The 72089-nt window shown below is 39.1% G+C and overlaps 3 protein-coding genes across 4 annotated transcripts; all 3 read left to right on the top strand.

Moving 5' to 3' along the window:
• The first annotated feature begins 24601 nt into the window (after positions 1-24601).
• On the top strand, positions 24602-38531 carry stxbp3 (syntaxin binding protein 3). The gene is made up of 19 exons (XM_056733185.1): positions 24602-24685; positions 25756-25805; positions 26148-26229; positions 26536-26612; positions 26877-26949; positions 27278-27378; positions 27458-27603; positions 27690-27783; positions 30179-30303; positions 30444-30542; positions 31499-31550; positions 31685-31750; positions 31889-31969; positions 32084-32219; positions 32308-32414; positions 34531-34635; positions 35822-35907; positions 37489-37637; positions 37726-38531. The coding sequence occupies exons 1-19, from the start codon at positions 24640-24642 to the stop codon at positions 37824-37826; spliced, it is 1776 nt and encodes a 591-aa protein (XP_056589163.1). The 5' UTR covers positions 24602-24639; the 3' UTR covers positions 37827-38531.
• A 937-nt stretch (positions 38532-39468) lies between these two features.
• rabggta (Rab geranylgeranyltransferase subunit alpha) lies at positions 39469-47958 on the top strand. 2 transcript variants are annotated; one of them, XM_056733933.1, is made up of 17 exons: positions 39469-39549; positions 39931-39954; positions 40158-40268; positions 40346-40470; positions 41078-41265; positions 41337-41585; positions 41691-41774; positions 41857-41939; positions 42020-42115; positions 43085-43190; positions 43296-43347; positions 44914-45002; positions 45077-45165; positions 45440-45556; positions 46231-46344; positions 46628-46715; positions 46979-47958. In XM_056733933.1, the coding sequence occupies exons 2-17, from the start codon at positions 39952-39954 to the stop codon at positions 47125-47127; spliced, it is 1743 nt and encodes a 580-aa protein (XP_056589911.1). In that variant the 5' UTR covers positions 39469-39549; positions 39931-39951; the 3' UTR covers positions 47128-47958. The 2 variants fall into 2 exon arrangements, with proteins under 2 accessions (XP_056589911.1, XP_056589912.1); XM_056733934.1 differs by having other exon boundaries at positions 39512-39625.
• Positions 47959-52357: 4399 nt separating this feature from the next.
• Positions 52358-71807, top strand: tgm1 (transglutaminase 1, K polypeptide). Its single transcript, XM_056733904.1, has 14 exons — positions 52358-52495; positions 54400-54641; positions 54729-54917; positions 55042-55293; positions 55374-55492; positions 62665-62772; positions 63238-63415; positions 63636-63774; positions 63908-64100; positions 65157-65310; positions 65790-66074; positions 66610-66770; positions 68297-68433; positions 68970-71807. Exons 2-14 carry the CDS (start codon positions 54401-54403, stop codon positions 69112-69114), a joined length of 2301 nt encoding a protein of 766 aa, XP_056589882.1. The 5' UTR covers positions 52358-52495; position 54400; the 3' UTR covers positions 69115-71807.
• Positions 71808-72089: the final 282 nt, after the last annotated feature.

Below are 72089 nucleotides of genomic sequence, written 5' to 3'. Positions count from 1 at the left end.
GATGTGCTGCCCTGCGCCCAGCTTACATTCAGGCTGTTGGATGCACAATCCAAGAAGCTGGACACACTCTGAGGTGCACAAGGCACTGAAATGAGACAAACACACTTCACATTTAAAAAAATGAAAACAGGAATGCAGTAAGGACCGTAAGGGTGCAATTTTTCTTAATCTAAGTCTTAAAATGTTTGTAAAGTAAGCACCTACAATAAAGACCCAAAGAAAAGACATTCCGGAGATAGTTAATGTTGTTATTCTAAAAGTGCTTACAATGCTTTCCTGTACATTTCTATGTACACACAAATGTTTTATTTAAACTGTAAAATCGACAAATTAGTGTTAAAGTTAATGGGATCAAAAGCTTAACTTACTCCATTCTTTTTCCTAAAACCATTTCGAGGAGTAGGCCTAGTTCACTTTAAAATGTCATGATAATTCACTCACCCACAACTCACACATGTCATCCGTGTGTTTATTTTCTCTGTCAAAAACAAATTGAGGCTTTTGGGGAAAGCTTTTCAAGGTTCTTATCCATACAGTTTAATGCACTTGAATGGGGGGCTGTTGGTAACGGTTCGTAGGCATTTCAGGGATGTTTATATCATTCAAAATCAACGTCACGCATAACCAGTGTTGCCAACTTGGCGACTTTGATGCTATATTTAGCGATTTTCCAGACCACTTTAGCAACTTCATTTTCAAGAAGCTTCACTTTTCTGCCCCAGGAGAAAAACATGATTTTATGTGTTCATCAAAAATGATTGCTGATGTGTAGTTGACTAAATGTAATGTAAATGTAAATGTAGTTGTAAGGGGTCTAGTTCACTCACTATTACATTGTTTTTGTTGTCTGCCAACAGAAACACAAAAATAAGTAATTAAGAACCTATATATTGTGCATTTGGGTGAATTGTTTTAAAACAATACTTTATACGACAGCTCAGAGAGTAGAGATATAAAGCAGACCTGAAGCTCTTTGCTTGTCAGATTCTACGTGATGACGTCGTGGATATGCAAATTAGCACCTGGCGTTATCTGGTGACATTAAGCAACTTTCCGGGCAGGCTTTAACTAATTTCCATTTAACAGAGTTGGCAACACTGCGCATAACCTTTCAAAACGTAGTTGCGTAATACGGAAGTCATGGAAACAAATGCTGGAGGCCCTCTGAGGTATATAATTTTTTTGTTTTCTTGGAAAATGACTAATCGTTTCAGTAGACAACTCCCTTATTCATCAGTTGGTGTCGTGTAGTGCCTTTTGAAGCGATGAAACTGAATTTGGTTCTTAACCAACAGTCCCTCTTAAGTGCATTATATATAGATAAGAATAGATAAGCTTCAAAGTCCCCATGAAACGGAAGTTGGGATCGTTTTAACTTCCGTATTTTGACTCATTTCCGAGTGAAATGTTATTTTGAATGAGAAAAATAGTGGGCATAGCTATCGTATTTCTCTTCAATTTGATTGGATACATAAAAACAGCCGTTGCATTTTAAATGGAACTGGCTGCAGACTGACAGTAGAAGGGGAGGAGTTAATGTCTAACATATGTCATTTAAGATGGATAGTCATTACAGAATGGAATGCATTTTCAGATTTTAACTAAACATTATGAGGGCACCAGATTTTGAGAATGACCCACATTGATAAACTATTTACAATAAATGCTGCAATATTTCATGAAAAAATAGGCATTGTCATTTTTTATTTCACTGGGACTTTAACTGAAAGAGGAGAGAACAAAGTAAATTGTATAACCTGTCTCATGTCTGTGTTCCTGGCTGTTTGGGCTGTCACAGGTACCGTCAGACCCCGTTATGGTAAACACATATTCCTGTCCGCAGTGCAAGTTATTAAACTGGCACCCCGGTGCACTGACATCACATGTCACGTTGTGCCCATCTCTGCCTGCTGCTGTAACTCTGTAGGACAAGACATTGAGACTGGCATCCCAGGACACGCTGGCTGAGTTTGTGCTACAGTTCAGAGAGCTCTGGACATTTGTTGGTGGGCAAGGAACTGTTGAACAGAAGAGTGAGAGAGAATGTAAAATAAGCCAGGGTCACTTTGTATTAAAAATGTATTTGAAAAATATAAACATTATTTAACTTTAATTCAAATACACATAGGATGTTTAATGTGTTATCCATAAGTATTTTATTAGTTCTAAAATGATTCTAATAATTACTGTCAGCGACATACTAAATGAGAAACCACTGAAAAAATGGTGCTTTTTTAATGGATTTAATGCAGAACCGTGTGATATTTTTTTATACAAAATGTATGTTATGGGACCTGAAATATACATAATTTTGACTCAAACTTAGGTTGATAAAAAAAGTTCATGAACATGTAAAATGTCCCCTTCATACCAAAACGGGACATATGTTTATATTTAGGAAATATTTAAACTACAACAATGAACCAAAAACATTAATTTGGAATTGTCGTGTACAGAACAGATGAAAAAATTATCCGTGTTCACACAACTCCTCGAAAATGACCAAAACTATATTATGCATGCCAGGCCAGTAGGTAGAGATGTCACTTTGTAAAGAAACACTGAACATTCTCATTCTTCTATAGAGCAGTATATACAAACCAGGGGTGTCGCTAGTGCTCTTTACACGTGCCCCAGTATAAATCTGCTGTACCCCAGCATAAATTTCCAATTTAAGTTTGAACAATTTTGTTTATTTGTCAGGATAGAAATGGATCTTTATGCAACATAGTAATTGATTTGTGCAAAGCAGGGAAATGGAAGCAGAAAGGAGGTCATGAGTTTCAGGGAGTTTGAGGGAGTTAAGACTCAATAAACAAACAACTGTAAATATCAGTACTGCACGGAAATGTAATGCCTCTACCATATTCGGAACATCAGGCTGCGCTGATGACAGTACAATGAGATTTACAAGACTGCCCACCTTACTTGCGCATATATTTGGGCGGTCTTAGTCAAATCATACCACAAAGTGACGTACACGCGTGGAGGTGTGGTTACATGTGGCGTTTCAGGCAGGTCTGTGTTTGCATTCGCTTTTAGGTAGAATGCATCTTTTGATCAGACACTTACATTTTTGCAATACATGCATGGGCAACTTATAACACACCAAAGACACAGAAAGAACACGTATTTCCACCATATGACCCCTTTAAGTGATTCAAGGATGGACATTAACAGGCTCTTTCAATTCATTCAAATAAATATTATAAAACATCATGAAGTAGTACCAACTTTGTTTAGATTTGGCTGTAAAACCAGAAAATATTGGGGTTATTCTAGATAAAATGTGTTCTTCGTATTATTTGGAGCCATAAAACAACTGGTTTCTTGAAATATTGTCATTGTAAATTCTTGAGATGTAATTTTTCATTGTTATCATTTTGTAATGAATGCAGATGTGCAAGAAAAAAAATCCGTAGCCTGAATGTTTTCCTTTCCCAGTATTGTTGCACTGTAGGAATAGTGGTTTAAGCAAGGGAATTTGTAAAGTGCATTGTGTTGCATACCTCTTGCACACGGCAGGTTTTTGAGAAAAATGTGATAGAAAAAGTAATGGGGGCCTGTGCCCCAGTAAAGCTTTAGGTCTAGCAACGGCCCTGATACAAACAATCACGAGGGTGAATGAATATTGTCACATTCGCACATTCTTCAAATCTCTTGTGTTCAACAATAGATTTATATGTTTAGAACAACTTGGGGAGGGGAATAAATGATTCACAAATCTCACCAGTACGCAGGGTGATGCTCTGACTCTCCAGGCTGGAGCAGTTGTCATCCACCGCCCATACACTAATGGAATACACACTGCTACAAAGCAGGGTCGAGAGGCTACATGTGGTAGTGTCAGTAGAGCATTGGTTACGGTGCCCGCTGTCATCCACGGCAATGGCAACATAGGACTGAGCTCCGCGGCTGGCGTGCCACGAGACCTCCACTGAGCTATTACCACACATCCGTCTAGCTACCACGTCAGTGGGTGCACATGGCACTAGTGGGAATGGCAGAATGAGTTAGAAAACCACTCAAATGAAGGCTTGTAATCAAATTGTATGAAACACACTTTTAGTTGAATAAATCAAGAGCTCACCCTCTCTGATCACCAGAGACTCGGTCGGCATGCTCAGACAGGTGCCGTTGTACGACATGACCTGAATGGAGTAAGACTCGCCACACTGCAGGTCGCTCAAGCTGCAAGAGGTTGAGGTAGAGTTACAGTAAACCTTCTCTCTGGTGCTCACTGATACCACGCTAGTGGTGTAACCTGCAGCATCCTCTGTCCTGTCCCATCCCATGGAAAGCACACCTGAGGGACACTGTACCTCAGCACGGACGTTTGCTGGACCACACGGAACTGTAAAAAGACAGTTAGATTGTTGTCTAGCAACCAGAAAAGAATAAAGGTTCATATCGATACATTGCTTTGTTCCAGATACCTCAGTATTTGACTTCCTTACCAGATTTTAGCAGTATTGGACCTGAAGGCATACTGGGACAGACTCCATTATGCTGCGTAACGGTGACTGCGTAAACCTGCCCGCACTTCAGGTTGGGGATTTGGCAACTGCTGGCAGTGGTGTTACAGCTGAGAAGTTTGCCAACCTGGTCCTCCATGTTGGCAGTGAAGGATATCATGCTCTGAGAACCCAGCCAGCTTACCAACGCCTGGTTCTCCTGACAGTCCAGCAGAGCTTGTACATCTCCCGGGGGACAGGGAGCTGTGAGAAGGGTCACAATGTTGGTCACAAAGTGTCTGGAGTCAACTTGATTGCACTTGTGTATGTCTGTATGTGTTCAACCTGTTTCAGCAGTGATTGTCTTGCTGACAGAGCTGTTGCATTTGTTGTTGGATGCCATCACAAACGCACTGTATGAAGCTCCGCAGCGCAGTCCAGTGATCTTGCAGTGTGGGTCTATTGAGTGACAAGTGTTAGTGTTACCGAGTTCATCCGTTGCAGTTGCAATGTAGAATAGAGCACCAAACGTGACATCCCATGTCAGACTGATGGAATCTGAGCCGCAGTCCATCAATGCCGAGACATTCTGAGGTATACAGGGCACTACAAATACATAGTAATAAAAAAAGATTACTCTTTAAACATTGCACAGGCATTGTGTGCTAGCTTTATGTTTTTGACCAAATGGTAAAATAAAGCTATTTAAGACCGTTCAGTCGATCAAAGCTCTAGCAGTGTTAGCTTCCATGCTTTCAAAGTACATGCACCAATAAAATGACTTCAACAGTTTCAGCAGCAGATTCTAAATCTTGGTCATTAAACTGCAACTGCATGCAAATTAACTCATGTAGTGGCCGTAATCACTCACCAGTCTGAGCCACCTCTCCAAGAGCCAGAGAGCTGGAGCACTCATCGTCAAAGGCAGTAAGAAGCATAGTCAGACTCTCCCCACAGTGTATGCCAGTTATGTCACAGCTCTGTATTGTGGAGTGACACGTGTAGTGGCTATCATTTCCACGGTTACCGAAGACATCCACCCTGTACCGCAGGGCTCCTTCGGCACCATCCCAATTGCTGGTAAGAACATTAGTCTGGCAGTTTGTTACTGTTTCCATGTACATTGGCTGGCAGGGTGCTGAATGGTGAGATTCACATTAACAAAAATTAACATTGTTTTCTGTGTGCCATTACTGTAATCAAATATAGTAATCAATCGTATTGATTTTTTGTGTCATGATTAAAATATTAAGGATACATTTGTTTTATTACATTTTAATGGTAGCCGTTTAATTATACCACTATTTAGATAGCTAACCACAAAGGCCTAATCCAAAAATAATACTCCTCATATCCAATAGAGGGAGCCCTACAAATTTACATGGCCTTCAACAGGGTGTCCAAAGTTGGTCCTGGAAGTTTCTAGTCTGCTACGCAGATGTTCCCCAACCTGGAACTCTGCCCCCCTCTCCCAAAATGTTTTAGAAATCTCCCTACATAGAAAACCTGATTCAAATCAGCTGGCTAGTGTGTTAATTAAGGAGATAAATTAACACACTAACCAACATTCGGAGAGGGTCTGACGAGTAGAATCAGGTCTTCTATATAGGGAGACATCTTAAACATTCTGGGAGGGGGGACCGGAGGACTAAAACATTCTGGGAGGGGGCCCAAGGACAAGGGAACCACCTTGTAAGACCTTGATTAACTTGTTCAGGTGTGTTTGATTAGGGATGAAGCTAAACTCTACAGGGTATCGGCCATCCAGGACCCCCCTTGGCCTACAACATGCTAAACCTATTAGACATAAACACTCATATGGACAGGGTTGTCAAGTTTAGGTTTTTCTAGCAGAAATGGGCTACTTTTAAACACTTAGCATTTTTAGCATCACATTTTTTCCCGCAATTAATAACTGTTACTGTAAAATGTGTATTTTTGGAATAGGAGTGGCTAATGCTATTTGGGCTGGAGTCATTGGGATAGTTTTGATTGGCCATTTGGCTGGATTTGTTACACAGATCTGGCAACTCTGCAAACAACCTCAAACACATAAAATGACAAATACATTAAGACAGCGTGCAGAGGTTTACCAGTTTGTATTTGCATCACTGGACCAATGGTGCTGTCACACTGCTCGCTGTCCGTCATTGGAGACCCGTTAACTGTAAAGTTGTATAGGCGTCCACACACCGTGTCGGTGAAGAAGCAGGAACTGTCTGTGGTCATACATTTCATTATCTTGCCAGTGGAGTCCACAGCCTGAGCCAGGTAATAGGCAGAGTTGTTGTTGGGAGCCCAGGAGAAGATTATGACGTTACTGCTGCATTCCCTGTACAGCATCAAATCGGTTGGAGGGCAGGGAACTGTATGCGTCATTGTGTGTTTGGAAACAGAAGTTTAACGTTCGGTTAGGTTAGAATGAAAGGAATCCTAAGAAAATAAGCATTTTATAAGGCACATCTAGGTCTCTGGTATCTTTAAGTTGCTGATATGTTTTTTCCCTTTCTGTAACAGGTTTCAGTGTATTGTTAGCGAAATTCTCTCTGTTCTGAAAAGAATGAATATAACAAAGACTACACAACTTTTAAAAAGAGACGCTCTCTGGAGATTGCATGAAAGAGATTTTGTGGAGCAGCAGAACATGCAAAGTCATAAAAAAAAGGAACAAAGCACAGACCCAGTGGAATTTTTCTAAGAAGAAGAATGTGTTTGATATCAGTTTTGGATTTTATTCTTAATATGAATTTGGATATTAATTTTGAAACCTTGCTCTTAGTCTTAAACAACTTTGCACCTGTTATTTCCAAAGATACTGTAGTGTTAGTCCTTGTTCCGTCCTGTGTTTACTACGAAATTCCTACTTTGTATAGAGTTTTACAGCTGAACAATATAACTTTTGAAGAATCCATCTTCATGCTTAGCGCTTACATACATAAGTACTATGTAAATTAAAATGAGTGTGTTTTACATTATGCTTAATGGCGCAGAGGACGAATACATGTTACCAAAGTAATGCACAAATCCACATTGATAATCTTAAAGTGGATGCATGCTTTAAATGTGTTAACCAAACATTGCCTTACTTCAACATAATACACTTTATTATCCAATGCTTCTAAAATATCATTCATTTCATACACAAAAGACAACCTATACATGAAAGGTTTCGGTATTGCCTTTTATAGACATTGTGCCTTCTTGTGTGATTTCACAATTGATGAAGTATCATTTCTTTCATGTAAGAAATAGACAGCTTCTGAATAATAGAAGATTTCTCGCTCCCCACCCAAACTATGACCTGGCTCTTTGTCTAACAACACTAATCTCTTTAAAATGGGTCAACATAACAGAAAAGAGCATTTCTGTTATGGTGCTATTCAAAATAACCTAAAAGAGACAATAGCATCTCTGGGGACAGCGTAATAACTCCAGGGATTGTGTTATGGATCAGGTATCTTTAAACTGCATGGATGAAAAGAGAGAATAACACAAGTTTGGGGTATGGATATCTAGTGTAAGTCAAACTACAATAGGAGTGAAATGCTTCCGGAAATTCTGACATTGATTTGCCAGAAACTTATTCGCAGTTGCAAGTGGGTAAAGTCAAATCATTGAATTCAAATCACTACCTTAATAAGGATAAGAATAAAACTGGTCTGATATCTGACCTGTCTTGAAGTCTGTAGAAGTGCTTTCTGTGCTCTCGCAGTTGTTGGACATGGCCGTGACATGCACTTTGTACCTTTCCCCACAGGCCAAATGACTAAGTTGACATTCTGCAATGCTGGAGACACAGGACAGTACTGTTCCATTGTGGTTTACGGCAATCGCTTTGTAAGCAGTTGCCCCAAATACAGGTGCCCACGAGACCATGGCAGATGATGTAACGCAGCTGTAGTCCACGGAGATGGACGTCACTCCACTCAAAGCTTACAGAGAAAGAATGGTGTGAGAACTTAATTCATTCATTAATCTAATCCTGCTTAACCAGTTTATATTTAAACTATTTATGGGAGTTGCAGCCCTGCGATGGGTTAGCACTCCATCCAGGGTGTATCCTGCCTTGATCCCCGATGACTCCTGAGATAGGCGCAGGCTCCCCGTGACCCGAGGTAGTTCGGATAAGCGGTAGAAAATGGAATGGAATGGAATGGAATGGGAGTTGCAGCCTTAACTTCCTTTGTACTAGATTTTGGTGGCCACCCTATTGCAAAACAAGTTTTAACTAACTAAAGGTGGAACTAGGCTTTGGTTACCCCCTTTGAAAAAAAAGTCTTACCAGGCTGGTTAGCCTTTGATTTGGAGCAGGGAAAACCAGCTCAAACAAGTCACATCAGTTTATCCAGACCACCTTTCAACTCTAACTAGTTTGACCAAAAGGATGTGCTACTGTAGGTCAACCCAAATGCTGATATTCAGGCTGTCAACAACTTAGACCAGCCAAGATGTTTGAAGTTGGATTTTCAATAGTATGAATCTACAATTCCCATAATCCAGTTTACCTCATATTGAATTATTTTTTAAATGTCTGCAATAAATCAAGAGGGGCTTGCTTACTATTTGTTGAAAAGTTCACTTCTCTGGGTTCTCCAGGTTCCAGTAAAGCATTGAAGGAAGACACTGAGATTTGGTATGTGGAACAGGGGTGCAATGTTCTGCAGGTCCAGTCTGGTAGTAAACACACGGTTTGAAAATATTGTGTTGTTAAAATTTCTGACCGTGACCAAGTAACTAGAACCTTGTCCACAGCTTGCCACTGATTTGTGCGGACTGCGGCCCAGTCTGTTGAAATGTGACCACCGCTGGAGGCTGTGTCACTGCCGGAAAAGACACAGAGGCAACAATAATTTTTGATTTTAGATATTTGCAGATAACTAATAATGAAAGCGTTCGGTGAAGTTCACTCACATGTGGTGACAGTCCATACTTTGCTTCTTGCCCCAAGGCCTCCAGCATTAGACGTGACCACATAACATTCATAAGCAGTTGCCGGCTGAAGATTTGTGACAACTGCATGATTATTGTTAACGACAAGTTGTACTGCTCCCCGCCCAACGTTGAGTTCACAAGCAAGTTGTATTTTGTTGCTGTTTGCACCCAATTCCATTCAAGCTTGATGGATGTACTTGATATTGCCTTTGAATAGGTTATCTGAGATGTAGCCGGTGCTAAAGCAGGAACAAAAGAAAAAGACTATTGCTATCGTATCATCTGCAGACAAATTTCTGATCCTTTTTGAGGATTTTGCTCTCATATCACATTTTTGTTTTATTATGCTAGTAAAAAAACTAGGGTATATGTTTTCAACTCATTGATTTTATTTCCCAGTAACAATGAATTCACAATTATGATAAAATAAAGAAATGACAAATTACCTGTTCTTGCTAACTTCGCATCAACACAGAGTGATGTGTAATAGAGAAAACCTTTAAGTGTGACATTATACAGCGTCCCCGGCCGCAAACCAAAAATCTCTTTAATTGACAAATTCTCAGCGATCAACGCCACTGTTGGGATTCCATTGGTTTCGTTCACAAACTCGCACGTCCAAAAAATAATTTGTTTAAACCCAGGAGTCTTTTCCACTGTATCAGCAGGGAGGATGCCGAAGGAGATGTTATGGATATTAATGTTGCATTCTGCAAACAAATGGTCACTCATAAAATACGCACATAGATACAATTGGGACCAATCTGATCTGTTTAATTTTAGATTTTTTTTTTAAACCAAGTTTTTTAAATTCAGTTTCAATGTCTTTGTTCTGTTCAACACAAAAGAAGATATTTTAAAGAATCTGGGAAACTACATAGTTATGTTGCACCACTAGTAGTTTTTTTCCTACTATAGTAGTCAATATTGCCCCAGAACGTCTGGTTACAACTTCCCCCCAAATATCTTTTATTTGTGTGTTCAGCAGAACACTGAGATGTATTCAGGTTTGAAACAACAAGAGGTAAAATGACAAAACATTTTTAATTTTGGGGTAAACTCTCATTTTTAAAATCGTTATTATGATAAATCCATAAGAAATACAACTAATACTTAACTGGTATTAAATAAGGAAAACACATAATCGAAGCATTTGTAATAGTGGCATTGATATTGGACTTGAAATAAGATAAACCCAAGAATACCTCTAGAGAGGGTAACTTACCCTCGTGCCTGAGTGCTCCATATCTGTCAAAACAATTGTTAATGGGAAGAAAAACAATAAATTAACAATAAAAACACTTTATTCCATGATTTTAAATTTGTATTAAACTTAAAGTCTTTGCTATACAGCTCGATTATTTCCACAGAATATACCTGTGTTAGTGTCGCCAGAACTAAAACACCTAGTGTCTCCAGCACCCTCATCTTTGACAATGATGGCAATAATAAAATTAGTGGTTTACAAGGGAGTCAAACACAAATGCTTTAGAGCAGGAACACCTGTGGCTAAAGAGCCAATCAGTAGAGCCCTTAGGGGCCCATCCTCACCTGCTTGATTCCCTCAGGAGTGACAAGTTATGGAATAACAAAAAAAGTGACTGTAGAGGGATGGACAGTGGGAAAGGGAGGGGCAATGAGTTTGTCAGGGTTCATAAATGACTTGAAAACTTTAATAGTTATGAGTAATCATATTTTTTTTAAATATTCTATTTGATTTAAAATATTAGTATTGGCTTATTATTATTGTTAATATTACCAATAACCTGGATAAACCATCATCTGCAGAATTACAACTTTGGGTGACAGTGGGTCCCACAATGAGTGAAAGTGCGTTCATGTCATGTTGGCAACTCAGCATTATTGTTTTTACAAGATAGCAACTTGTATAAAGTGCCTGGGTACATGTGTAACTTGTTAATACTTCTAGTATGTTCTTTCCCTTGATAAGTCAAGTTTGTATGAATGTTTGGAGAGCTCCAACCTTTACCACCTTAAGTCGCAATGTCACCATGATAGATCAGATCTGAATTTCTTAAAAGCAACCTGTGTGTGTGTGTGTAGTTTCTAAAGACGATGAATGATCCTTATTATCCTTTACTATTTTTCTATATATTTAGTTAAATAGATATAGTATGTAAATAAATTTCTCTCTACCTATTTATATTCCACATTCTGTTGGATGCTAAGTTTGTATTGTCTTCTCAAGTACGTATATGACGTAAGCATTTTATATATCAACACTTCGTCTCTTGCTGCTGTTCTTCCCTCTTCATCTCTGATAGTTATCTATAAATTTTGGATCAATCCCAAAATAGTATAATCTAGTAGTAGATCAATCATGCAGAAACTCAAAATATTGCAAGTTAAAGGTGTCATTTAAAAAAAATTGTTTCCCTAACTCCCTTTCTGTTTTGTTCAATATTTCGCGATAGCATGAAAATGAAGATTAACGTAAATAAGTACATTTTATTTACATATCTTGCCATTGTCACAACATCATTTGAGATGGATTTATTTCGATTTTATTAGTGTTCCCATAGAAACTCATACTTTAAAATAGTCGTGTGAATAGTCGACAAAAGCTCACAGAACGTAACAGCATCACATGAATGTCAAGTTTCAAATGATACCACGTTTTAACTGTAAAATATAGGAAAACAACTGCCAAAAAATGAATTCATAAAATTCCTTCTTATAAGTATATATAAGTATATAGATTTTTTGTTGTAATGCTTTAGCTAACATGAACTAACAATGAACATCATTAGCATTTAGCTCTCTAGATGTTCAGGGTCAAAGACATTCTCATGAAGTACAAAAAGACAGACACACTGCTGTAAATACACTGTGCCACGTGCTTTACCCATAAGAAAGTCTTGTGTAAAACATCCCCACACTGCTCATTTTTTCAAAGAAGGGAAATGAATATGGCAGGGGGGAGATGATTTTCTTTTCAATCGCTCCTTATTCATGGAGGCAACAAAGGCGGCAGAACAGTATAGCTTGACCTGTTTAACGAGGCAGATAACGTTGGGAGGAGCTTCCAGCTTTGACAAGAGCGTGATGGAGAAATTGACGGAATCTTATGTTAGCTTTGTTAACTTGGTCTCATAACACAGTGCATTGATATGGACAGATTATATAGGATGCATTATATTGACGCCTTTTTGTATGAAAGCCTACTCAAATGAAAATATTCTAACCTTGCGTAAGATAAACAAAATGCAACCACCTAACCAATATATTGTAAGTTTAACTCAAGACCTAAATTAATTTACTTCGATCAAATTACATAGATTGGTGTTGGTTTTAATTAAATTAATAATTGTATAGACCTGAATTTACTTCGACAAATAACATAAAAATGTTGAATTTAATTAAATAAGCAAAATTCATTTATATAATGGCAGCAGACTTCACTTTTGTTTTGGTACAATATAAAGATGTTCACTCTACCAGAGTGTTAATAATGGGCATTTATGTTTCCAGGTATGTGAAACATTTGTAGGTGACCTATTCGATCACGAGTATCCAATGATGAAATTGCCTGACTTATAACCCCATGAGGTGTCCACCGAAGGAACATTTGAGGCATCAAAGACCGGGCTCCTGATACAAAGACTCTTGTAAAGAGTTACCGTTTAAACTGTCTTACAAATATGATTATTTTACCTAAACTTAGTAAATTTAGACACTGAAAATAATTTTGAAATAGTCTAATATATAATAATATACATATACTTTGTAGTCACATTTTTGTAGTGGCTGGTCATATCTTAACTTTTCAGTTGGCTCAATTACAGTTTGTAAACTTAAGGAACAGAAAGTTATAAAATATAAATAATAATATAAAATATACATAAATAAGTAATTATTAATGTGTGAAACAACACATTTTTATGTCAAATTCATTCAAGTTCTCATTTAACTACGCCATAACTGACAAAGATACATACAAAATGAAATTAATACCAAATGATTATATATCATTCTTGCAGTGTATGCAGGAGGAATTGACTGAGGTTTAACTTGTGTATGCAATAGGCAAACATATGAATCCAAGGAGACTTTTATTGTGCTGACATCCCATGAGTATTGTGTGCAGATGTGGGAGAAGATAAAAAACAATTGTTGCTTTAAAAAAGCAAGAAACTCCCTGAAAGCCAATCCTGTGTTACATAACTTCTTATAAAATATTGTCCTTATTTTAATTAATAAGGCTATTTTCACTACAATGAACATTGGAAACTGTTTATGGGTCCAATATCTATGTCATGATTATGACAGATTGTGTTCACAAATCTCACATAAACATAAGACAACATAAGCATTGAGATGTGTTTAAAATGGTAATCGAAATGTGACCTGTGATGGCTCTGAAGCTTATACAGATAAAAAGACAAAGATAAGATGAGCATTAAATAATTTTTTCACTTTATTGATAAATACCACATGCATTTTCTGTTTAAAAAAAGCTGAATAACTGGTAGGAATGAGAGGTGTCTCTTATTTATTGACATTTTTCCTGAAGGCTAATCATGTCAATGAATTCAAGTGAGCGAGCAACATAAAGCTTTGACTTTGTTATTTCTGTTTATTAGATCAAATGTCTATAATCTACTCAAATGGTCCTCCCTCTGTTCAATCTCAGAAACATGATTTGGTTGATTGTGTCTCAACAAAGAAGCAACCAAATCCACATGATCTGATACACCGGGCCACGCGAGCAGAATCTTGCTTGCGCTGAGTTTCCACAGAGGGCCGAAAAAAATGCAGGAGTTGTTGGTGTATTTCATGTGTGGGTGGTACAATATTCTCTCAAACCTTACTGCTCATCTTAAACCTTACTGTTTGTTTATTACTGCATGTTGGTGCTCATGTACAAGGCACACAACATGAAATGACTCAAAATAGCTCAAGACAGTTTATACCAAAGGCCTCTGAAACTCAAAAGTCTTTCTCAGACTTTTAAAAGTCAAAAAGTTACTGGCTGGTTAAAAGATTAAATTGAACATAAATCGCTTTTCATCAAAGACAGCTAAACACTTTGTCAGATGTGTCCCCAGAGGGTTTGTTTCTTGATTTGGAGACACAGAAAGTTCCAGTTACTGTACATCTGAGGTTAATGATAGCACGACACAAAAGGTGGTTTCGTGGGTGAATGTTAAAGATGATGGAAGCATTCAGAGATGGTCCTTGGGAGAATTTACAACACAAAAGATGTACGGTTTGTTTGGCAACTCATGCCCAAAACACTCTCACAAACAACATTGCTTCAAATGTAACAACATAAAACACACCAGGAAATCACATCAGTATGCCTTATCAAAACATTTTCAGATTATAGAAATTTTATTTTTAGAGGATTATAACAATTTCAGTTTTGTGGCATAACAGGCATTTGCCCTAATTACATTGGACAAATAAACTTGGATACATTTTTAATAAAATAAGCGTAGGTGAAATGTTAAATTGTGCAAAATAGAATTGAAAATATAAAATGTAGTAATTTCCCTTTTGATTGGAATCCTCTTCAAATTAATTTGAAGTTATAAAAACTTGGCATCAATGAGAAATCAAACTGTACATGGTTGTCTGTTTTATGATTGTTTTAATTGTAAATGTATTTGTGTAAATGTTATGTAGTGGATTCCTATTTTGGTCCACATGTTTTTAATCTAAGAGCTTTGCTAGTTAAAGAGTAGGGTTTTTTGTACATGTGGACATAACAAACAACTGTAATAATACGCATGCTATTCTCCTTTTTGACCACTAGATGGCACTTAAACATCGGAGAATGTGCATTGTCAACAACTAATTGAATCTAGGCCGTCTATAACATGTAATGCGTTGAAGCCAACATTTTTACTCTCTCTTTTTTTTAAATACGAAAGTAAAACAGAACAATGTTTTTTTTAAATGCAGTGAGTTTTACTGTCAAAGTATTGAATTTCATTCACAACTCACAAAATGCTGGTTTTACAAACATCCAAGGGAAGTCCAATGGTTAAACCATACAGCTATAGTTCCCTCAGAGGCACGATACATAGGGGAGTAAATTGACTATGTAACAAATCTTATTAAATCTCAAATTCTTTTCAGTCGATCAAATTTTCAAATTGATATTGCTGGTAAATTCACTTGCACAAAACTAGATCTATAGGGAAATACATGTCTGTATGTTTCAAAATATATTTTTCTACAGATTTAATGCAAATGCTTCGTCAGAAGTCAATGTCAAGTTTTCAGCATCAGGTTTGAGATTTTGATAGAGAATTTAATTTAACATATGGACAATTGTCAAAATCCCCTGAACAATATGCATTTATTGTTTGTTGAATTTCTTAAGTTTGTTTCATTCTGCAAGTAAAGCTTTCAAACCTGGTAAAATTCATCATATTTGTTACTCATATTTAACAATAACACTTCTCTTGAAACTTCAAATAGTTAATTTATTTGTAAAGAACATATCAAATTAGCTTTCCTAACGTTCCATGACATCTTTACTGAACTTTTAAATATGTAACATTATTACACAGCATTAGATCCTGACTTTGCTTTATTCATTTGTTAAGCTGAGAATTAAAGAAGTGTGTTGTGAAGTATCCAATCCATTCTCGTTTGGTTTGTGGGGGTCCATTTTGAAGTGTCCACTTGTCCAATTTTATAAGAACCTGGTACAATGGAAAAATCCAATAAGTCAAACAAAAAACAATGAAACTAGATATTCAAGTTGTGGATGTGTATTGGGGGCAAGATTGTGACTGGTGTAAAAGCTCATAGATGTTCAATAATGACCACCTTGGATTTAAAACATAAGAATACACGTCACTTTCTGATAGTGTATTGATGTCATGGGATGGAGCTGGGGGGATATTCTAGTTGGTCATCAATTCATAATTCATAGTAATACAATTCATAATTTTCACACTTTTCTGTGATTAAATTGACAGATCATCATTTGATAGATAATAATATTAAATGGGTTTTTTAGCGGACATTATGAAGGGGGCTCAAGGAACCTCTGGGGGAAATGTCCCTAGTCCTGGTTTTTACTGTCCATACCTCATTGTGTGGACGACTCTCTTCTGATCATTATCTTCTTCCCGATAAAGTACTGAGAATGAAACGAAAGTGTTAAATCAAGGAACCATGTTTTTTAACTTTATATAAACATTGTTTTTTCATACTTCACATAAATTTAACCTTACCCATTCTACATCAATGCCTAAACATGAAACTGGAAGACAGAAACAGAAAAAATGATTAGGCACTGCTATATAACTTTTATTGACTTGATCGTTGATTTAAATCATAAAAGTATTTGGATCTGAGCAACATGTATGAAAGAAATATGAAAACAAGTAACATTTACATTGGGGATAATAGGGATAAAGCACACTTTGGAAGTAAAAATTGTCTTATAATTTGTTGAAATTATAAAATGCTGAATAATAAAACAACATTATTTTGTTATATTGAAATATGAAACATTTTGACAGTTATGTGGTTTTCCACATCTATCTGATTGTTTCAAGTTTCTTAAATTGCCACATACAACCATACATTAGTGTAACCAGTTCAATTTATTTATCTTAGGCCACCTGTGTATACTGACTTCATACACCGCCAGAAAATCCATCGGAATGGTTAAAAGTAATTACATCGTCGCTGAGACAATGTAAATCTTAAAGCTTTTTCATCATTTGTTTATGTTTTTAATATAAAGTATATAATGTTGCCAAATGCAAATATATAAATATTTTTTATAAAGTGACTTATACATTAAAAAAAATGCTGCTTATACATTCAAATACAGTACCTGAATACATCCTTCTCGAGCAGAACTGGACCTTCGTTCCGTCTTGATTCAGTGGGGCGACGACCACAGAGTACACTTGACCGCACACTATCTCTGACACGTCACACGTGTTGCTGCCGGCTAGTGGGCTGCAGGTGTGAGTGTTCTGGCTTCCGGAAACTTCTGCCGTGTAGTTGGTGAGAGGGCTGCTGGACCTCCAGCGCACACGCAGCGTGTTATTGGTTCCTCTAAAAAGCCGAATGCCTGTTGGACAACACTCACCTCCAGAAACAAGAGAAACATGTTCAGACGTTGATGGAAGCACTGTTATTATATGTCATACGCTGTTTTACCACTAATGACATCACAGTTGTGATGAGAACGTACTGGTTGAGAAGCCATGAAAGGTGCATTCTGCCTTTTGCCCAGTACGACTGATCGCTTCCAGAGAGATAGTGTAGTTGGTGCCACAGGTGATACATCCCATCAGGCATTCTGTTTCCATGGTGTGACACTGTGCATTGCCCCGGGGTGCAGACAGAGAGACAATATAGGTCTGGGCGCCGTTGGCTGGCAACCAGGTGACGTTGCTCACGGCTTGGGTTACCTGACCCACTGAGAGGCGTAGTGGGCAACAAGGTGCTGAGAAAACAGATCATGCATTTATTTACTTTCAGACTAAAACGGATTATTTCAAAATAATAACGAGCCAAAATGAAGATGCAAAAACAGAAAAAAGCAAAGGTAACAGGGTTTTAGCTCACAGTATTTCCAATTAGCCCAAATGAATTTGTCACTCCTTTTCTTATTAAAATTTGTGCGAACATATTTGTTTTTAGAAATTGATTGATTGTTTGTATTTTTTTCCTACATTGTCATTGGTGGATTAAATGGTTAATGCAGTTAACAGTAAATATGTAAAATTTTTAATCAGGGTCCAAAATGATGTAATTTCTGATATCATACTGTATGGAACCACCCTTACCTGTTTCCAATGGAACGGTGTAGCTAGGCATGCTGTTCCCAACTGTGGATGACGCAGTGACGCTGATATCATGATTGAGCCACAGGGCAGATTGGGCACCTGACAGGAAGTGCTGTTTGATTGACACCTGTACGTGTCACCCACCGTGCCAATCGCACTGACAGTGTAGTTGGCAGCTGTGTTGGAGGACGTCCAGGAAACCAGAACACTGGAGTTGTTACTCTGATTCACACTGATGATCTCGGGCTGCACGGAGCTTTTAAGAGAAGTAGAGAGAAAGAGAAAGTTAAGTATCTTGGTACAAAACATGATATATTTGTGCCTTAGTGGACGTGTGAGTGTACTTATACCTGTTTCATGTGTTTGCGGTCTGCAGGTGAGGTTGCAGCCGCGAATGTCGTTACACGGTATGACCACTACGCTGTAGCTTGGTGTTGCATGTGAGGTCAGAAAGGGCGCAGACGGGCGCCGTGTCATTACACAGAATCACCTCGGAAGCGTACACAGCGCGGGTCTCATACAGATCCGCCCCACGCACAGGTGACCACTCTATCTTCAGAGTCTCCCAGGACTCCAGAGAAATTGTTGTGTTCTCTGGGCAACAAGGCACTGTGGGAAAAAGATTCAAAACTTTGTATTGTTATGTTTTTTGAAATAGACATTATTTACTTCAGATGTCTCGAAATAAAAACTAAAACTAAATATTAGTAAACCTTATTAGTAAAAGTAATAAAGTTAATTAGTAAACCCCCTGGGAGTCACACAGGTACTCTTATGATGTTTTTTGCAGCTTGGTATTACAAATCTAGGAAGAGACTTTTATGAAATATTGCAGCATTTATTGATAAATAGCTTTATCAATGTGGGGTCATTCTCTTTTTTATAATATTGCGTGCCCTCATATTCTTCAATTAAAATCTGAAAATGCACTTTTATTACTATCCATGGCATATGTAAGATGGCTTGGGCGGAACATCCATTAACCCCTCCCCTTCAACTATCAGTCTGCTGCCAGTTCCATTACAAAATACAACAGCTTTTTTTATACATCCGATCAAATCGCAGAGAAAGTCGAAAGCCACACACACCCACTATTTCTCTCATTTGAAAATCTATTTCACTTGGAAATGTGTCAAAATACGGAAGTAAAAAACGATCGCAATTTCCGTTCACTCGGACTTGCTTGTGTTTGGATGAAGTAAGTCCTATATGCAACTAAACTGCTAAGTGTGATACAATTATGTGGCAATTTTCATTTTCTGTTAAACTATTTCCTTTTAAGTAAGAATTTCCAAGGTTCTCACAGGTGGTGTAGTTGAGAACGGGGCCTGGGGGGCTGGATCCGGCCTGGTTGTGTGCAAACACGGTCATGATGTAGGAATATCCGCAATGGCAGGAAAACTGACAGGAGGTCTTGCTGGAGTTGCACATTTTCCTCTAGCCATCATCACTCTTAATAAAGGTGGTGTAGACCTCTGCGTGAGGGACGGAGTTCCACATGACGGAGCAGTTACCAGCCACCACCTCCTCCACCCAGATGGGCTGTGGGGGACAGGGAACTAACACAAAAACATATCACATTGTGTGCAGTATAATATCAACTTTTATCAAGAAAGTAAATTCTTAAAGCCTGTAAAGACCAAAACAGTAACTATTAGGATAACTATAATGTTAACTATATGAGCATTGTGTTGGATTAGCATCCAAGCATGTGTGCTGCAGTTTTAAATGTATGAGCCCATAAAATTTTAAGGTGTTTTGATTGGCTGTCAATGTTTTATTATTCACTCTTAAAAATAAAGATGCTTAAAGGGATATTTCCGTCAAGAAAAAAAAATGTCCCCATGTTTTACTCACCCTTACTGGCATCCTTACTGAATATGATTTTCTTGAAAAATAATGCATTCAAAGTTATAAAACCACATTCATTTTACTTCCAAGAGGTAGAATGGGAGAGCATGAGCGTCACCTTTTTAGAAGCTCCAAAAAGTGCATCCATCGATCAAAGACCAGAGCTTGTTTTTCCGGCAAATGATGGTGACATCACTGGAACTTACTGGAAATGCCTGCGTCATTTGCCGGAAAAACAAGCCTCATGTTCAGAGGCATCCAAGGGATACCAGAAGACATCAACATTAATAGCGCTGTCAATATAGACAGTTTCTGAAATAATTCTCTTAAGACCACGGAGCGGTAGTTCTTGGATAGATGGATGCACTTTTTGGAGCTTTTTTATAAGCTGAAGAACTTTCTTTCGCCCCAAAGAACCTTTTGTGAAATAGAAATGGTCTTCTGATGTTCTATGGCATTGAAGAACCTTTTGAAGCACCTTTTTTAAGTGTTCAAAACAATCGCTCTGAAAGTGATCCCAACGATTTTATCATTATGTTTGTGTACTGTATGTATGTGAATATTTGCACTCACAAGAAATTAACTGCACTGGCTGTGAGGGGACACTGGGTCCGGCTTGGTTGATAGCGGTCACTTCAACCAAATGTGTTACTCCACAAGCCAGAGCGCTCAGAGTGCATGAGTTACTGGTCGAGGAACAGTTCTGGCCGGATGAACTCAAAGCAATATATTGCTGTGCACCCTGGGCTGGAACCCATGACACCACAATACTAGCCACAGAGACGCTGGACACCACCATCTCAGTGATCTGAGTGCTGGGAGGACCTATGGAGACACAGACGATGTGAATGTTTTCCTGTCTTTTCATCTCTCAACACAAACTTATGTTCAAGGAAAGATAATTAAGGGAACTCTTTCTCTTACGAGTGATCTGACAGACGTTGAAGTCATCTCCAGGGATATTTTCAGGACTCCAGGCATTTCCTTTCATACAGTAAATTGTTCCAGGATCCAGGTTTTCAAAAGCTACCAGAGTCTCTGTGGTGTTGAGGCGGTTCTGTGTGTACGAGCCGTCCTTGGTGATGCTGAGACTGTAGAGGGCAGCATGAGTCACTAGTTCCCACCTCACCAGGATGCTGCTGTTACTGGGAGAACTGGTGTTGAACTGAGGAGCAGAGAGGACTGTGGGCCACAGAAAAAGAGAGAAATGTGGTGAAAGATATTTACAGACTAAGATTTGTAGGCTCAGCATGTGGCCCAAGATTCTGCAGTGGGCTGCTAAGCTCCAGCCCGACAACTCTACAGATGATAAGCAGCTTTGAAGAACGGATGGATGAATCTTTGCTGAGGAATAAATCCTAAGTGTTGTTATAGATGTTGTTTACATTAAAATTACCTCTCAATTGCACTCATTCCTTTTGCTTTTCTTTCATCTCCTTTCCTTCCGTTCCTTTCCCCATTCCATCAATTCACTTCCCATTCCTTCCTTTGTTTTTTTAGTTTTAATTTGCTTTTCCTTCCCTTCTTTACTTTCTTCCTTCTATAGAAGCTCATCTCATCCCATCCCATGATCCCATCTCTTCTCTTCTCTTCCCTCGTCTCGTCCCTTGCCTTGCTTTCCCTGATCTCTTCTTTTTTCGACTCTTATCTTTTTGCCATTTCTTTTTTCCATCACTTCACATTCCCTTGGCTCTTTTTTCTTTTTCTTTTCCCCATCCCTTCATTTTCATTCCTTTCCTCCTTCCACCAGTTCACTTCCCCTCACTTGTTCTGTTCCATAACCTTTCCCTTCTATTTCTATTCTTTTACATTCGTCCATTTCCTTTTTCTACTTTCCCTTTCTTTTCTTTTCTTTTCTTTTACATTCATTCCCTTCCCTATCCCTATTGGTTGTGACATTGTTACTTATTTTAGTTCCAGGTTCATCCACAATTTCTTCTTAAATTATCACTGGTCTTGTGTTCTGCTTATCTATGCTTAGTTTTAAGTTTCTACTTGATAAATTTATGCAATAGTTTTCATCTCAGATGGCTTAAGTGCATCAAAGATAACTCTCCCATCCCATTGTCATCTTGTAAACTGTATCATGACGTAACTCTATGCATATTTGTAAGTGATATGGTTTCAAAATGAGACTCTTCTGAGCAATAGGTCCCTTCCTCTGTAAGTTCCGTGTGACCTTCTCAGCGTGCAACCTAAACAAAAGCACAAAGCTGCTGAGCACAAACGGAAAGATGTTTTCTGAGCCCAAACCCCTTGAGCGGGACCGCCCTGTTGTCATTGCTCTTCGTCTCATATTTTACCTGCAGAGCAAAGCCGGATAATGTTACTTACAGATACATGCGTGAGAAACTTATTTCACAAACCATGCGTGCTGCAACAAATCAAGCCTTGAGATCAGCCACTGTATGCGGCTTATCTGATCTTTCCTCTTTTAATCTCAATGAAAAGATAATGTTACTGCTCTGCTGAGGGTTAGAGAATAGCCAACTCTGTCCCTGTATGAATGGATCATTTCTTTGGCCTCTGGGTCAATGAGGGTGGAGAAATGGGAGAAAACCATACCTGTCTTTGCCTCCACGGAGATGGATGGCTGGCTCCTGCCTGCGTCGTTGACAGACATAACGCTGAGAGTGTAGTCCTGTGTAGGGCTGGAGGTTGCTGACAGTGCCCGGAGAGCTCGGTACAGGGGTCTCGGAGAAGAAGAAAGAGCCATCGTTGGTTTCGGCACGAAGGATGTAGGATGTTGCGCCGGATACAATGGGAGAATTCCACGGTAATGTTCTGGCTTTGTTTGGAGGAGGCCATCACGATGGTCGGCACATCAGGAGCTAAACACATCATGAATATTCATCATTCCACAACAGAAACCAAATTGCTATTGTGGAAAGAAAATACTAAGTCTGGGGAGGTACAATGTCTCTCATCTCTATCTTAACCCTCTGCAATGTGCAGTACATCCGACAACCATCTTACAAGAATACAAAATGCTGAATTGACATGGTGCTTGTGTAAAACAAATGTTCACACACCAAAACATATTACCTCTCATACATAGTCACTACTCTTAAGGAAGTACGCACCAGTAGATCCGTCCGCACTAATATCCGCCAGCATGTTATTGAGGTTTCCAATGGCCTCCACCGAAAGGTGTACAGTGTGTTGGGGGTCAGGGAATTAACAGAGCCCATGACGGTGTTCTGTCCAAAGGTTGCAAAGACCACGGGGACTGCTGAGTTTCTGAGTGAAGCTGTTACTCTGTATGACTGTGCACCTTCATATCTGCTCCAGCGGACAACTGCACTTTTTGATGTCACCGTGAAAATACTCACAGTCATTGTGCTGCCTGAAAAGAAATTATGGGTGAAACGTGTTGTTTTTCAATGCTGAAAGTAATTAAAGAAAATTATAACAACCAAAAACATTGCATAAAAAAAGTGATGATTTTGTTCAGATATGTTTCATTCAGCACAGCAGTACCTGACACCTGTAAACAAGACAACAAATAAAGAGCTTTATTAGATTTTATTCTTTTCGTTTACATAAAAAATTTGTCTCATGAACAGCATATTTTATTTATGGCAGCACTCTTAAAAGTATATATATTTTTGCAGTTATTACAGTTTTCTACATTTTGCTCTTCTGTGGTGCATCTTACAATTTAAATAAAGTAAACGTGAATAAATCTACCTGTGAAATTATTCCAAGCAAAAACACCAGCCACTTCATTCTCCAAGGCCTGCCATCTTGTAATTCAGTCTGAAATCCTTTATTTATTTATAAGTAAAAGCTTGGCACTCTCTGTTGTTTCTTCTGTTTCGTCTGAATTACTTGGAGCTTTTCTTGAAGGTATCTCAGAAAATTCAACCTAGCCCCACCTACTTAAATAGCTGACCAATCAGAACTAGATATAAAAGTTAGCTGGCCAATCAGAAAAGGGAATGAAACATCTTCAGGCAGGTGTAAACGAAAACTAGTGAGAAGAATGCAGCGTATAATAATGCATAGTTATTTATATTTTAAGCCACTTTGTATAACTGATGCTATTGTTTCTCCATACTGTCTTATTTATTACCCATAAATTTCATAAAGTGCACTGATAATCAAATGTATTTAATGTTATAGCTATTACAAGTTTTTGTATTGCAAGTTGTTTTGTGTGATCATAGACCACATATTTTCTAATGTATCTAATTTATTTTCACAGATGACTAATCTATTAGTTTAAGTAGCAAGACTATTTTTTAATGTTCCAACATTTCTTATCAAATAAGAATAAACTATTTAACAATTTAGGAATTTTAAATTCAGAAAAGATTATTTTTATGTGATTTTGATTCTTAACGAGTTTTGTATTAGTCTTAACCGCCTGTATTGGGAAGAATATCATTAATATTTTTTTTATAATACAACAAATACGATATATAAATCACATTAAACGTACTGACGATAAAAAACAACGTTTTAACATATAATAAATTGTAGATATCAATACATATTATAGAAAAAAATTATGATCATTCTCAAACCCACTAAAATGATACACACAAACGCTCGTTCACGTGCACACACTCCTTTCCAATGACGTGAGCGCCGCCGCAGCATCGATTCAGATGGCAACTGGAACAGAACACGGCTTGAAAAAACTAGTTTGGCAAAGTAAGTTAATTTAGTAATCTGATGTTTTTTATGCACATTTCTTGAAGACACATCGTTGGGCTTACTTTCAGCTCATAGTCTGATGTTTTAAAGTATAGTAAAGAATCTTTACTAAAGACTGACACACGATAGTTTGCGACGATCTGTGCTTGGTTGAAATAGTTGCACGCTTTTGATTGTCTTTTGTTAAATTTGTTTGGTCGTTATCTAGAAAGCAGTATGTATACCTGTATGGGTGCGTCTCGTGTAATTGTGTTTGTCACTTTAAATGTCAGGCATATCCCATTTAGTCATTTTTTCCGTCGCTTTGTTGCTAACGTCAGCCTATCCAATTGAGTTTTAGTGCTCGCTGTCAGATTTCTGTAGAAGCTGTTGCTGGTTTTTACCGAGAAAAGGTCAATTCTTGGGGGAGTATATTTGATGTTATGACTTGTTTTTATGTTTGCTGAAAGGTGCGTTTGACTTTCTGCGGCGTTGCGCAGATCAATATGAATATGACGTCATAGTACTGCGAGACTCGCGGCGGAAATGCGTTTAAAAATTATGCCATGGAATCGCTCTCGCGATATTTAGGTGTCATACGCCGTTCGATCTGCAGTGCGCAGATGGGAAAGAGGCCAATGATTTCCGCTCTACTGTGTGTTTTGACAGTTTCACTAGTTTCTATGAAAAAAATAGCATCAAGCGCACATGTGCTTTTATTGTTTTGAAAGCTAAAATGTATAATTATTTAAAATACCTTAACGCAGTCTTTTTGTATGTTTGATTGCCATTTGTATACCAGTAGTTTTTATACATTTAATGGTTATACTATGGTTACTGTGGTGAGTCTATAGACTATACTAATATAATTAACCCTGTATAGTTTTCATAATGTATAAGTTGAGTTTATGCCTGGTCATAATGATGTGAAACAAACGGTTGTTTAAATGTCTTTGCCATTCCCTTTTATAGCAAAACTCATAAGAGGAAATTAATTTTCTGCAAAAATATTCTTGATTTTCTGTTCCACATTGCATTAAAGGAACAAAATCATGTTATAAATAAGTTTCATTTATGTGTTATCACAGGAATCAAGGAATCCATTTTTGATGACTGCAAAAAGTCAGAAGTATGGAAGGTCAGTCTTGGTTGTTTTTTAGTTTACATTTCCCTAAGCTTTGACTGACAGGCCTTTGAGCCAATGTAATATTTGCTTCTGTAGAAATCCACTTTTGTGTACTAAAAACATAGTCTGCGTGACACGATTGGCATTAGAGAAGGGCACATACAGAACAGAGAAACCAAAAATCCAACTATACTGAAATATGTAAAGCTGCAATCTATAACTTTTCTTTAGGAATAATACATACAAAACTTTTGAAAAAAAAGGAAGCTCTTTAGCAACCCGTTTAAAGATGGTTTTGTAAAGTCTTTATGTTTCAAGCAGATTCTTAATTGTCAGCTGTTATTGTTCTCACAGATCCTCATCCTGGACCAGTTCACCACCCGCCTTCTTTCCTCCTGCTGCAAAATGTCTGATCTCATGTCAGAGGGCATCACAAGTGAGTGAGATTTGCACATCCTGTGTGTAAGATGGAAAACAAACCATCTGTATTTTTTTCAGTCTTGAGGTTCATTGTGTGACGTAAGCCGGCCGCTCTTCCTTCCCGTCTTATTCAGAAGGGAAGCGTTCTCAGATCCACATTTATAAAGCATAGACATAAATCATGCAGGATGGGAATGACTGTAAACATCTGTTGCCTTTCATTGTTCAGGGTGGATTTTCTGCAGAAATTATATTTCAATATTTTACTTTTGCCATAATTTATAGTTTGCTGTTAAGTCATATTCTAGCGGTTTATTTACAGTTGTTGAAGACCTTTACAAAAGCAGAGAACCAGTTCCTGAAATGAAGGCAGTCTACTTTATGACCCCCACTGCCAAGGTAAGAACACCAAAAGTGAATTGTCCATTTGTACGTAGACGGCTCGGTGGACACAGCCCCTAAAGTGTATAAAAAAGCACAGTAATTTTGCTGTCGAGTTAGTGATTTTTAGTGCAATTTTTATTTAAAAGTCCCCTAATAATAAAAATAATAATAATAAATATATATCTTTGAAAACTGGGTGACTTAATGTTTAGTGTTGTATTCTGAATGTTCAAATTTTCTGTAGTTACCTTACTGTAACCCTGTGTCTTTTTTTTACAGTGTATTGATTTATTCATTGATGACTTTAAATCAAAACCCAAGTATAAAGCTGCATATATCTACTTCACTGACTGTAAGAACACTGGTTCATTTTAAATTTTCTACTAAAGAATTTTATATGTAAGAAATCATTACATATTTGCATTCATGCATGTGTCAAAAAATTGTCATATTGTAGCTTTTATCAGGTACGTGTGTTATCCAAGAATAGAATCCGGGAATCTTAATGTTGCTCTATTAAATTGAGCTAAAGAAAAACTTGTATAAACAACCATTTAAACAGTTACATTTTAATTAAAAATGTTACATTTTGACAAAAGAAAACAAAGCAATAGAGTCCAAAAATATTTAAAATGCTTTTTTACAGCTTAAATCACGTTGTTTGTAAACTGTAATTCCAGACTGTCCTGATGATCTCTTCGACAAGATGAGGAAAAACTGTGCCAAATACATTAAATTGTGTAAAGAGATCAACGTTTCTTTTCTACCGCTGGAAGCACAGGTGAGCATCTCTGCATTCTGCATTCTGGAAGTAATAGAATTAATTACCTCATTGCATTGCATTTGCGTCACCTGTTCAGGTGTTCACCTGCGACGTCCCAGAAGCCTTCAAGAACATCTACAACCCTGACAGCAAGGTCAAAGATCAGACTCTGGAGCAACTGGCCAAACAGATCGTCTCACTCTGTGCCACGCTGGAGGAATACCCTGGAGTGCGATATAAGAGGTATAGTAAAGCATGAGATTTCTCGTTTTACACGTGCTGAAATTACAGCTAATGCAAAAATGGACTCTTCATACGCTTCTCTGCAGAGATTCTGAGCCCGGTTATGGAAGGAAGTTGGCCAACCTGGTGGATAATAAACTGGCACAACATTTTGAGCTGGATGACAACTGGCAAAAAAAGGTGAGAGTGGCAAAATGAGTAAGCCTATTTTAGGGTCATTGAAACAGGCTGACTGACAGTAGCCCCGCCGCTCGCAACATCCTTTAACATCATACAGTGGTCGCGTGCACACAGTTCCCTGTTCTTAACAACTTGTCAAAGTATGTTCTGTGCATCTCGGCCACGAGTCCACCTTCTGAGAAAACAGTCAGCATTTGTGGGCGGAGTTTGGAGGAGAGACGTGCACTGATATGGTTGTCAGTCAGCAACAGTCAGAATTGCTTACATTGGATGTTTTTTTTCTTAAAATCATTTTGCAATGTAGCCTATAATAATCCAGCAGTTTTCGTTTATTCCTATTTTTAGTTTATAGGCCTAATGTGGAATGACACTTTTTAATGAACCGTTTTGAAAAGCAAGACAAATAAAAATAAAAAAACATTTTGACTATTCAGTTTGTGCAAAAGTGAAAGAAATGGATTAATGGAGTGATGAGTTAAAATCACAATTTTAACCTGAGCTTTTGTTAAATCTGAGGGAATTGTATTCACGTGAACATCAAGTGTTAGAACTGAAAACGCCCTTGTTACTGAGATAACATCTGTTATTGACACCAGGCCCAGCGAACCGCAGGTTCTGGAATGCACCTATCTATGACGACAGTGATAGGTTAAACTCTGCCTACATAGAAAAATATCAACGACTACTTCTCAAGCCCCGCACACTGGCATGCCAATTCTAAAGTTGCGTTGAACCAGATAGAGCGAGCAAGCAATAAACAAACATGCCGTTAAAGATAGCTAACTATTTTGCCACCCCTGGTTGTAGAAGAATACAGTCGCTGCATAACCTTCCTTCAGATTCCGACATTAGTAACGCAGGGTTAAAGTTTATTTATAAAAAAGTTCCTGCTCATGTGGGAAAAACATGAAGCGTTTGTTCGTTTCATTTCCCCGAGGATTCCTTTGTGAACAAGGCAGAGATCAACACTGAATTTTTGGAATGACTTAAATTTAAAAGCAGTGCTGTGAATATTGGATCCGATAGGAATGGTGCAGCAATCTTATGTGAGTAAAACATTTTTATACTGCGTCACTATTGCTTTGTTAGAGATCGCTTGATTTGCCCTGAGCCTTTTCGCACAAGATTAGTATTAGCTGGGGACCTCTAGTTATTTGTTATACTTGCAGAGGTTGTCTGTGATCTTAAGCCCGTGCGAATCGCCATCTCTGTGATTGGAGAGCTCATATATAATTTTTCAAGGTTTTATACACCGTAGCTTTCTGCACACGGGCTCATACTCAAAAGCAAGACATAATGATTCAAGATGAAATATAAAGAGTCAGTTTGGGGAATATTCATATTTTTCATATATTCACACCGCCGCCATCGAGAGCTTCAAAAATCGCTCTGGCTGCCTTGCCAACAATGCTGTAGAAATATTTGAGGAAGCTCTGGCGCTCTGACGTACACCAAAGTTTACAGGGCTGCGCTTTCTGGAATCCTCTCAAGCGGTGGACTTTTCCATTCCAATTGGATGCCGCCCAACCGCTTCATAGCTCATTACCATAAAGTTGACCTGATTTTGACTCTACTTGATGCTCTCAACGGCCAAAACGCGTTACTGCTCGCTGCCGGCTGGCATTGAAAATGAAAGACTTCCAGCCACTTTGAAACTCTCAACGGAGGCGGTGTGAATGCACAGTTATGCATTACAAACTACTATCATGATGATAGTCAAAATGAAGATTATCGTAAGTACATGCTGCAATTTGGCACACCTAGCAACCCTGCTTCGTGCTTACATGGAATATGAGTTACTAGCAATCAATTCGCGTTAGTTATAACATTTTTGTATACATTGGCAATCAGGAAAATAAGCCCAGCCACTAAAAGTGTGTATATAGCTGAATGTGTTTTTGCTTTGATAAAAATTCTGGTCACACTTCATTATAGGGGGCAATTCTCGCTGTTGACAAACCATAAACTAAGACTTTTTCCTCAATAGACTCTTAATTTGCTGCTTATTAATAGTTAGTAAGGTAGTTGTTAGGTTTAGGTATTGGGTAGGATGAGGGATCTAGAGTATATTCATGCAGAGTATGTGCATTACAAGTACTAATAAACAGACAATATGCCAATAATATGCATGCTAATAACAACTAATTAATAGTTAGAATTGGCCCCATACTGAAATGTTAACAAAATGATAAGTTTATGATTGTAAGGCTTTATTTGGGGGTGCAAAGCGACGCACCCTACACAAAGGAGGCCTTACAATACAAAGGTTTGAAAACCACTGGAATAGTGGATATTCCTTTGCTGTTTGTACTGTAGTTTGTTTTATGCTCCTTTGTCGTCATAGTTAAGATTTTTGGCTTTTATCAAACTAACATGTCACACCTTTCATCTGCAGGGTAAGACGCAGGCGCAGCTTCTGATCGTTGACCGTGCACTAGACCCTGTAAGCCCAATCCTTCATGAGCTGACCTACCAGGCCATGGCTTATGACCTCATACCTATCAGGGACAGCATCTATAAGTGCGTGAAGTTTCACCAGTCACTTTAAATTGCTGTTGACTTTAAATCGTTATTTTCTCAAAGGCCAGATGTATCCAGTTTTAAGGAACCACCTTGTTTATTATGTCATTGGTGTTTTTGTGTTATGTGTTGTCTCTTAGGTACAAATTAAAGGACGGTTCTATAAAAGATGCTTTACTGAATGAAGAGGATGAATTATGGGTAAAATTACGGCATATGCATATCGCTGAGGTCACTGAGTGAGTCCAGTCGCTTTTATTTTCGAGTTCAGCTTGTATATCGACCAACTCTTCTAAGGCCGTGTTCGCACATGAATTCCTTTCAGAAGCTGCTAGCATCTGTTTTACATTATAATCCTGTGGGGTAAACGCTGTTTTCAAAAAAAGTCCTGTGCGCTTTTTTAAGCACCAGCTCAGAGCGTCTTTTGAGGTTGAAAAAACTTCAACTTTTCTGAAAAAACGCATTATGTCGAGGACCTTTTTTCACAGCTAACCAATGACAGACACCTATCGTTTCTATAACAACATGCATAGAACGTGATTGGTCTCAGGCTTGTATATATAATGGTGTATAAAAAAAAATGGCGACCGAAACGCCCGTTGGAGCATAGTTTTGTAGAAACGTAAGTTTAATTTCATTTTCAATAAATTTTGATTTTTTGCTTTTATTGCTAGCGAGAAATTAGTATTGAAGTCTTTAAATATGGGTTATAGCAAAGACGCTCTCTGTTTATAAATCAAATAGTCTTCCGTTACGTTGCCTATGAAGCCTTTCTCTAAGCTGCCTTCATAAACAAATGCTATCTTTGAACATTGCCGGCGGCTATTTGTAACTACAATGCTGCAAGCATTTTTTTTTTTTTACTAAAAAAACGTCATTGTCAACTTTTTCTTGTCAAAAAAAAGTCAAATGTGAACATGGCCTTAGGAAGCAAACTTGTCTTTTTATTTGCCTGGAGTAATTTTTTTATTACTGTTGTGTACATACATAGATATCAAGATTGGTATTAGGGTGAGTAAATGATGAGGGAATTTTCATATTTGGGTCAACTCTCCCTTTAATAATCCCTTTAAATGCTGTCTAATTGCTGTGTCAATAGGCGCAGGTCAAAAACCCAACAATTCTTGACCTACTTAAAATGGTCGTAACGAGGCTAAAGTAATAGTATATAACTTGTGCTGTATGTGTTTCAAAGGCAAATCCCCAAACTGGTGAAGCAAATCTCTAAGCAACAGGCTGATGGGAAGGTACATATACTTTTACAGTTAATTTGCAGTAGTGAACAATCTCAGTGTCCACTTACAAATTCTCTTGTGGCTATGTCATAGATGCCTATTACAAGGGGTTTTATGATCATATGATATTTCCCCTTCATTGGTAGATCACAATCGGAGCCCTATCACAGCTCATGAAGAAGATGCCTGCTTTCCGTAAACAGGTTGCTCAGGTAAAGGAGTATCACCTGACATTCACCGGTCAAGGTCACATATGCGTTCTGTTGTCACATCGAAGGCCTAAGATTCTCTAAATGCCTATTGAATGACTGAAGGTCAATGACTGATTTTTTTGCCTTTGTTTCTCACAGAAAACCGTCCACTTAAATTTAGCAGAGGATCTAATGAATCATTTCCAGCTGAACGTGGAAAAACTCTGCAAAGCTGAACAGGTAGAGTCCCCCGACTCCAGGCTTTTCAGTCCAGTTGAGGCTTGAACTTGAATGACATAATAGAAAGATGTATAAGATCATATAATGAAGATTTTATTGGTGGTTTGTACGTAGGATCTGGCTGTAGGTGCAGACGCTGAGGGTCAGAAGGTCAAGGATCCCATGAGGACACTGCTTCCTGTGCTGTTACACCCTCATGACATTAACGATAAGATCCGAGCTGTTCTCCTTTACATTTTCAGTCTCAACGGTAGATGCTTTTCTTCTCTTGTCAATTTTTGCCTAACATCTGTCAGATTGATTTAACAGTGATAAATACATTTGTGGGTGATGAGCAGGAACGACAGAGGAAAATTTGAATAAACTTATTCAGCACGTGAAGATCGAGGATAAGAGCGAGTATGTCCTGAACTGGAAACATCTTGGAGTTCCCATCCTCTCTTCGGTATGTGTGACTCTGTCTCTACTCCTCCACCAATGCTTTATCACAGTGGTTCTCAAACTGTGGTACGCATACCACTAGTGGTACTTGAAGAGACCCCGGTGATAAGTGAGGTTACATGACAGAAAGTTTTTAACTCTATATATGAATTAATATTTCGTTTTTTAAATATGATTTCAAATGTTTAATAAGCCTACAGACCTGCCAACCTGTACGCATTTTGCGTAGCAGGTACACATTTTGACCTCAAAGTACGCTGGTATGAGTATATTGTGTAATTATTTATCTTCTATATTTAATATTCTTTCCACATTGTTTGTCTTTATTATAAGTTTGTATGCTTTCTGCAAGTCCTCACAGAGTTAATAAATGCCCTATAAGAGTTTACAGAGCCCTGTTAACTCTTTCCCTGCCATTGGCAATCTCGTCATTAAAAAAAAAAGTTCCCGCCAAGGACGAGTTATTACTGCAATCGGTGTTTGTACTGTTGTACAGCAGGTGGCGCTGTTACACACCTTTGGAAAAACCTAGAATCTCTGAACCTAGAAAATATTTATTTGATCTGTTTTTAATGATTGTTCTTAGTGTAATCTGGGTGGAGTCTTTGACCAAAAAATATTATCTAAGCTATTTAATCAAAGTGATGCATTTTTTAAGAAACCTATCCACATCCAAGGGGTGATAAAAAACGAACAAATGAAGATAGAAGAATACAGTTTCTTTTGTTTGATAGCAGAGACCCTGTTGTTTCATTTGATGTATTGTTTGTCCATAAATCACTGTACTGTGAGCCATCAAAATTTAGTGAAAATATAAAATAAAAAAATGTAAAGGCTGGCGGGGAAAGAGTTAACAGTGCACTGCAGAAAAGTGTTTTGTCCACTATTCCTGCTTACTAACTTGAAAACATGGACAAAACATCTTCTTTAGTTTGAAAGAGCTGGTGATTTAAAGGTGTTTGTATTATTAATAATACTTAGGAATTTGAGGATGGGATGTTAAGGGAAAGATTCACAACTCTACTATTAATTTAAGTGTTTATTATGTTTTTCTATGGCGGTCATTAGGTGGTACTTGGAACAACACATTTTAATAAAGATGGTACTTGATCTGAAAAGTTTGAGAACCGCTGCTTTATTACATCAATCAGGGTGTCTGCAGGGTCTAAAAAAGTATTGAAAATTGATAAAGTTAGAGAAAATTAAGCCCCTTAAAAAGTATTTAAAAGCCTTAAATGGCATTTTCCAAGGTATTCAATTGTGTATCATCTTTTCATATTTGTCAAAGAGGTCATGTGCTAAAGTTTGCCTGAACTGAATCATTGCGTAGGCAAATAGACTAATGGGGAAATGCAAGTTTTTGTGCAAATGGTTGGAGGATATATGGTTGGAACTGTGGCTGAGGGCTGTCTCTGAGAATATCCGTGAGGTTGTACTGCAGGTGTCTGAATGCGATTAGTGTAGCCTCGTTTCTCGTTCTAATATACATTTAGACATTTGGCACATGCTTTTATCCAAAGCGACTTACCTTGCATTGGGTTAGTCTCTCAATTCATTCTCTGGGGCTTCGTTCCCACCTTTCTAAACTATGTTGCATTAGTTATCACAAACTAAGACTGTTTAGTTGTGCTGTCTTTCAATCAGTACATAGTAAAAGCAAGTTAAAGATCGCCAATGTAACCGATTAAAGTGTATGGAAAGAGCCTAAAAAAAGTTCTAAATAAGTATTTAATTTAGCTCCATGAGACCACGTGGATGTTTTTTATTTTAATGGATGAACTGTTTTTGATATCGGACGCATGAAATGTTTTTGTATGTATTAGATTATTAATATTGACATCTGTGCTACTAATATGGTGAAAACAATTGGTTACATTGTTTTATTGTAAGGCTGACATCTTCAGGTAAGGGGACAGCTTTTTAAGATTAAGAAAGTTGGTAACCAAACAACATTGTTCCCTTTGATTTCCATTGTATGAACACAAATCCACATTTCTCAAAATATATTTTCTATTTAACAGGAAAAATGAGTCATATGTTTAACTTTTTTAATGAACTGTCCCTCAAGGATACAAACAAAAATTTGTGGTGTTATTTTCCTTATTTCCCTCTCACAACAGTCGTCAAGTTTCTTCTCATCTGGAAAACAGTCCCGAAGGAATCGATCAGACGAGGAGACTTATAAAGTGTCTCGCTGGACACCTGTTCTCAAAGATGTCATGGAGGTGAGCAACACACGCAGTTTCTATACTCCAGACTTGCCTTTATACATTTTGGATGGTTGAATTCCATTCCAGTATACCTAATCATGTCGACAGTAACCATCTTGCTTTAAAAGTAATTATAAAGCACAAAAGGCTGCAGAGGTATTAATAGAGCCAGGAATTCGCTGAAACATGTCAGGCCCTGCCCCTATGTGTTTGGTCCACCAGTTTTACGGTCTATGTGACGATTTAGTGACAATGACAATGAGAAACTAATCCTATATGACTCATATAGACACACAAAAGAACAGCTTACAGATATTAAGAGATTGGCTGACAGTTTCTATGTACCGTAATAAGACAGAGTTACATACAGTACGTGTATTTTACTCGGGGCAAAAGCCATTGAAATTACGACCCAGATCTTGACTGACAGTTCAAATGTCACTGGAAAAACAACCTATTGCAATGTTGACTGTAAATTAAAAAATATAACATACAGTGGTATGCAAAAGTTTACACACCCCTTGCAGAATCTGGAAAAAGCTGAAACTTTTGGGGAAAAAAAAATAGGATTTCTAAAAGTAGCCCAGTCCAAAAGTTTAAACACCCCTGGTTCTTATTACTGTATGATGCTACCTAAACAATCAATGAGAGTCTGTTTAGTCCTAGTTGTTTAAAGGTTTCTTGTTTGTCATGCATCATTAGACTGTCAACTGATCTTAAGAAAGATTATCCAGGTCCTCCACAGCCTTTGCTTTTTCAGCATTTCTGGATATTTGACTTTTTACATTGAGGACAATCGAGAGACTCATACACAACTATTACTATAGATAGAAACATTCAGTAGTGCCCACAAAGTCAACACCATTCATTTAAAGTCATGTGGGTGTAAAACCTCTGAAAATGGTTTTGGTGTAAATTGTTATCGTTTCATAAATACATCTTATTTTTTCAATCACTAATGTCCTCCAGAAGATTTAAAAATACATAAACGTTTTCTGGAAAATAAATATATATTATTTTACATCAAAACTATTTTCAGAAGCTTACACCCACCTGAATTTAAATGATTGGTGTTGACTTTGTGGGCAACACTGAATGTTTCTATCTATTGTAATAGTTGTGTAACGAGCTGTAATGAAATTCTTGTTGTTTTCTGTATTTTATTTTAATCAACTTTATTATCTCTGTGTGTGAATGGTAGGATGCCATAGAGAATAAACTGGATATCAAAGACTGGCCATTCCAGTCTGAATGCCCATCAGCATGGAACGGTTCACGTGCTGTAAGGTAGGGTGGAACAGTTTGATTCGTTCAGTCTATTATAATTCATTTTACAGTCAGAGGAAAGGCCTGTTCACACTAAGGATAATAACTAAGAATACAGTTTTGAAAATCATTCTATATTTAAAGGACCAGTGTGTAGTTTTTGGAGAATCTATTGACAGAAATGCAATATAATATACATTGATACAACAACCATTGATGATATTGTTACATCCCTAATAACTCTGTCCTCAGAGGCATATAAAGATTTATAAAGCGTTGTGTTTCATACCTTAGAATGAGCCATTTCTCTACATACACTATGGGCATTTCCATTGGTTTCACCATGTTGTTTCTACAGTAGCCCTTAACGGACAAACTGCACTATGTAGTGCATCTCGTAAATACGTTATCTCTTTCTGGAAAGAAGCGAAAACCGGACGACATCTAAATCCTCTCTCAGCCTCCGTATTGTTTTTCATGGGAGGGGTGCTGTGAGTGGTTGGTTGCTATTCGTAACCTCACCGCTAGCTGCTGCTAAAAAAACTACACACAGCACTTTTAAGGCTACAGCAGTCCACACCACAACTTAACACCATAAAATAATCATAACGTTATCGGCCTTGGTGTGGATGGTAATACAGTTTGTGTTATTGTTCTCGTTCTTTGTGTAAATTGGCCTTTAAACTACTCTGACAGACATAATTTTTAATATGAACATTTACATTTTGGTCAATTTTGGCATTGTCTCTTCTTCTGTTTGGCTGGGCCCACAGGGCGGTAAGGTAAGGCAAGCTTGATGATTTTCCCCTTGGTGTGTGTGCACATTCAAAAGGTTTGAACACAAGAGCCTGTGACCTGACCCCACTGATACTGTCAAATATAAAAAAACACTATCTGATTCACAGCCTAAATCACTCTCACGTCCAGTTCTGATGCATACTCGTGCATTTTGTTTGTCAGGTCCTGTCGGCTCTGGTTAGGAAACACATCCCTGGCACATACTTGTAAACCTCAAATTTTGTGGTGTCGTTTTTAACCATAAGCACCTGTATCAAGTAAACAGTGACGTCACTGATGATCTCATTGTTCTTGATATGATCCTTGAAGTTTTAGGGTGTTTTCACTGTTTTTAAATAAAGCAAACTCAGACCTGTTTAAGTGAACCACATAGTGTTTTTTATATTGTGATCATTTTCATGCTAATTATTTGTAAAATGACCTTATCTAGTTTGGCTGAAAATCGTTTTTCCACAGAAATTACATACTTAGGTTTTAAAGAGAATAAACAAACATGTTAAGCAGAATAAACTAACACTATGATTAGCTATTGGCTTTATTTTGTATTATTTTGCTCTTATGCCTTAAAGGATTGAAGTAAGGTAATAAGACAACACATATTTTCAATCCGTCAAAAACATTTATTTTAAAGCCAGATGTTTGCAATTACTTTGCTTTAAAAGGCTTTGAGTTTGCTTAAAACATTCACTTAATTCTTAAACTACAGGGGAACCACTTTGAGATCCCTGAACTAAGCATAAAAAACATTTAATCTCGCTTTCTTGATATTTGTGTTGTTTCTCACTTGTTCTCTTTGTTTGTCAGTGCACGGCAGAAGCACAAGGGCAGTTCTCCAGATGATCTCAGGAACGGCTCGCGACTCATCATCTTCGTCTTGGGTGGAGTCAGTTACTCAGAAATGCGCTGCGCATATGAAGTCACGCAGGCCAATAAATCCTGTGAGGTCATCATCGGTAAGATTCTTTACAAGTCCACAATGATCCAAGAAATCATCCTGCTAATAACATAAATAATGAAACATTTCTTTCTCATTTTCTTAAGGCTCTACAGACATCCTTACTCCATGTAGTTTACTTGAGGACATTTATAATCTGACCAGACAGCCCATGGAAACTTTTACCATTATGGAGGACAAGCCTTGAACAGCTCCCAGAGTGCCCCATGACCCCCTCCCGCACACAGGACTGTACAGCAATAACTGTCAAGCATTTTCTCAACCAATTCTTAACATACCTTAAAAATCTTATTCGAAATATTAGAGAAAAAAAATATAAATGAAATTGTAGGTGTATAAAGCTCACTTTGATCCTAAGGTTGGCTTATCAAATACTTTATTCAACATGGGGGATACAAACATAAGCCATTGATACCATTTTGGATCGATCTGGATTTCGTGTTTGACAAACTAATTTTTAGTAACACATTAATACTGATGAATGACACTTAAAAACTAACAGACTTCAGGAGAATAACTGGTGCTTTACACACTAGTGACTTTTTATTGCAAGCTTTATTCTAGTGATAGCGAAAAGCTCACACTGGACTTTCTGTAACACTTTTTCGTGTATTTGTTTCATACATTGTTTAATGAGATGTACATAAGTATTCATTGCCTGCTTGGTATAATGGAGTGGTTTGCCTGTATAACATACATATCCATGGGTGAACAAAGGAAAGTTTTTAACAAACGTAATATATGCATTGCTTGAAATTGAACAACTGACGTGAATGAATGATGTGGTTCAATTTCCAGATTGTTTTGTAATGTTTATATAAGTGTGTGTGCTATGGTCTGTCTGATTTCATCTGTTTTAATTCAACATAAAAAATGCATTGCCTATATAATGTGTTGTGTGGTTGGTTGCTCTGGTCTTTTGATGAACACACCGGCAAGTCTCTATATATTATCTAATACAAGTTCCCTTTAGATTCATTTAATTGATATATGAACAATTGCATCGTAATACACATTTCCTTAAAGGAAATTAGATCATGTTTTCTACAGAACAGCATGTTTTCCCACATATAAGAGAGACCAGAGGACACATGAGCTCATATTAAAGTATTGTTCTGTTGTTTCTGTGCTGAGCTCTGATTACTGCAGATGTATTGGTCCCTTTTAACATAATAACCCACAGTCTCTCAGAGGGTTTGATAAAGTGGAGATATATAATCATATCAAATCTGTCCTATTTTAAGGGTTTAGCTATTTTGTGGTCATGTAACGGATGCCTGTGCGTGTGTAGACACAAGAATGCATGCTCTTCGTAAACTTGTATACGTAACCACAGCTGTATCTGTCAGGAAATGATAATCTGTGGGAAAACAGAAATATTCAGACCCATTCTTGAAAATTAGGAAACGCCTGCCACCTGGAGTTAGCATTTGGTATTACGGGTTTATGGCTAATACTTACACGATTTTTGTACAATAAAAGTCTATAAAAATCACATTTAAAATACCAGCAATTATTAATCGACTTCAACTGATCCATCTCTGTCAGCGATCAGAAAGCTTAAATTAGCCACGTCACGAGATTTGAGACAATAATCCCCGCAAAATGGTCATTTAAATTTTACACACAATCTTTTAGATCCAATTCTAAGCTTATTAATTTATTGACACATTATTAACAGAAAGATGAATACATCTTCATAACATTTTTCTTCTGAAATCTGTGATTTGCATTATGAACATGGATCGCCACGCAACTTTTGTCCACTAGAGGTCGACAGCACTCTCGTTCACCGGCATGACAGCTTGTGACGTCTGTACGATGCGCCGGAAGAGTCAATTGTAGTACAGCAGTACTGTGTCCATGTCCAGCACTGCACATCACATCACATCCTGAAATCAAATATCGAGGTAAAACATTTCATCATTCAAACCCGTGTAAAGCGGTCAACGTCCGCAGTTTAAGACAAGGATCAGAATGAATCTGGTAAAGTTTCATGCATGACAAGCTACATCTTATTATGCTGGTTTACATCTCTTCGGTTTGACACATATCACTATCAGTGATATCAGAGATGTCATTCATTTGTTAATGCTGATGAGGGGTGGACTGATATGAATGATGCAGACCTCAAAACAAACAGTCTGTCATGTGCGCGTGCATTTTACATTTTCAGAAGCACGTTTATATTAATCGTGTCCACGTCGCCTCTTAAAAAACACTGTAGTCTGATTTACGAAAATATTAAACCCATAAACCAATAACGTAAATCTATCCACTATTGTTTATAGGTCTTTATCCTGTGGTGAATAATGGTGAGTTGTCCCATATATATACTTCATTGTTTCTTTAGCACTGGGTTTTCTTTAGCAAATTTGAAATGTATTTACATCATAGTAATGTTATTTATATGACATACTCATTTCTGAAGCTGATGTCAAATGTCAGTGAATTTTGGATTTTTTTGTTCTTTTCATTCTTAAAAAGTACCCGACCTGTCTTTTTATTTCATTTTTAGCACGGACGTGTGAAAGTCAAGTCGACAGCACAGCAGGAGGAAGAAAAGAAGAAAGAAAGAGAGAAAAAGTTAAAAGTGTTTGTATCTGCTCGAGATGCTGTGTTTAAAAAGGTTTGTTGCGTTGTGTTATTGTAATTAAGTCAAGGGTCGAGTCTGTTTGTTAGAAGTGTTTTACTTCCGTCTGTCAGAGGAGTGCTGGAGAAAACGATGAGGAAGCTATGCTGTTGACACAGCAGCTTCTGTCCTCCAACCCAGACTTCGCCACCCTGTGGAACTATAGGAGAGAAATTCTGATGCACCTGGAGACGTTACGGTAAAAGAACGTTGCTTTAACCCTTACTTAATAGCGGCTTGCTTACTTACAGCTTTCCTGTGGCTCAGTGGTTAGAGCATGGTGCTAGCAATGCCAAGGTCATGAGTTCGATCCCAGGGGATTGTACATAGTCAGAAACAAATGTATAAAGATGCAATGTAAGTCGCTTTGCTGACAGATGCAATGTAAGTCAGCAAGATGGGGTTTTACAGCTCAGAAGAATTAGGCTATTTTCTATCCTGGTTTTCACCCCCTCTCTGAGAGACTGACAGACAGATATCACAGTTATGATTGGCAGTTTTGCAGTAAAATAAAGTGAACCAATGAAAAGTGTCTCTTGCTATCACAAGGAATTCAATGCACAGCATGTTGTAATCGTCAGAGGCATCTTCATCGCCACTACATGTGAGAATCACTGGGTGGGGCTACAAGGGCAATGATGTAGAAGTAGGCATTGATCATCTTCTGCAGTGGTCATTGCACTATGACGTCATTTGGAGACAGCTTGGGTTTCAATAAAAGCTATTTCTGAACTAACCAGGGTGTTTTGAGTTTCGGGATGTATTAGGATGTATTTGTCCTAACATATATCTACTGTGGGCTCTAGAGAAAAGGATGATGTGCAGAAGCTCTTTGAGACTGAGCTGAACTTCATCGAGGCCTGTCTGAAAGTGAACCCCAAATCTTACGGCAGCTGGCACCACCGCACCTGGATCACGGCACGCATGCCAAGGCCCGACTGGACACGAGAACTCGGCCTCTGCGATCGCTGCCTCAGCCTGGATGAACGCAACTGTAAGAATGCGAAATTGAGATTGATGAAAATGAGCCAAAGAAATTAGATTCATCTTTGTTTTCTCTTTCAGTTCATTGCTGGGATTACAGGCGGATGGTGGTAAAAGCGTCTGGCGTTTCTGTCGAGCAGGAGCTGCAGTTTACAGATCGTCTGATCGGCTCCAATTTTTCCAACTACTCCAGCTGGCATTACCGAAGCACTCTGTTACCACAGCTCCACCCACAGTCTGCATCTGACTCTGCCCCTAATGCAAGCTCCTCCCCCACAGCCTCGCCTCAAACTCACTCACACAGAGTCTGCGAGGAACAGCTACTGACAGGTACATCAAATCTTTTTCGGTATTATATAAACATATGCCGATTGCTGTGATTGACCAATCAGAATCAAGAATTCTGTTTTTTGTGATTTATCTTTTATTATCTAGAGTATGAGCTGGTGCATAACGCCTTCTTCACTGACCCCAATGACCAGAGCTCCTGGTTTTACTATCGCTGGCTGCTGGGCAGAGGTGTGTGTGTGTACTGTTTGTGTTTTGGTTCCTACACTTTATGAAAGAAAAGCCACCTTATCACTGCTATGTGTTTTTGTAGCGGAGCGAGAGGAGATGATCAGTTGTGTGTACGTCAGTAGGGAGGGCGAGACGGTTGCTGTTGCGTTCTCCAAACCCGACCACGTGAGTCCTAAAACAGATGAGGAATTAAACGGAGTGTTTTTTAAACACAACATGACTGTGAATTCATGTGTCTCTCTTAGGCTCTGTCTGTCGGTCTGATGTTGGTGTTAGATGGTCAGCCTCTTCAGGTGGACTGGAGAAGTGCTCATCCACGTTTTCGTCAAAGCCCTGTCTGGGTATTCTTCGGCAGATTTACTCATTTATTTTTGAAGAGAGCTTTTTTTCCCCATGTTTAGGGCTGGGCAATATTACAGAAAACAGTATGGTAGCATGCTTTGTAATGCGATACGACATTTCTTTTTACAAAATCAGTTAAAATTGTTTTAAAATATATCGAAAAAAGTGCTGCACAATATTGTAGAGTAAATATATTAATGACTTTTCATGCAGTGTGTAATGTTGCTGTTGCCGTGTGTGAATGTAAGCAGTCTGCTTGCAAGTTGTAAAGCCGAAATTGAACGAATAACAAAGTTATTGGATTGAGGAAAAGGAGTTGACTCTTAATCACGCGAACGAGTCGTCTGTCGTTCTAATTTCAGTTCCGAGTAAGATTTGGGACATTGCATGCGGCAGACCAATCACGGCAGACTAGATCCTCTGACCAATCAGATCGGTAACAATAGCAACATATTATTAGAAAATGAAAGGGTTTTTACACCATCTATGTACGTATACTTGTTGTTGGACACTCCATAATCAAAGTAGGTCCTTAAAAATCAACAAATATTTACTCTTTAAATAAAAATGGGATGTACAATAATTTTATTGGTTTAAGTTTGTAAAATACATATTTAAAAACTGAAAATTATACAACCAACACACATATTTTACATTATTTATGATTATTAATCATCTTACACTCATCAGATATAGTTTCTCTGCTAACTGCATCAACCTAAATCTTATAGACTATGGACCACTTTGCAATATGATATTTATATATAATGATATTGTATCATAAAACAAAACGTAAAATATCTTATTTCAGGCATTTAACCAAAATCCCATTCAATTTAAATATTGACTTTAGGACGAGTTTGTTTTCAGGTTTTGGCCTACAAAATTATGCCATGACTGCAGCACACTGTAAAATAAAAATACAATTATCCATCTTATCTACACAACATGTTAACTGTGTCCATTAGCTGTGTGACCTTCCAGCCGGCTGTATCAGCAACATCAATAATGAACACAACCTCACCATCCACTGGACAAAGAAACAGACACGCAGAGACTGTGGTCTCTTCACAGGTGAGGAACACAAGAACAGATTTTCGAGGGAAGAAACAGCTGTTTTCCAATAGCTTTGTGTATTTGTTGAGAATGATGCCTGAAAAACTTTCTGTCTTACTGTAGGTTCTGTTGAATGCTGGTGTAGAGATTCTGCCACAGACCAGGAACTCTTCAGGTACACTGCTGTGTGTTTCTACATACTCATGCTTAGATCAGTGGCTCTTTATGAGAGTTTTTTTCAATAGTACCCTTAAAGGCCGGATGGTTGATTTGGAAAGGTGCAAACTTTAGCCTTTCTATGCGATTCGCCGTCCAAAGCCACGCCTCCTCCAAACACATGAATGTATTTAATAAATCCAAGTAAAGAATTACAAACTAAATCCATTAAATTCTTCTTGAAACCTATGCATACCTGTCCAAAAGAAAGAGAGCAACAATGTTAAAGTTATCATCTTTCAAACGTCTTTCAGAGACAGCCGAAGCTGTCTCCATCGTGTAAAAGCTGAACTGATGTTAATTCAAGTTTTTCCTCTATCTTGATCCAGATGTTTTTTCGACACTGCTTTTTCAAAGCTGACTTTCATTTTGTAGATTTACTTGTTGTCGGTTTCACAGGAAACTTTGATTGTTGCTGATTGTCTGCCATACAGCTTTGTTAGAAATGCTCTTCGCTCTTAAAAGCGAGGTGTGCTATGATTGGCCAGTTAACCAGTGTGTAGTGATTGGTCGAATACTGTTAGCGTGTGACGGAAATGTAACGTTTCTAACCATATTTGGAACATTAGATTCCAAAGCAATTGTATTGACAATACTGACTTGCTTATACATTTGGGCGGTCTCAGACAACTCATACCACGAACTGACGTGGATTTATGGAGTTATGGTTAAATGAGTTTGTAACAAGATTCAATGTAGGGAAGAAAGGAGGCAAACATTGAATCAAATAATAACAAAGTATAAAAGACAGCCGGTAGCCCCTCACGGACGACTGCCGGCAACACAAACATTAATATAAACTTAACATATGTTCGGGCCCGATTTGGCGTTTGTACTACTTTTTATAATTTTACTAGTACATTTACTTCAATTTAGTAAAATAAGTAAATATACTCTGTGGCCGAATTATTAAAAACAATGTTATAACTTAATCTAAAAAAAAAAGACTTTTATTTTGACGGGTTGCCACAAAGGGCCGGGGTGTTTGAAGGAAGCTTTCTTGTTGCGTGCAAACAAGCAGATTACAAATACATTGCGGAAATCATATGGCCCTAGATATCACAAACTTCGGCCATTCGGGCATCAATCAGAGAAGGAAAATGACAGGCAGCAGCCTCTAATTCGCCATTTAACACACGAATACACAGAGACAAAACTGTTATATCGATAACAGTAAAGTTAGCGTTTGTAATGAAGCTTATCGATACTCTGGTATGGACCCAATTATGTACCGGTCCAAAAAAGTACCGGTCCTCGGTACCCGGTACCCATCCATAGTCATATGGTCTCTACTTCAGGCACTTAGGCCTTAGCCAAAGGAAATGTCGATAAATTCCAGACCTTCAGTATGAAGATCTGGCTACGCAAGACTAATGATGACTCTTTAAGGTGCATGTGTAAACACACTGGTATTTTGAAGAACAAAAGATGACAAATTGCGTTAGTCTGTCAGTAAGTTTATTACAGACAAAATCGTATAATGGTGATGACTGTACTGATGACTTTGTGTGTGTTTGTGTGTCAGGAGTGAGTTATCTGTAGAGAAGACCTCAGTGCTTCAGGCTGAACTTCAGTCCTGCAATCAACTTCTGGAACTCGAACCACAAAACAAATGTGAGTCAAGCGTGTGTGTGTTTTATACATAGTGTTACAATTATTAACTTGACCCTGACGGATGATTTTTATAGGGTGTCTGCTGACGATCATACTCTTAATGAGAGCTCTGGATCCACTGGGTCACGAGAAGGAGACTTTGGCTCATTTTCAAACCCTTAAAGTGAGAACATACTTTGAAAAGTCTGACACTTCTTATACTGACTACTGCTGAATAATGATTCTTCTGGCACAACTTGTTTAAAACCTTGTTTTGATATGCAGCTCAGACAATATAAACAGTAACAAAGGATAAAGCCTGAACAATTCATATTAACCCCTATATCAATGGGTACATAATAAAGTTTTGCTGTAGGTTCTGAGGTTGAAATAAGAAAGCTTAGAAAGTGGAGTATAAATTAAAGCTTTCAATGAAAAGTTATCTCTCTGTTAAACAGGAGGTGGACCCTATGCGGTCTTCCTACTACAGTGACCTGTGCAGTAAGTTTCTGATTGAAAACACCATTCTGAAAATGGAGTATGCAGAGGTTCGAGTGTTCAGTCTGTCAAATAAGGTAAGGCCGGTGGAGTGTGTTTCAGATAAATATCTCATACGTTTTGAAAAAGGAAACATCGGAGTATGTAAAATGAAAGATTCCTGGTACACCGGAAGAATGCATGCAGGGCTGCATTGTAAACATTTCAACTGGCTTGTGTAATGACCAACTGGATTGTCTAATATGCGTCATGTGGGGGGGTTGGTGTTTTACACAAATTAAATGACACGATCATGAGTAAAATTTGGTTTGAACAATGTAAATCTTAATAAACCATCGCCATGTGAAAGGAAATATTACCGTTTGTATATTTAATATGTTTAGGGATTTACAGTCAGCCTCACACCCCTTTGAATAGAAACACCCTTTAAATGTGCGTATTCTGAATGGCATGACAGCCAAATGAGAAAGCAAAATCTATTTCTTCCTTGTATCGGCCAGCTTTGTTACAATAGCAGATACACCTAGTTTACCAAACCACAGGGATTATAAAGACACGCCTGTAAATTATCTGTTATTGCACCTAGAATTTAGATTTTCTGAAACTTTCTTGGGTGCTTCTGTGACTTCTACTACTGTGACTAAAGTGAAGATCACGTGAAAATATTTGTAAACTAGTTAACATGCATTTTTTAAACGTTTGTCAGCAAAAAGTGTCTGAGAAGATGATATTAATGTGTATCCTTTCATAGAACCTGACGACCCTGTGCCACCTTGATCAGCTTCTCTTGGTGACGCACATCAATCTCTCCTCCAATCAGCTTGTGAGGCTGCCGCCTCAGTTTGCCATGCTGCGATGTCTAGAGGTGAAACAGCGCTCTGTTTTTCTCTTTTCACGTATACAATCTTATTTACATTTATGCATTTGGCAGAAGCTTTTATCCAAAGCGACTTACATTACATTATCCTATACATCATACATAGGTATTTGCAATCCTCTGGGATCGAACCCACAACCTTGCGTTGTTAACGCAATACTCTTACTGCTGAGCTGCAGGAAATCTTATGCTATTATTCTTTTGAATCGTTCCCGTTTGTATGAATGATGTAAATAGATGGTTGTTTCTACAATGATTTTATTAAACACAGGTTCTGGAAGCAGATGATAATGCTATTGAAAATCTTGAGGGCGTGTACAATCTGCCTAAACTGGAGGAAATCTCTCTGAAGAATAATCGTATCCTTTTTTCAAAGAAATTAGCCTCTTTCCGAGACTTGTTATTTTTTTATATTTGTTGATTATTTAGCTTTTACAAAGTTACCGTTAAACAAATAACAGTTGAATCAATTGGATATATGTGTATTTAATGATTTGAATGTTAATATCTATTGCTCTGAATTTGAATGTTAATATCGTTCTGACTCTGTATGTCTTATACAGGGTGTAACTATAATTCATGGTGACCAAACAAGCAATCATTTTTCTTAATGCATTTCTGGATATCTGTAAACTATCTGATCTAGAAGTCTTGGCGTCCTGCCCCAAATTGACCAGACTGGATCTGCATGGAAACCCTGTTAGCGAAATCGCAGATTTACAATCCCAGTTAGCCAAGTTGTTGACAATGGTTACTTCCCTGTCTCTTTGATCAACACCTTTAAGTGTTTATGTGTGTTAGTTTTGTTAAAGTCATAGTTCACCCAAAAATCTTCTGTTCTCATTTTCTCACCCTCTTTTCATTAAACACATATCTGACTTTCTTTCTTCCTCAGAATACAAAATTAGATATTTAGAAGAAAGTTGGTAACTGAACAGCACTGGCACCCATTCACTACTATTGTATGGACACGAAACCCAATGCAATTGAATGGGTGCCATTCTTCAAAATATCTTCTTTTGTGTTCTGCAGAATAAATAATACAGGTTTGAAATGACAGGAGGATGAGTAAATAATGACAGAATTTTTAGTGAACAATCACTTTGTTTGCTGCTGTTTTTTAATGTTCCATTGGGCCTATCAGACTAAAATTAAAGTTTGCTCAAGAATGACAATTCTGTCATTATTTACTCACTCACCTCCATGCCATTTCAAACCTTAGAATGTGGTCTTCTTTTTTACTTGAAACAAAAAGAACAAACTGTGAGCAAAATAGCAATGGCAAAAACAAATCAAAATGCTTTTTTGACTTTAATGGAAAACAGTGTTAATGAGTAAACGATGACAACCATAATTTCTTATCTTTGAGTGTGCTTTGCCTTTCAAAATTACTGCTGAGTGTCTGTCTGTCTGTGTGATAAATAATGGTTCACATTTTACATACATTTATTGTAAACACCAAACTGCATGCTGATAGAGATGCTTTAAGCCTTAAAGTGTAATTATAAAGGTCACATGTTTGAGCAGAAAAGACAAACTCAACATGATTTCATTAAAACAATGTTTTGTGTCTCCACTACAATAAAATATATTTCTGCCTTCCTTCTGTCTCCTTGAGTCTTTGTTTCCATGGCAGATATTGTACATTTGTAGGGTTTTGTCAAATATTTTATTGAAATATCAGGATGTTCTTTGATTGTAGTAATATTGTTCAGTCAGATTGGGAACAGGTGCATGAATGCCATACACTGCAATGTCTGGTTGTCGTACTGTATATTGTTAAAGTTATAGTTCACCCCAAAAAATTATTCTGTCATTATTTACTCGCCCTCCTCTCATTTTTGGTGTGGGCGTTGTTACAGTTATAACTATTTGGCTTGATCTTCATCCAGCAAGTTCCTTAAGATTTAACAGTGTATGCCAAAACACCTCATTTTCGCAATGCAATGCAACGCTTATAAAAAAAATGAATTTAAAATAGACGCTTCACATCGGAACCCTGTCAGGTTTCTTTTGTGATAATGGCCAGCTGACTGTACATTATTACTTACATGTTTATATAATTAGTAAAAAAATTTTTTTATGTTTTTGGAATGAAATGAGTTAACTTTGGAAAAACAATTAATTCACAATTATTTTAATCCATTGAGCCAAACACTTTTAAGACCGTTTTTTTAAAACCTGTTCCTTTTGCATTCAAAACAATTACTTGAGATTCTGGCATACACACATACACACTCATTTTACTTCCAATAGTGTTCTGTTGGATTCATATCAGGTGACTGGGAACCCCACCAAAGAACATTGAACTCATTGTTATGGTCGGTAAACTACTTTAAGATGACTTTTGTTTGGTGACATTGTGCATTATTAAAATTTAAGGATCCATAAAAGGTGCACAACTGCACATCGTCAGCAACACAGACAAGCTGTGGTATTCAAACAATAAATGACTGGTTTCAACAGACCCAAAGTGTGTCCATCACATACTTTATATAAGCCTTAACAGAAGTATCTATATTCATTCGATCAGGCTATAGTGTTGGTCAAGTCGACTTTATTTATATAATGTTTTTTTTACTATTTTCATGGTTAGAAAGCAGCTGTACATGAAACATATTGACTATAAGCAAAACATTAAAGTTATACAATTAAAAAAAAGGGTGAAAACACAGAAGACAGAGATGCACACATACAAAAGACGAACTCATAACTCCACACGCATACAATATACCAACGCGCACAGGCACGCACGCAATCATACGCAGTGGTTATCATAGAGAAGCACACATTTAAAGCAACACTAGAGACTTTTTCGACCTTAAAATAATCTCTCTAAAATGTTTTTAGTGGTAGGACAACTCGAAACTAGTCAAATTTTACTGCCACTGCTACCTAAGCAGCCCTCTTTCGGCTGAATCACACTTATAACTTTGGTGTGCGGGTAGGTTCACAAGTCCCTCCCAACACGTGCTTTATCTTATAAGTCACGTTTTACTTGTAGCCAATAGTGCATAACAGTAATCTAGTCTTGATGTCATGAATGCATGAATTAACTTCTCTGCATCTAATAGTGTCAGCATATGACCTAGTTTAGATATATTTTTTAAAATGGAAAAATGCAGTTTTACAGGTGTTGGAGACATGGCTCTCAAATGACAGATTACTATTGAATGAAATGTAAAGATTCTTCGCTGACGACAAGGGTTTTATGGAACATCCGTCAATAGTTAAGCAGTATTCATGGTTGTTATGTATGGCGGTTTTCGGTCCATTAAGTAACACTTTTGTTTTGTCTGAGTTAAGTAATAAAAAGTTGTAACTCATCCAGTTTTATATATCAACTATGCATTCCAGTATTCGATTGAACTGCTGTAATTCGTGAGGCTTCGAGGAAATATAAAGTTGAGTATCATCAGCATAACAGTGAAAGCTAACTGTCGCTTTATTATATCTCCTAGAGATAGCATGTTTAATGCAAACAGCAAAGGCTCTAAGACTGAGCCCTGTGGTACATCGTAATGGACTTGCGATCTGCGTGACATCTTATTTTTTATTGCTAACAATTGAAAACAGTCAGATAAATAAGACTTAAACCATTTCAAAGCTATTCCATTAATGCCGACGTATTTTTTTTATTTTTTGTGCTGTGGTCAATGGTGTCGAATGCAGCGCTAAGATCTAGCAGCACCAATAACCAGATACAACCTCGGTCAGACGCCAAAAGCCAGACTGGATTTCTTCATAGATGTCATTCCTTTGGAGGAAGGAACATAATTGAGTGGAAACTACTTTTTCCAGAACTTTAGAAATGAAAGGTAGATTCAATGTAGGTCTGTAGTTAACTAGTTCTCTAGGGTTGAGTTGGTTTTTTTTTACAAGGGGCCTTATTACAGCCACCTTATATGCTTTAGGCACATGTCCTAATGTCAGAGATGAGTTAATAATGCTAAGAAGAATATTTATATTTCTGGGAGCATCTCTTTCAGTAGATTTGTAGGTAAAGGGTCTAGCTTGCATTTTGTTGATTTAGATTATCTAATGATTTCAAACAGTTCATCATGATCTACGGTAGATAATCATTGCAATTTCTCCTTACTGGCGCTGTAGTTAGTTTGTTAAGCGAGTGTCGCTTCTGTTTGCATTGTTATACATTTTTTCTCTAATATCTTCAATATATAATATATCAATATATGTATTTGTGAAGTAGTTTATAAATTTGTCACTGCTATGCTGATATCCAGAATCAGAAGTTGCTGACAATTTTCTTTTTGTTAATTTAGCCGCTGTGTTAAATAAAATCCTGGGGTTGTGCTGATTTTCGTCTACTAGTGATGAAAAGTAGGCCGATCTGGATGTTTTTAGGGCTTTCCTGTATTTTCCAACACTATCCTTCCAGACTGTACGAAATTTCTCTAATATTGTTTTCTTCTTTTTGGGCAACTTTCCTTAGAGCCTGGGTGTGTTCATTATACCACTGTATTGGGATGGCATCTCTTGTCCAGTCTTTAACTGCTTAACTTTAACTTAGCTTTCTGTTTTCAGATGTGCAATCACACTAAAAAATGGCAGAGATGACAGAAATGTCATTTGTGTGTGAATAGCTAGTTCCTTTGAACACATCCCACAGACTCATCATCACAATAACTGCTCATTTCCTCATGGATTGGGCGATTAGTCGATATTTTTTCTCAGCAACTTGGATAAAGGCGTTCCTTTCTCTATCATATTTGGCAGGTATTAAGAGTATTAAAGAACTGTAATCATCCTGTTTTAGCATTAACTGTTGATTATTTTAACTATTACTAAAATACTATGGTGTTGATTCATAACACTTGCGTGAGCTATAGAACTGTGAAATGTGTATAGAACTGGTTTTCAAGAAATTATAAAAAAGTGTTTATTGTTCACTTAAAGGAAAACAATGAATAAAGTGAAAATAGAATAGTTGTCTTTTAAAAGAAATGTTAGTCCAAGTGTAATTGTATCATTAAAGGATACACCCGAAAATTGAAATTCTCTTTATGGGACTCACCCTCGGGTTGTTCAAGTCTGTATATATTTACTTGTTCTGATGAACACAGATAAAGATATATGGTAGAATGCTTGTTACCAAACAGTTCTTGGCCATTATTGACTATCAAAGTAAACTGCTTTATAAATGTCTTTGTTCTGTTAAACAAAAAATAAGATATTTTGAAGAAAGCTAACAGTTCTGAAGCACTTTTGACTACTATTGTAATTTTCCCTCTATGGAACTGTAGTCATGATCAGAACAAAATAAATGTATACAGATTTGTAACAACTCCAACAACTTTCGTCTTTTACAATGTCTTCAAATTTTATCCCAGGTCAAGGACACCTAATGATGTGGTTTTAATGAGGCGTTAATGAACAGTCTAAATGCTGTAAACATATAAATGCTGCCGAGACCGAATCTTTGGCTTTAATACCACAATTATAATCATAATTATTAATAATAATTAGAACAATTTTTCATTTGTTAATCTTGGTGAATCTCATGTATGGCCATTTGAGATTTGGTTAAGGAGATAAAGGATGGGATCTGGGGTTTTCTGCAGTTTTACATCATTTTTTTCTATTCCTGTTATTTTATAGCGTTAATTGCGGTAAGTATTTCGGTTTGTAATCTAAAGCGTTACCAAATTTTATTTTTAAATAACCTTCACATCAATGTCAACGTAATTATTTGAAATTTAAATTATTAACAAATAGCCTAGCTAGGTAATTGGTTAAAATTCGACTACTTAGTCAGTTAGTTAGTAACAATAGCTAGTTTCGATTATTTATGTGATTTGTTAGACCCTTCTTTTGTCATTTTATATGCAGAATTACAAAACTTCTACCACTACACTTCGAGAAACAAGTTATCCTGTTAAACCTGTTCTCACTCTTAGTTTATGACAAATCACATCAATGCATTTTCTTTGCCCTTCCTTGGCCCTACCCTACATATACAGGTTCACAAACTGGAAGCGTGCTTGAGATTAACGCTAAATGATAGTGAGTTGCACTGAAGAGCCGCCAATCATTCACATGAGACGCGATTACTGCTGGTGTTTTAAAACTGAAGACTGACCAGAAATAGGACTGACAAACACACATACAAGAACTGAAAGTAAGTAGTCTAAGTCTTTGGACTATACCTAATGAATGACCTGAAATTTCTTTTTTAAAACCAGAAATATTTTGGAGTGGAATACTCCCAAAGTTACAAAGTTAGCATGGTAATTTATTTTCACCAAATATCACAGATCTGCATTACTATTGCTATTATTCTATTGCTGATAATGTCCTGAAGGTAATTATGGTAAGCATGGTTGTTTGTGAACTGATAAAAAATAAGTTTGGGGAACAAAACTGCAATGTCTGGAAACTAAACTGTATAATGTCATTGCATTTATTAACAAAATGTCAAACACATCGTATCAACAAATTACTAATAATACCAAAGTGGTTTTTATCAAGGTGTTTTTTATTTGATGTGTGAAAACAGTTCTCTTTAAACTCACAACGGTGGCCTAACAGAGAGCGGAGATGTAGTTTATCACATTAACCGAACATGGTCTCTTAACATCTGTCATTACTTTGTTTCATTTTTAATACCAATTTTTTATTGTTTAAGATCTAGGTGAAACGTTTTGTTAAAGTGGGTTATTATTTTGTCTTTACACCAGATACAATAATCTAATGCAAAGACACATAGACATATTTTTATATAAAATTTTTTGGGCCACTGCCTTCACAGCACACTGTTTGCAATTCCTCCTGGAATATGAGCTGTCATTGTAAAAAAAAGACAATAGATAACTGGACATTTTACCTTTTTAATGTCCATGAATGACACCCCACTTAATTATTCACCATTAAAACCATGCTACACATAAAATCAAATGAGTGATTACAGACACAATTGTTGAATGCTGACAAAACTACTTAAAGTGATAGTTCACCCAAAAATAAAACTGTTGTAACCATTTACTCGCCCTCTTGACATTTTAAAACTGAATGACTTTCTTTCTTCCGCAGTCCACAGGCCCCCATTCACTTGAATAGGTTTTGTGGCCATAAAATAGACGTGATTTGGGGACAGTGCTGTTTGCTTACCAACTTTCTTTAAAATATCTTCATTTGTGTTCTGCGGAAGAAAGAAAGTCATAAAGACATTCTGATTAAATGATTCGTACTCTGTCTTTGTTATTTTAATTATATAATGTTGTGACTTTTATTGTATGTAGCTAAGCAGAGAACAGAGAAAGACAAGCCCTGCATTCTCATCCGCATACTATCCGTCCTAATAGTTTTCGAAAGTAGAATTAGTATGTCCTTAATCTTAGAATGTTGAAAATAGTAATCCAAAGATTCGAAGTGCAAAATGATGCACACTCTGAATGCTTATATTACCCACAACTCACCGCGAGTAGGCAGAGTTTAGTAACACTCCACTGCATTAATACATTATATAACTGATGCGTCACTAAATTAACAAATGTAGTTTTTCAGTAACATTACATATGAAATAATGAATGAGTAAATACCTTATTAGAAAGAAGAGCTGTGTTTTGGTATTATTTTTGATATTATTTTTATTGGCCACAATGTTGTAAGTAGGTGAATTGGAATGCAGAGAAGGATCTGTCAGATTGATTTATGGTCTGCAAAAAAGGAGGAATGTGGTGTCATCAAGACATTGGGCAATCCTAGGCATGCAACTATTTAAAGAATGAAAACAAGCCAGTTACCTTCCTCCTATCACACCTGCATGCTGTTGCTTCACACACTTTTACAACTTTCGAAATGCGGATGCATTAAATGCAGATCAGATTGTATTTTACATGTTGCCAGCAATAGATACACATATCTGTACACATAAAGTCTGCTATAAGTTATCTGTTCAACTCAGGTTGTGGCACAGACACATAACAATGTTTTCTTTCAGGTTCATTTCTTTAATTTTGTATCAAACCATAAATGTAATCTTGTTCAGCTTGTGTGAACTGTTCTGAAATTTCCATTTCACAGAATGCGTGGAGAGACATTATCAATCAGAAACCGCTCTGCCATTGGCCGCTTTCCATCCGGCACTCTTGTTCTGGACGAGCCAAAGAATGTGGAGGCAGAGAAGAAGAAATGGACATGTGGCAGCTGGATCCAGCAGTGCTGTCTCCGCTGCTGCGGCCGCAAAAAAACTACTGATGATGTCACAGAGACTGTTATCACCAACCCCACTGTTGAAGAACCTACAGAAAACTATGAGATGAAAGGTATAGCCCAAATGCATAGGACACACCTAGACTTCATTGTATGTTGCGATCACGAACAGATCCGATAACCTTTTGACTTTCTTTCAGGTTTAGTGGAGGCACGTTCAGTAGACCTTCTCAAATCTAAGACTGAACAGAACCGGTTGGAGCATCACACAGATCGCTACCATGATGAAAACCTCATCATCCGGAGGGGACAGACTTTTCAGATACTGATCGAGCTCTCGCGACCTTTTAACCCGAAGATAGATAAACTCCACTTAGAGCTGAGATTAGGTCAGTTTCTTTTAGTGACTGCAGGATTTCTAAAGAAAATTAGTGCATGTGCATTTATAATTCATGGGAGGAACGTATTTAAAAGAATATTAGCTCTAAAAATGTTTGCATTTTTACCAAACAGGGAATCATCCAGATGTATCGAAAGGCACGCTTGTGATTATTTATTTGGTTGGGGACCTGCGTGATAACTGCTGGGAGGCCAAGATCATTGAACAGACAGGCAGAAAAATCAAACTGTCCATCAACTCCCTGCCATCCGCTGCTATTGGCAAATACAAGCTCTCGGTTATAACACAGTCCCTGGTAGATGGGACCATGTCAACGTACTGTTCAGAGAATGACATCTACATGCTGTTCAACCCTTGGTGTAAAGGTACGAGGGGTCAAGGGTCAAGACACACTGAAAATATATCAGTTGTGTTCCTCCTCATACATGTACTGTTCTTCTCCTAGATGACTCTGTGTACATGGATGATGTTGAACAGAAGAAAGAATATGTGTTGAATGACATGGGTATAATCTATTACGGGACCGAGAGCCAGATCGGAGACAGACCGTGGAATTTTGGACAGGTGAGAGCAAACCTTATTCTACAAATAATTTAAAAAACAGCACTGATGGTCTGTGATGTAGTTTATCATGGAGGCTGATATGTAATCAAAACTGATCAAACCAATAAAATTTGCATTTTACTTATGGCTAGGATTTGCTTAGATTTGCAAATAATCTTGATAATTGATAACGTATTTGTTTATTCTTGAACTCACCTGCTCAACTCTTGCCAATACAAAACATGAATGGATCACGTCATTGGGCTTTGCAATCTGTTAAAACTCATTTCTGTCCTCTGACTGAAATATGGTCCAAGTTGTTTACAAGGTTGTAATTCTTAAGTCAACAAGTTTTTACAAACAAAAGATACAAACTGGGGTCGATATATTTTATTATATTTATTATATATTTTATTTCATTCACATGAAGTTTTAAGTTCCCTTTCTGTCGGTCTCTCGACGTTGTGTCGAGAACGACAGATGGGGTTCGCCCTTGAGAACCAATCAACTCTGACTACTATAGAAAAGGCCAATGAAATTTGGCGAATGAAATTTGCATGCCGGGCTCCGCCCCCGGATATCCGGTATAAAAGGAAGCCGGCGTGCAGCATTCATTTACCTTTTGTTCTTCAGAGCCTTCGCTCATGACTACGAACTGAACGAATTCAATGAATTCTTCGTCTTCTTCTACTGCCGGATCTACAACGTGTAGCAGCGGATCGTCCCTACCTGCAGCGACCTTCCCCTGGGCGTCTCGGCAGTTCCGAGGGTGTGAGATTTATCTAAAAGTCCTTTTCAGGACTGACTGAGCATTCTCCAGCGCGGCTGTTCTCTTTGGTGCGGAAAGGAATGGATACGATCGCTGCATTAGGTGTGTGGGCGTCCAGCACACTGAAGCAGCGTTCGTTGACATATCTGCCCGCACTGCGGGGTAGATTGTCATTCAGAAGTTGCGGTCACGGGTGGCTGTCTTCCTACGGGAACCAGCCACCATTTCGTTTGCTACCAGGGCTGTGACATCTGTGGCTACGGCCCTGATGACCACCCATGTTAGCAGCGTTAGTGATATGGGGAACTCTGCGAACGTAAACCCGCCAGCTAAGTGCTCACGGGCCGATCGCACCCCGATTCGCTTTTCTGAACGTTCCCCAAACGGCGGTGGCATACCGTCCGGATTCTCACGCACACACATCGGGAACGATGTGTGACGTAGATGAGATGTCGCTCGCAGCATCGGAGGGAGACTGACATCCGACTCTGACGAATCCGAGCTCCACCCCCAGCGGTCGAGTTAGGAGGAAGCAGAAATGTCATTCATGCTAACCCGGGGTTCCGGAGGTGCATGAGGAGCTGTGTAAAACTTGGAGCGCTCCACTCTCGGACCGCTCCAGTGAAAACCAGCTCCACCTCCCTTACTTCCCTCGATGGTGGGGCAGCCAAGGACTGCGTCGAGATCCCCCGAGTGGAACGTCCGCCCGCGGTGCACCTGTGCCGCGGACGGCTACCACCTGGGGGGAATCGGCCACGCCTACGGTCCAAAGCATGTAAGACTTCGGCATCACTGGTGTCGAGGGCTTGCGATGCCGCGGACAAGGCTGCCTCCTCTCTCTTCGCCATGGCCATCCTGCAGGTCCGCCAGGCCAAGGCGTTGAGAGAGCCCCACGAGGGTAAGACCGACCTGGGTATAATGCAGGATCTCCGTGCCGCCGCTGACAGCGCTCTACGGGTGACTAAGGCGGCGGCACGGGCCCTGGGTCGGACGATGTCCACGGTAGTGGTCCAGGAGAGACACCCCCGGCTATACCTTGTGCAGAAGAGTGATACCAAGGAAGTCCGCTTTCTTGATACACTCATCTCGCAGGGTGGGTTGTTGGTAAAGACCGTCGAGGACTGCGCTCAGCAGTTTTTGACGGTGAAGCAGACAGTGGCAATTAACCACATTTTTCTCACCGCGACTCGGCCGCCGGAAGGCCTCCGAGATCCCGCGTGACGTCTGCTTCCCTGCAACCCAGGACCCCTTCGACATCGATTCCGGTTCTTGTGCCCCCACAGGCGGCACCCCGGAAGTAGAGGTCGAGGGGGAAACCTCCACCCCGTCAGCAAACTTCTCACGAGAAGGGACACTGACGGGAAGACTCCAGGGAGAACAACATCGGGCCCGAACCATCACAGCCACGGCTCTGATCGGTCGGCACGTGACGACTCCTGCCTCGTCACCAAAGCCGGGCCCTTTTCAGGGCCTGGCGCCCACTTACTCACAGAGTTTTTCGGTCTCCCCGGGTGTACTTGCAGCCGATCCCACACTCCACTGGACTGTGCTCGGCGAACCGACCTCACGCCCTGGCGAGGCGTGAGGTCGTACACATACGACAGTTGTCACCACTCTCAAACCGACAGTGCGTGCCATTGTCCCGCCAGGCAGGTAAAAAGGCGGAGCCATCCTTCCCTCCGGGGACCCCCCGCGACAGATGGTTAGCTCCGCCAGCCGACGAACCACCCCCCGTGGAAATGATGAAGCAGACTGCCCCCTTGGTCACCCTGTACAGTCCCTGGGAGCTCAAGAGCTGCCCACACTGTCTCGCTGGCTAATGCGGGTGGTCCGTCTTGGTTACTCGATCCAGTTTCCCAGAGACTTCTGGCAAAACAGGCATCGAGTTCGTCCAAAATCAAGACGTTCAGTGGGTCACAACCTGCACTTCATCATTCCCTAGAAAGACGGCGGGTTGCCATAGGTCTGCGTACCCTGAACAAGCACCTTCACGAGTTGCCGTTCAGATGCTCACGCAGAGGCGCATCCTGACATCTATCAGGTGTCAGGATTGGTTTGTGGCAATCGACCTGAAGGACGCTTACTCTAATGTCTCGATCCCCTCGACACTGCCCCGTTCCCATGGTTCGAGTTCGAGGGGTGGGCATATCAGTACAGAGTCCTCCCTTTCGGTCTGTCCCTGAACTATCTCGACGACTGGCAAACACTCGTGAGATCTGTTCTGTACACAGAGGGACCTGGTGCTCCGGCATCTAGATCGATTGGGATTTCAGGTCAACCGAGAAAAGAGCAAACTCTCCCCAGTGCAGAGCATCCTCTTTCTCGGTATGGAACCAAACTCTGTCACCATGACGGCACAGCTGTCCGCAGCACGTGCCCAGTCAGTGTTGGAACTGGAGGCTCCTGGGACACATGGCATCCTCCGCGGGGGTAAGACCCCTCGGGCTGATGCACATGAGACCGCTTCAACACTGGCCACAGAGTCAAGTTCCGAGGACAGCGTGGCACACCGGCAGCAGGCACACGGTGATGACGCCCTGCTGCCGACGCACCCTAACCCCTTGGTCTTCCATGACCTTCCTCTGGGCGGGGATTCCCCTCGGGCAGGTTACGAGGCACGTCGTGGTGACGACGGACGCCTCGCTGCAGGGGTGGGGTGCAGTGTGCAACGGGCACGCAGACGCGGGGCGCTGGACGAGCCCCCGTCTGCGCTGTGCAATTGCCTAGAGTGGTGTACGCTCACGGTAACTAACACAACTTGCCCGACGCCTCCTCCTGTGGAGTTAGCAGGTGATCCGCTCCCTGCGGGCCACACACATCCCAGGCAGACTGAACCAGACAGCCGACACGCTCTCTCGTCAGTATACGCCTTGCGGAGAGTGGCGACTCCACCCCCGGTCCAGCTCATTTTGGGTGTTGTTCGGACAGACACAGATAGACCTCTTTGCCTCCCATGACACCACCCATTGTCTGCTTTGGTACTCCCTGACCGAGACCCCCTCGGCACGGATGCCCTGGCGCACAGCTGACCACGGGACGGGCGGAAGCACACCTTCCCCCCCCAGGAGCCTCCTTGCACAAACACTGTGCAAGGTCAGGGAAGAGGAGCACCAAGTGTATTGGTTACACCACACTGGTCTAACCGCACTTGGCTTCAGAGTTGATGCTCTGAACAGCGACTCCCCCTGAACCATTCCCCTGACAGAGGACCTGCTCTCTCAGGGGAAGGACACGTTCTGGCATCCCAGATCAGACCTCTGGAACACCCATGTCTGGTCTCTAGACGGGACGAGAAAATCCTGAGATGGCTACTCCCCCTCTATGGCTGAGACCATCACCCAGGCTAGGGCCCCATCTACTAGGCGGTCACACGCCTCTAGACGGCGCCTCTTCTCGTCCTGGTGTCTCTCTCTCTCACGAGAAAAGACCCACTGAGGTGCTTGATCAGGATTGTGTTCCCCTTCTCACGAGACTGGAGACTAAGATCTCCCCTCCAAACTGAAAGTGTATGTAGTCGCTATCGCTACTCATCACGACTCAGTTGATGGAAAGTTTCTAGGGCAACTCGACCTGGTCACCAGGTTCCTAATGGGCGCGAGAGGGCGGAATCCGCCTCATCTCCGCTCCATACCCTCTTGAGAGCCCCTCAGAGGTTCCGATCTTCCTCACCTGAGTAAGACGGCCCTCCTGTTGGTGCTCGCTTCCGTCAAGAGGGTAGGGGACCTCCAAGCATTCTCTGTGTCCCCGGATTGCCTTAAATTCGGCCCTGGTAACTCTCACGTTATCTTGAGACCCAGGCCCGGATACGTGCCCAAAGTTCCCACTTCTCCCTTCGGGGACCAAGTGGTGGACTTGCAGGCGCTCCCCACTGGGGAGGAAGACCCAACCCCATCCGTGTTGTGTCCTGGACCGCACGCAGAGCTTCAGTAGCTCTGACCAGCTCCTTGTTTGTGTTGGAGGACAGCAGAAGGGGAAGGCTGTCTCCAAGCAGAGTCTGGCGCACTGGGTCGTGAATGCCGTTACGACGGCATTTCGATCTCAGAATCTCCCATGCCCATTGGCAGTGAGGGCTCACTCCACCGGAGTTTAGCCACCTCCTGGGCACTGGCAGAAGCACCTCTCTAGCAGACATCTGTAGAGCTACGGGTTGGGCTACGCCCAAACACCTTCGCAAGGGTTAACAACCTTCGCGTAAACCCGGTGTCAGCCCACGTCCTGCGTGGCGACATGTAGGACTGGCATCCGGGGGGGCGTATGCCTGCGAAAGCACCTTCCCACCCTCCAAGAGGTTGGGTCAGTGTGCTATTTACCCTTTTCTTCTTACCCAAACACATGGCTAAGAAAATTGGTACCTCACCAACCTTCCTTCTTACCCAGACACTGGTTAAGAACAGGCACTCCATCCATCACTAAGCAAGCACCTCCTGGGGGTTGGCTGGGCAGAGCAGCCTTCCCCCTTAGGCCGGGAAACCTTATGACCTATCACAGATAGTTCTAACCGGACCTGTGCTATCGGACGCAGTAACACCCCCTCCGTGGGCTGTTCCGTCTGTTATACCCTCATGACAATGGTTCCCACACATGGTAACCCATGAGCTTCCCCAGGTGGACCTCCACCTCGCGGCACTACCCAGTCCGCCCGTTCCATGCGTTCTCCTCCAAGGACGAGACCATATCATATCTCCACCATATTCCTCCCCACGGGTAGGAGGTGGCCTCTGCAGCGCTTCTCTGATTAAGAGTTGCGCTTTTCCCGGTGTAAACCCGAGCCGGACGGCCTCTCGCCTGTAGAGAGCTAAGGCCCCGTCCGTGAAAGGTTACCGGTCAGGGCTGTACCCATCTTTCTCCCAGAAAGCTCTGGAACCCCCCGACCACCACACTGGTAGGTTACAAGTTTCACGAAAGCGTCGAGCTGACACGCCCAGGCTTGTTACCGTCGCTTCGCTGAGATTGTGACGCGATACAGCGTTTGTGGCGTTTTCCATAGATAACCCCATCTGTCGTTCTCGACACAACGTCGAGAGACCGACAGAAAGGGAACGTCTTGGTTACGTATGTAACCTCAGTTCCCTGATGGAGGGAACGAGACGTTGTGTCCCTTATGCCACAAACACGTATCGTATTCTGCTGCAGTCGTGAGAGGATCTCAGGCTCTTCAGAACAAGAGGTAAATGAATGCTGCACGCCGGCTTCCTTTTATACCGGATATCCGGGGGCGGAGCCCGGCATGCAAATTTCATTCGCCAAATTTCATTGGCCTTTTCTATAGTAGTCAGAGTTGATTGGTTCTCAAGGGCGAACCCCATCTGTCGTTCTCGACACAACGTCTCGTTCCCTCCATCAGGGAACTGAGGTTACATACGTAACCAAGACGTTTTCTATAGATTATTTGTCTTCCTCTTATCCTGTAGAAAAGGGTCAAGATGAGGCTACCTCTGGGGGTTACAATTTAAGAAATGGTGTATGATGAATTTAGTAACAGGCGAAAAATAAAGCAGAAATGGCGTCTCAAACTAAATAAAGGCATTGTTTTATGATTTTAATTGTTGTATGCAACACCACAAAGATGGTAAAGGCAAATCACACTTTCAAAGATGAGGAACATATTTAATGTTTGTTTACTGTCATGGAACGGAATGAAAGAACCCAAGCGCAGGCAGGTAAGGGTTAACAAAAATATTTTATGAAAGTATAAACACTAAAACAAAACCCACGATGGAGAAAACACAGGAAATAATATTGACTTACTAAAAGAAACACTTCCCACGAGGGGGAATAAACTTAGGAGTCAAAAAGTTACACTTCTAAAAAAGTCAAACAAGGCAGGGAAAAGGCTTAGACAAGGTAACATTTCGACTTGTACTAAATAACATGTAATGAATAACAACAACCCGACAAGGAACAGAGAAATAAAAGGGATTTTAATAGGGAACAACTAACAAGGGATAATTACAAAAGGGAGGTGACGGGCAGGTGACACATGATTACGGAGACAGGAGGGCGGGACTGAGCAACATTACGTGGCGCAAAGTGACAAAAAAAACTACGTGTCTCCACACATAACACATCAAAACCCAAAAGACGTGATACTGTAACAACTCAGTCCAGGGAGTTAGTAAACTTGTGACATGAAGGGCAGAGTCCTGACAGTTTACAAAATGACACTGTTCAATTTATGCAAATTTTATGAATATATCTAATCGTTCTGAGTTTTCACCACAAAGAAATAAATACATAATATCAGTGTAACTCTTCAGGACTGAAGGACGATGACACACGGGGTAAAGTGAACTGGTGATTTTATGTAGTTGAAACATATGAATAAGTATAAGTACACTAAATAATGTACTTAAACATACTAGAGTTCCTGTAACAACAAGACTAATTCCTTTGGACACGGTTTCTCTTTCTCTTTATCTGATAGTTTGATAAGGATATCCTGTCGGCGTGTTTGTTTTTGTTGGAGAGGAGTGGTGCTCCAGCATCAGGATGGGGAGATCCTGTCAGTGTGGTCAGACTCGTGTCTGCACTGGTAAGTCTAAAGTTTTCGTTCTCAAAGGGTAATATAATAACGTTGAGCAACTTTGTTCGGTGGGATCCACTTATTTTGTTAGTTTTAAAAGTTCCTTATGTTTCCATATTTTAATTCAAATATTGACCAAATCTTAAATATAGTCGGTTGCAAGCTTGACGTACAAAAGTGATGCAAAAATACAATTAAAAGGTCACCTCTGATAATGATATATCAAGGCCAGAGGACGTATTATTTAATATACCTTGTACTTTTTTCTGACCCGGCATCAATGCAAAAGTAAAAAATTCCAATAAAATGTATATCAATTGTGGTGTTCTTAAATCAAAAGATTGGGTGCCTAGAATTACGAATAGGTCTTTCCTAAGGCTGGAATGAGATCTATTGAATTGTTATACAGAGCCACTTTGAGAACAGGCCATTTGAGAACAGTGCAGTTCAACCTTGTTTTATGTTTTACATCAGATTAACTCGCTTGATGACAATGGAGTGCTGGAAGGAAGTTGGTCGGGTCAATACGAGGACGGGACGGCCCCTACGGTCTGGACTGGTAGCAGTGATATCCTCAGACATTATCATGAAAGTGGAGGAACACCTGTCAAATATGGACAGTGCTGGGTCTTCTCTGGAGTCACCACCACAGGTTAGAGTATGCATGAGAAATATTGGGTCTCGTTCACTAATAATTCATTACACATGTTTTAAGCATTGGTTGACCTACATTAAACCAGAAAAGGTTATATTCGACACAACAATGGGTTAAAACAACCCAGCATTGGTTAATTGATTTTTCAGTAAAAGATATGTGCATATTTCACATGATTCTAAACATCTCTTTCATTTCTCTTTCTTTTTTTTATCAGTGCTCAGATGCATGGGAATTCCCACCCGCTGTGTAACGAACTTCAACTCGGCTCATGACACCGATGTTTCCCTGACCACAGATGTTTATTTAGATGAGAACAATGAGCTAATTGAGGAGCTCAATCAAGATTCTGTCTGGTAAGCTCTTTTGTTAAATGCTATGTATTTGTCACATTTTGTTATGAAATGTAGCCACCAGCCACTATCACTATCAGACAAAAAAGCATGTTAAATCTACAAATGTTAATAACCCCATCCATATACTCTGCAGGAACTTCCATGTGTGGAATGACTGTTGGATGGTTCGTCCTGATCTACCTGCGGGTATGGGGGGATGGCAAGCCGTGGATGCCACTCCTCAGGAGACTAGTTTGGGCGTCTTTTGCTGTGGCCCTGCCTCTATCACAGCTGTCCGGAATGGACAGGTTTACCTCAAGCATGACACGCCGTTTGTGTTTGCAGAGGTACATTTCTGTTTTGATGAGATGTTGTGCAGTGAAGTGAAATAAATTTCTTAAAGCAAAAACAAGTTAAAAAGCTTTCTTGGCCAGATTGCTTTAGCCAGTGTTATCATGTTTGCCTCAACTGTCCACTAGACTGATTTTGTTGGGAGATTTTAAGCACCAATGGTTTTGTGAACTGAAAATTATTTTTCTCTTGCACTGTAAAAAGAGTCAACTTAAATAATAAGGCAACCTAGCACAACCACGTTTTTGAGTAAACTCAACAAACAGATTGAAAGTCTACCCAACCTAAAAAATATATGTTTCAGTCATTAGTTGTCACAACATAGTAAAGTTTACCTAATTAACAACAGAACTAAATATTTTTTGTTGGCTAAACATAAATAGAGTATATAGATTAATATTAAAAATTAAACATTTATTTTTACTACTATTATGTGTTTCGGCCTAAAACAGACTGCTTATTTGATCAAATAACTGTTTAAACAGCTTCTGTTGAGTGCATTTATACCAATTTATCGATTGTGTCGGACAATTACAGTACACCTCAACATTGATCACACAAACATCAACCATGGTAACAATCAATAACCATCATTCATTAAAAAAACTCTAAACTCAACAGATAACTAACAGTACCAACAATATTAAAGCATAATTTAAGCCAGCAAGAACACTACTCTAAAAAAAAGAAAAGAGAAACAGAAACACTGAATTGAAAATGCTGCAATGCATCTTGGGAACTTTCAAACTCTTGCAATATTGTTTGTTCAGAATACACAATTTTTTAGGTGGAGCTAACACTTTGGCCAAAAACGTGTCCAGTCAACAAATAATCGTTGTTAGAAACATGTTAAAGCTAATTTTGTTTAGTATATGCAAAACAATAATTTGACTCCTTTAACTAAAACTGCTAAGTTCAAGTTACATATTTATCGTTGTAGGGAGAACATTTTGCAAGTTGGACTTTTTTATAGTGTGTTCTTCTCATCTTCTCAGATACCAAGTTTGTGGTGTCTTGTTGGTATGAAATGTTTTGTTCTCTGTGTACTCTAGGTGAACAGTGATAAAGTCTTCTGGCAGAGAAATGCTGATGGGACCTTCACTCAGGTCAAAGTTAAGAAGCAGGCAGTGGGTCACTTCATCAGCACTAAAGCTGTCGGCTCTGATGACCGTGAAGACATCACACACCTCTACAAACACCCAGAAGGTAAAAAATAAAAATATCAATGAGATTAAGATCACTTCAGTTCGGTAATTAAATTAAATTAAATTAAATAATTACTGCCTAAGCATACAAGGAATTTGTTCCTATGCAGAAAAAAACAAGAGGCCCACAAGGGGACCCCAGTTGACTTCCATGGGGGCCTCAGGATGACTAATAATTTCAAAAAAAGACAAAAGGAGCATTTAAATTTAGTTTAAAACAAATAAAACATTGTTATATTGAATAAACATTTACCATTTTAATGTCAAGCTCTGAAATATTTTATTGGGTAGAAATGTCGAGTTTTTGTCAGTGGGAGGAGGGCCTTTGAATATTGTTGAACACAGTGAGGGGCCTTGGAGACAAAAAGGTTGAGAACCCCTGATTTAGGGGGATTTCTACATTGAAGAAGATATTATTTTAGATACAGTTGGCAGTTTGAAGTCTCTTTTTCACTTTTTAATAAAAAATGATAACTGTAGGTTCAGAGGAGGAGCGTATTGCTGTGGAAACAGCTTGTCAATATGGCACGAAAGCAGGAATCTACCTTCCGTCAGGAACTGAGGACGTTACTGTTCAGATCACAATGGGTGAAGAAGAACCTCAGCTCGGTGCTGATGCTAAACTGTCAATCACCATAGAGAACCTGAGTTCAGAACAGCGCAGTGTCACTCTCTTCGGTCAGGTGGAAGTAGTGTATTACACTGGGGTACATAAAGCTACCGTGAAGAAGGACCAGGTACCTGTCGACCTCCAACCCAGTGAAGGTGAGAGACTTTATACATGTCACAATTTCACAAAACAATGTTCCAAAAGTCTGCCTTTCTTAAATGAAAATATGTATTTTTTTTGTCTGAAATGTTAAAAAAAATATGAATGTCCCTGTAACAAATCTCCATTAAAAGGAAGGAAGGAGGCGGGAACCGGCAAACATTTAAACATTTAATAAAGTAATATAACAGCCGGCGGCCCCTCACGGAAGACCGCCGGCGAACAAAACATAATATAAACACAAACATAACATAAGTTCGGGCCCGGTCCTCTCTCTTCGACGGCCCGTCGCTCGTTCCTTTTATATGCTCCCATCTCCTACGTGATTCGAGGCCGGTGTGCGCACAGCTGGCACTAATTCAGAATTACTCACCGGACTCGAACCACGGTCTCGCCCCGCCTACTCTACTACAGTCCCTCTTTTATTATGCAATGAAAGCACAAGTTTATTTTTATGACCTGAGAAAGACATTTATTGTGTTTCACCAATAAATAAAGGTCAAATAAAATGTTTTCATTTTAATTTCACAGTTGACTCTATAGAGTGGACTCTACTGTATGATGACTATAAAGATCAGCTGGTGGATCAGGCCATGCTGATGCTCACTCTTACTGGACGCGTCACTGAGACTCAACAGGTTGTGGCAACCCAATTCAGTTTCAGACTGCGAACACCAGATATCCTGATAACTGTGAGTTTAAAAGGCTTCTTCAGTATAACCCTCACATACAATACATACAGTCAGGTCCATAAATATTGGGACATCGACACAATTCTAACATTTTTGCCTCTATACACCACCACAATGGATTTCAAATGAAACGAACAAGATGTGCTTTAACTGCAGACTGTCAGCTTTAATTTGAAGGTATTTACATCCAAATCAGGTGAGCGGTGTAGGAATTACAACAGTTTGCATATGTGCCTCCCACTTGTTAAGGGACCAAAAGTAATGGGACAATTGGCTTCTCAGCTATTCCATGGCCAGGTGTGTGTTATTCTTAAATAAAGGAACACCCTTCACAACAGTCAACAATCAAAGTCAACAATCAAGAGAAGACTTCACCAGAGTGAATACAGAGGGTTCACCACAAGATGTAAACCATTGGTGAGCCTAAAAAACAGGAAGGCCAGATTAGAGTTTGCCAAACGACATCTAAAAAAGCCTTCACAGTTCTGGAACAACATCCTATGGACAGATGAGACCAAGATCAACTTGTACCAGAGTGATGGGAAGAGAAGAGTATGGAGAAGGAAAGGAACTGCTCATGATCCTAAGCATACCACCTCATCAGTGAAGCATGGTGGTGGTAGTGTCATGGCGTGGGCATGTATGGCTGCCAGTGGAACTGGTTCTCTTGTATTTATTGATGATGTGACTGCTTCCAAGAGCAGCAGGATGAATTCTGAAGTGTTTCGGGCAATATTATCTTGCTCATATTCAGCCAAATGCTTCAGAACTCATTGGACAGCGCTTCACAGTGCAAATGGACAATGACCCAAAGCATACTTCAAAAGCAACCAAAGAGTTTTTGAAGGGAAAGTAGTGGACTGATATGCAATGGCCAAGTCAATCACCTGACCTGAATCCGATTAAGCATGCATTTCACTTGCTGAAGACAAAACTGAAGGGAAAATGGCCCAAGAACAAGCAGGAACTGAAGACGGTTGCAGTAGAGGCCTGGCAGAGCATCACCAGGGATGAAACCCACCGTTTGGTGATGTCTATGCGTTCCAGACTTCAGACTGTAATTGACTGCAAAGGATTTGCAACCAAGGATAAAAAAGTGAAAGTTTGATTTATGATTATTATTGTGTCCCATTACTTTTGGTCGCTTAACAAGTGGGAGGCACAAATGCAAACTGTTGTAGTTCCTACACAATTCACCTGATTTGGATGTAAATACCCTCAAATTGAAGCTGCAGTTAAAGCACATCTTGTTCGTTTCATTTGAAATCCATTGTGGTGGTGTATATAGCGAAAAATGTTAGAATTGTGTCGATGTCCCAATATTTATGGACCTGACTGTATACTGTGAATTAGAATATTTTTGGGGGGACTGGTAAATTAAGATAAAGAAATTAATAATAAAAAACTGTTTTAACCTATTGACATGAGCCTGAAATTCTTCTTAACATTAGATTTAATGGAAAGAAACCTTTCGTGGCAAATCAGATCACACTTGTGTTGTAAATGTGTGCTCTTCTGCGTCTTAGCCTGTAGGGGACGCTGTCCTTGGTAAAGAGTTGAGTGTTGAGATTGTTTTCCGGAATCCGCTGCGCTGCACACTGAAGAATGTGAAGTTTCACATTGAAGGACTTGGAATGCAAAGCATTAGAGAGATTTCCTATGGGTAAGTTGTCAACTTTGAGTTATTTTTCCAATTGTTGTTGTGGGTGATTTTAATGCATGCTGTTTTCATTAAAACCCCATTGTGTCCAGACAGACAGAGTTTTATTACTTTATAGTTATACAATTTTTTATGCATATAAGAATTTTCTGAAAATAATATCACAAACATTGTATTAGCCTTTACTGCTTGGTATATACAAAACCGTTTAAAAGTTAAGAGTAAAATCACTTTTTTTCACGTTTTAGCAAATCATATGGAATGAAACACATTTTATTATTACTCTGACTAAATGAAAAATGAAAAACTTGAGGTATACATTTATATGCAGTCAAATTTAAGAAAATTTAAGTCAGAGCAAATTGTATTGTATTATTTGACTTAAATTAAGTTGAACTGTATAGACATCCACACTGCAAGAAATCTTTTGACCGTCAATTCAATATCAAAAGGTCTTTCAATCTACCTGAACTACCCAGTTCAAGAATGTGTTTGAAGTGTGATAAAATAAGTTTCTCTTGTGTTATTGATTTTCTCAGCAACATAGAAAGTCTGGCCACGGTGACGCTGACGGAGAAGTTTATTCCTATAGAGTCTGGACCACAGAATCTTCTTGCTTCACTTGACTGCCACCAGCTAACTCAAGTTCACGGAGTCGCCACCATTGTCGTCAAAGCATTGTGAAATGTCTCAAAGAAAAACAAACTTGTGCTGGAGCTTTAGTGCTTCAAAATGACAATTTAATCTCCAATAAAGAGATTGTCTTCTTTGGACATGTATATCTTATGCTGTATTAGTGCAAAACCTGTGCTGTTTAAAATGTTAAGTTTAGCAATTTAAAAGGTTATTCATTTAAAGTATTTATTTTTATATAATGTTAAATAGTATTTTTGCCTTTTTGGAAGTGGATTTTTTTTAATATTTAAAAAATGTATTTACAACTTAATTATGAATTTATTATATATACATATATTTTCTCAGGAATGTTATTTTTTAATATTCATAAATATGAATAATACAAGCCATGGAATGTGTTTTTTTGGGGGGGATTCTAACCATAACATAACCATTCATCATTGCAGGGCTCAATGAAGTGCATACTCAATAACAGAAAACACAACACAATTCATTTTCCACCACCCTCTCTTGGTTAGAGTTATTATTTATAAAGCACATTTAAAAACAAGGTAAGGTTGACCTTAATACATATGAATAAAGTATCAATATATAATCATAGACGTTTTGTCGGACGTATGTGCCATGCCCAAAGTTTACTTTTGGTCTGTGTTTGTTTATCAGTCTGGCTAGTGGCTTGTAATACAGCATAACAGTTTATTTTATATTTAATATACACTGCATGTCCGAAAAAATGAGAATGAGTCCAACTGCCTACTTGAATATACAGAAGGACCAGGTTATTCCAACAATGGGTTTTTTCTTCCCTGATGGCACTGGCATAATCCAAGATGACAATGCCAGGATTCATAGGCTCAAATTATAAAAGAATGGTTCAAGGGAGCACAAGACATCATTTTCACACATGGATTGGTCACCACAGAGTTCAGACCTTAACCCAGTGAAAATCTTTAGGATGTGCTGGAGAAGACTTTGCGCAGTGGTCCGACTCTCCCATCATAAATACATCAGCAAAATGATTCCGGAAGCGGTTTGCATTTGCGTTTGAATTGTAACAATTTGAGTAATCAAATAGAAAACACATTTTCAAATGCAGTTTGCAATTCCTTTTTCATTAAGTCCATTTTTCAAAATCATTCCATACGGAATGGACAAAAGTGCACAAATTTATATCAAAAAGTAGTAGAGAAGCTTTTCATGGTTTTTGCACACGGTGTCGCTGTGACGTTGACGTAAGTGGTCAAGGGAAAGCCGGCATTGACCGGCATTCCAGCATGGAAAAACATAAAAGGTAATCGAAGAGCTGCAGGTACGTCTTCCCTTAGGTCATTTTTTCGAGAAGCAACATCATCTCACGATGACAAAATCTCAGCTGCAGAGCTTTGTAAATTCTATCATGCAGTATAAAGCATCACCATTCATACAGGAGTGTAGACGGCGCATGAAAGTTGACAAGAGAGATCTTTAGTGACTCATCTACAGCTAAGGGGATGACCTGTGGGAAATTCAGATTTCATCAAATTAAACAATCTGCCTGTTTCAGGGGCAATGGATGCATCAAACATAAGTACGACTAAGTGTTTCCTGATGGTACTGAGATATTTGCACTTTGAGGAAGGGGTTCAACATGCACTGTTAGATTTTTATAGTGACAGCACCAACATTTCAGAGGCTATAAAAACCAGCTGCTGGCTAAACTGGAGATGTCTGGTCTTGATGTGAAAAACATGTCAGCAGACAACATCAACTATGTGTAATGGGGTAGAAGATAAAGGGACTACAAATGAGATGGACAACAAATCCCACAGGTCAGATTGCTATTAAAGGAAGTCCAGTTTTAGGGACTTCCTCTTTGAAGTACCATGTGGTGTGGGAACTTAAGGCTGTGTAAGAGCTGATGATAAGACCATCGATTAACAGAACATCGATTAACAGAACCGAATTGGTGAGTGCCACGTCAGAAAATGTTGTTTGTTGCTTCAAAGAATTAGGCAGACTTATTTTAGAGCATACATGGTAATTTTTGCTATTGCGAGTTTGATTGGTTTTAATATTTATATCTGACTTGTGTTTTAGTGCCTGTTTGGATCAACATGTTTTGGGTGTCTCAGAGAATTAAGCATGTAAATACAGGTATTAATCCGTACTAAATTCTTGGATTGAGTTTAAACGTTTCATATTTTAATTTGTTTTTTACTTGATTGTAAATGTTTTTAATTATAGTAACTTTTTATATGGCGATTATACATTGTGTTTCTTCTTTTGCAGAGAATGCAAGGTGGGCCGGTGTGTTTTTTTGGCCGCGAGGGCCGGTGTTGTCATGGCATGGTTGAAATGTGGATGCTGCTGTCCCTAGGCTGCCTACACTCACAGCAGCCTTAATCTTTTTATTTATTATTTTACCGCAGCCCCATTTTTTTATTTAATATTTTTTCGCAGCCCCACTCAGAGTGCAGCCTGCAGGTTAATGATGACGTGATTATCTTTTGACTCCCTCGCCCCGCCCCCGACAGCGGCACTGCCAGTTGCTCAAAATATAAAAACGTCAGAAATAAAAATGGATATCTGAAAGCGCAAAGGCGGCGCTGAAAAGGCCAGAATAAAAAAGAAGAAAGCTCTGGAAACTGACGCGGCCAAATGTTCTAAGCTGACCACATTTTTTCTCAAAACAAATGAAGACGACGAGACTGCCCTAACGTTAAGGTAGTTAGGAATAGGAACACTGCAAGATGCTAGCGGCCGTGCAAAACAAATTTGTCTGCAAACCACCGTTCATGTATCAAAAATGTTCTTGTAGCTCTTCAGCAGCAGCCACCTCTAGTCCAGTTTGCTGATAACGGTGATGAAGAGCCATGCCCAGTAACAAAAAATGCTTTTCTTACTTGGTAATTTTGTCTTGTTTCCAGTTCAAATATCTAAATATTCTTAATTCAAGATACATTTACTAGACAAGTGAAATTGCATAAGAAATTATTTCTTGTTTTCTGAAAAAACACCTAAAAATGTTTTTGCTTAAAACAAGC

The sequence above is a fragment of the Triplophysa dalaica genome, chromosome 20 (assembly GCF_015846415.1).
Source record: "Triplophysa dalaica isolate WHDGS20190420 chromosome 20, ASM1584641v1, whole genome shotgun sequence".
In the NCBI taxonomy this organism is placed as follows: Eukaryota; Metazoa; Chordata; class Actinopteri; order Cypriniformes; family Nemacheilidae; genus Triplophysa; species Triplophysa dalaica.
The sequence above is the reverse complement of the archived record's forward strand: the minus strand, read 5'-3'. Positions and strand labels throughout refer to the sequence as shown.

Excerpts from the sequence above, each read along its gene's own strand:
- tgm1 (XM_056733904.1), top strand. The coding sequence starts at position 54,401 with ATGCGTGGAGAGACATTATCAATCAGAAACCGCTCTGCCATTGGCCGC. Across the intron at positions 55,493-62,664 it reads GACCGTGGAATTTTGGACAG|TTTGATAAGGATATCCTGTC; the intron begins GTGAGAGCAAAC and ends TTTATCTGATAG. Across the intron at positions 65,311-65,789 it reads CCTCTACAAACACCCAGAAG|GTTCAGAGGAGGAGCGTATT; the intron begins GTAAAAAATAAA and ends TGATAACTGTAG.
- rabggta (XM_056733933.1), top strand. Across the intron at positions 40,471-41,077 it reads ATGCACCTGGAGACGTTACG|AGAAAAGGATGATGTGCAGA; the intron begins GTAAAAGAACGT and ends TGTGGGCTCTAG. Across the intron at positions 46,345-46,627 it reads CCATGCTGCGATGTCTAGAG|GTTCTGGAAGCAGATGATAA; the intron begins GTGAAACAGCGC and ends TATTAAACACAG.
- stxbp3 (XM_056733185.1), top strand. The coding sequence starts at position 24,640 with ATGGCAACTGGAACAGAACACGGCTTGAAAAAACTAGTTTGGCAAA. Across the intron at positions 24,686-25,755 it reads GAAAAAACTAGTTTGGCAAA|GAATCAAGGAATCCATTTTT; the intron begins GTAAGTTAATTT and ends GTGTTATCACAG. Across the intron at positions 27,784-30,178 it reads ATGACAACTGGCAAAAAAAG|GGTAAGACGCAGGCGCAGCT; the intron begins GTGAGAGTGGCA and ends TTTCATCTGCAG.